Source organism: Cryptomeria japonica, chromosome 7, assembly GCF_030272615.1.
Source record: "Cryptomeria japonica chromosome 7, Sugi_1.0, whole genome shotgun sequence".
NCBI classification, from domain to species: domain Eukaryota; kingdom Viridiplantae; phylum Streptophyta; class Pinopsida; order Cupressales; family Cupressaceae; genus Cryptomeria; species Cryptomeria japonica.
Window position 1 is genome coordinate 768,324,046 of NC_081411.1, and position 72,089 is coordinate 768,396,134.

Here is a 72,089-nt window from a genome sequence, read left to right on the forward strand (position 1 = left end):
TTTAGATCTTCTTTTCCAGTAAATTTATATTTTAAATAAGATACTTTCAATGGTAATTAATAAATTAAATTTACTTTCTCTTTCACATATGCTCACATTGCTTTTTGCATATATTTACTACAATCATGTGTCGGATAAGAGTTTCTTTCATTTCCTGTTTCTTCTCTTTATTCATAGCACTTGGTCATATTATGTTGTTAGGATTTCCAAATTATTTTCTTTTCAATTAGATCTCCAAGCTTTCATGTATCATTTATGTTGCATTATGATGATGTTGTTAACTAAATGCATGTCTTATGTTAATCACCTTAAGGATTTTGTAGATCCTAAACCTAAAGATCCCAACCGTTATATCTCTCCTAGGGTATCTTATGTGGATGAGATGAGACCTAATGCTTTAACCAATGCTCTCTTTAAACAAGTGCAAGAATTGGAAAGTGACATGGACCCATCTTCTTCTACACATAGCCTTGAGCAAGGGGGGTAAAACCAAAACATTAACGTTCTTACATCTTTATATCCTCCTTATTCTCCTAAGACCTATCTTTAACATCCAAGTATATGTAGGGAGGATGATGTCATGCATTTTATTCATGATCTTTCCCCTCGCATAGAAATAACTAAAAAATGAGCTTCTAGATGATGAAGATGTTCATCCCCAGTCCCCCAAAAAGGATAAGCTTGATAAAAGAAAGGAGATTGTCATTTCACATGATACTCCTTCTTCATTTACAAATCATTTTCTTCCCCCTTATACATCAGATTTCAAAGAAATTCATGATCATGTTCCTCCATAGATAGTCAATTGTAACATTCTTATAGTTGTGGCTTTCATATCATCACAAAACATGGTTTTACAGGACGAGGAATTGGGAAATTTGAGCAAGGAATTCATGTCCCTATAAATTTTCCTACACACACTACCCTAAAAGGCCTAGGAAATTATGCTCCTCTTTCTACGGATGAACTCCTTAGACTCCAAAATTTTAAAAATTATCTTAAAAAACAACAGATCAAAAGAGCCCGCAAGAATGGTTCTTCTACAAAACATCCTTTTTGTTCATTTCATCAAACCCATGACCATAATGCTGATGATTGCCCTAATTTTCAAAAATCTATTCAAGATGACATAGACAGTGGCAAAATTAGAATTGTGGATGATAAACCTCCTTCTTCTACTCATTCTTCTCCTTTAGGTCAAGATGATATCTATCATCCTGAAAGACTAGTTGCACGAATCTATTGGAAATTGAAATATGATAGGAACATTTCCTTTCCTCCTTAAAATAAAAATCTTAAACAAGTGAAAGGTATGGAATATTGTATTTTTCATGATTCACATTCACATTCTCTTGGGAAATGTTATGCATTTAAGAAATTTGTTCAAAAGCAATATGAACTTGCACAAATTTCTCTTACAATAGATCTAGTTGTATTCCTTGTCATAAAAATAGTACCTTAGCACTTTTCTTCTCTTCATGTTTCTCCTCACCCTTGTCACATAAATAATTTACTTAGTTGGGGGATTTTTATCATTTGACGTGGTGGTGTTTTCAATGTTACATACTTCGGGGTAGCAACATGAAGTTCATTTTTCCTCATTTTGTCTGGGTGCATTATACATTATTAGATCTCTTTTATAGCATAAGAATCATTCCTATGTGAGCATATAATTGTTCTTGGGTTTTTATCTTTGTTGAAGAGCAGTTTCTTTAATGAGTAGTGCTCTTTTTCTCTTTCCTTCATTCTCTTGGAAACTTACCTCTTCTATAGTCTCGATTATTAGCAAGCAGGATATGCCCCTTGGCATGGAATAATCTATTGAGAAGTATGTATCCCTCCCTTATGAGGATTTATTCCACTAGGAAGGCATATCATTTTCCAATACTCACCATTAGAAGATGTGTAATGTTTCTCTTTATCTTTCTCACTTGGGGGGCAAGGATTTTCCCTCCCTTTTCTCATGTATCACAGTTTCCCTAAGGGGATGCATTTTTTATATGTGATTATCATTTCTTACAATCGTATATTTTTATGATTAATCCCCCTTGGGGAATATGTGATGCTTTTATCTCTTTCTTTCGAACATTGCCACTTCTTGAGACATGTATTTTACATATACTAATGTCTTTCCTTCCATGCATTCATGAAAGTAAACTGTGCATGTTAAATCTCTCTCTAGAGGATTGTGTAAGCTCTTCTCATTATCCCTACACTTGGGGGGCAATAATTTATCTCCATGTCTCTCTCTATCTCTAAGGATCCACTCTTTCCTATGTTGTGGATAGTTTGAGTTTTATTATTTGATGTCATTCCTTATGAGGAATTGTCATTGTTTACTCAAGGGTTCTCTCTTATACAAGAGGTGTGAGTCCTTGACTAAAATCTCTTTCACACTTGGTAATATACATCTATAATAAATTCACCTATCCCCATTTGGGTTAAAAAGTGAGTCATCCTTCATCAAGAACCCCTTTCACCTAGCAATAGGAGGAAGGATTACATTCTTGTTCTCTTTTGTGCTTCGTTCTATAAGATGTTATATTTGTCTAAGACAACTCCTCTTGGGGGTAGATTTATTTTGAAAAAAGATCTCTTCTCCTCCAAGGATCTCCTTTACACTTACAACAAGATATCTCTTTTCAACTATCTTATCCTTTCTTGATGAGTATTTCCTCTCTCTCTTATGACTTTGTTGCATAGAGGATATATTATTTGTGATGAAGGTAGGTATCCTTGTTCTGCTTTCCTTAAGATATCAACATCAACCTATGTTGAAATCTTAAGGGGGGGGCACCCACACTGCTCCTTTGTACCATACCTCTGTTATGCATTGTGCAGTGGGTCATTCTTGGAACCAAAGAACAGACTCTTAGAGCGAGATATCATCACTTTTTCCTTGTACAGTGGGTTATTCTCGAAACCAGAGCAAAGACTCTTAGAGAGAGATGATGCCACTTTTCTCTTATGAAGGGTGATTATTCTTGGAACCAGAGCATAGACTCTTAGAGCAAGATATCATGCCATTTTGACACTTGTATTATACATTGCATACAGGTTGTAGTGTACTCGGGCATAGACTCCTATGAGGAACTTCAAATTTCACTTGCACACACACGCGCTTGAGGTTGGGTAGAACTAACGGTGTTCTCGTTGTCCTCCTTTACATGGATCACCCAGACAAACTCTGGGGGATAGATTTCCATGTCCTTGTCTCCATGGATCACCTAGTTTTTAGGGGCAAGATATCCTTGGTTCCCTTTGTTTGCCTTTCTTCTCATGGATCACTAAAGTGTGTATTCATGTCCTCTCTTTTCTTTCTCTCATGAACCCATAGTTTTACTATTGACGGTTCATGGATGATGTCAATTTTTATCTTTTATGTGATTATGGGTGTTTATGTGATGACATTTGTCTTTGTGTTTCAATTAGTTATTCCGACATCTAAGTATCGAGGTCTCTTCAGCTAGTTGGTTTGTGGTCTTGTGTCTTGTCTTTGTTGTGTGTCTTTTGCGCTTTGTTTTCTTTTGTGTGTCTTGTTCCTCTTTATTTTGTGTGCTCTTGCATATGTTTGAGTGAGTTAAGATTCTAAGATTGGGGGCTTTTGGTCCTCAATATTAGTGACGTCTTATGCTCCTTGTAATCTTGGTTTGCATCTCTCATCTTCATCTCTATTTCTTCTACTTTACCGACAATACTGGCGTAAGCCATACTCCCACTAAAGTGGGGGCAATTTTTAAAATCCTTTTATTTTTTACCTTTGACTGCCAATTTTCCTGATCTACACATCTCCAAATCAGCTTTTTTTTTGGATTCTGTAATAAAACAATAATATCTATCATACCTGAAAATTTCAAAAAAAGTTGGTCGGATCGTGTGCACTTTCAACATGGTCCCTGCCTTTTTCCCCAAAATTTCAGGAGACGGAACTGACTGTATTTTTCTTCTTAAATCCTGAAAGTTGACATAATTTATCAATTTTAACACCTCCTAAGGTTGAATACAAATTCAAATTTCAATTAATTTTCATAAAGAGGTCCTAATTTTAGATCTTCTTTTCCAGCAAATTAAGATTTTAAATAAGAGAATTTCAGTGGCAATTAATAAATTAGATTTACTTTCTCTTTCGCATATGATCACATTGCTTTTTGCATATATTTACTACAATCATGTGTCAGATAAGAGTTTCTTTCATTTCCTATTGCTTCTCTTTATTCATAGCACTTGGTCATATTGTGTTGTTAGGATTTCCAAATTATTTTCTTTTCAATTAGATCTCCAAACTTTCGTGTATCATTTATGTTGCATTATGGTGATTTTTTTAACAAAATGCATTTCCTATGTGATGCAGAGGGTTTGGTTTTGTGCACAACCTTATTTTCTCCCTTCAAAGGGTCTTCATTAGACACCATCCAATGGTGTAATGTCTTCATCCTTCCCAAGGCTTGGTATCCTTCCCAAGTATCTCTCTCAAAAAGACAACTCACAAGTGACAAGGAGTCTTCTACTCCTACTAACTCAACCCCTCCAACCAAGAACACCTAACAACCCCAAACCCTTAGCAAATAGGATTTTTTGCTCAAATGGTGAAGTATGACATTTGTGGATGAAACATCATGTGAGACAAGGGATCTGCATTGACTTGGACCTCTTGATCAGGCTCGACAAGATCCCCAATATCGTATACCCTTAGAGACCTAGTAAGGGCTACAAGCAATTAGGCCTCCTATTTGGGTTTTTGCACAATCTCTTCCAATATCCCTTAACAACCCCTATAATAAATCACATATTTGGATACCCTTTTGGATTCCCTTATAAACTTCACACTTTGGCATCTGGGTTTTGTTATTAAGAAGTATGTCCACATTACCCCTAACTAGGCCTCTCTAGCCGGTATTGGAGGTTTGACACTAAAAGTCTTCACCAATCACCTTGGAAGGAAAATTTGGAACTTATCAGAGGTTTGTAGATGTTCAAGGGTACCTCTCATGCCAATTTTACTCACCCTTCAATCCGATGTCCAAGGGTTTCATCCACTTCTTCTGTTGCACAGGCTTGCCACATAAGAGATGTCAAGCCTAGGGCATCATCTTAAAAATAAAAAAAATGATACTTCCTGCCTCCAAAACCACTTGGAAAACTTAATATACAATCCAATTCAACATTCCCCAGGGTTTCACGCCATTCCCACTATGGAATATTGAATTGTGACCCCTTTTGCATCAAAACCTTGGTTTTAAGGGTTTCTCAGGCCAGCGATAAAGAAAATGCTCTAACTTTCAAAACAAGGAGTTTCAAGACCTTAAACCAATGCCAAATTAAAGATGATTCACAGCCTCAAATTTTCCTACTCTTAATTCATGTCATTCATTCATACAAATCTGTACAAAGTGTAGAAAACTCAAGGAAAATGGAGTAAAATGCAGTTTTAAATTGATTTGAAAACAAGAATTTCATCACCAACTTCTCCTAACCTTTTGGAATCATTCCTCAAGCTTATATCATGCCAAGGAACTCCTCCAACCACCCCCAATGTGTACATTCAACCAACTAACCGTTGGGTAACCAAAAATGCAAAACTTGACAAAGTTGCTCATGACAACATTGCAAATTTTGACCATTATGATAATTTGGCTCTTGCCTTCACACCAAAAGGACAAGAATGAACACACAACATATCTAAGACTCCTAAACACCAAAAAAACAAACAAAATTCCCATATAAGCCTTTGGACCAAATTTACACATCTAGGAGCCTTATGGCTTATTACATTATCTTAGGACCACCATGGACATCACCATGGATAAACATGGACAACACACATCCTACCACAAAATACCACCATGGATCAACACAAATCCTAATCATGCAAACTTGAATCCTAGTGTCCTTGCACCACTATATTAATCACCTTAAGGCTTTTGTAGATCCTAAACCTAAAGATCCTAACCCTTGTACCTCTCCTAGGGTATCTTATGTGGATGAGATGAGACCTAATGATTTAACCAATTCTCTATTTAAACAAGTGCAAGAATTAGAAAGTGACAAGGACCCATCTTCTTCTACACATACCCTTGAGCAAGGGGGGAAAAACCAAAACATTAACGTTCTTACATCTTTAGATCCTCCTTATTCTCCTAAGACCTATCTTCAACATCCAAGTATATGTAGGAAGGATGATGTCATGCATTTTATTCATGATCTTTCCCCTCGCATAGAAATAACTAAAAATGAGCTTCTAGATGATGAAGATGACATCAAAATAGTACCTTAGCGCTTCTTTTCTCTTCATGTTCCGCCTCACCCTTATCACATAAATAGTCAGCTTAGTTGGGGGCTTTTTATCATTTGTGTTGGCAGCATTTCAATTTTACATAATTAGGGGCAACAACATGAAGTTCATTTATCCTCATTCTGTCTTGGTGCATTATACATTATTAGATCTCTTTTATAGCATAAGAATCATTCCTATGTGAGCATATAATTGTTCTTGGGTTTATATCTTTGCTGAAGAGTAGTTTCGTTAATGAGTAGTGCTCTTTTTCTCTTTCCTTCATTCTCTTGGTAACTTACCTCTTCTACGGTCTCGATTATTATCAAGTAGGATATGCCCCTTGGCATGGAATGATCTCTTGAGAAGTATGTATCCCTTCCTTGCGAGGATTTATTCCACTAGGAATGGATATCATTTTCCAATACTCACCTTTAGAAGATGTGTAATGTTTCTCTTTGTCTTTCTCACTAGGGGTGCAAGGATTTTCTATCCTTTTTTCTCATGTATCACTGTTTCCCTAAGGGGATGCATTTTTCATATGTGATTATCATTTCTTACAATAGTATATTTTTATGATTAATCCTCCTTGGGGAATATGTGATGATTTTCTCTCTTTATTTTGAAGATTATCTCTTCTTGAGACATGTATTTTACATATACTAATGTCTTTCTTTCCATGCATTCATGAAAGTACATTGTGCATGTTTAATCTCTCTCTAGAGAATTGTGTCAGCTCTTCTCATTTTCCCTACACTTGGGGGGTAATGATTTCTCTCTCTCTCTCTCTCTCTCTCTCTCTCTCTCTCTCTCTCTCTCTCTCTCTCTCTCTCTCTCTCTCCTATGTTGTGGATAGTTTGAGTTTTATCACTTGATGTCAATCCTTATGAGGAATTGTCGTTGTTTACTCAACGGTTCTCTCTTATACAATAGGTGCAAGTCCTTGACTACTGTTGAAAATGTGCCTTTAATTAACTTGACTTATGTTCAGACTGATCGGAGTAACCTATCTCAATGGAAGAACTATCGATGTGACTCTTGTCGATGGGTCGATGGAACCCTCTTCTTGTGATCGACTATCAGGTGAGAAATGTCACTATACCGTGATGGGAAGATGATCGAAAGTTATTCCTCGCGGCTTGGCGACAAAGCATGTGCAAAAAGAAGTGAATTAAAGACTGTGCAGGTTGAAGATGGATCAATGACTGTCATTATACCACTATGGCGAGATGCACGAACGTTATCCATCGCGGCTTGGCGACCAAGTGGTGGGGCCCGACAAGAGAGCAGCTTAGGTGAGATAACGGTCGAGCAGATCAAGATTGATCCAACGGTGTTCGCGATGGGAAATTGCTCGATAGAATATCCATCACGACCCAGTGACAAAGAAGAGCTTCATTTCAGCGGATAGTGAGGTCGTGCTAAGGTGGCAGGGCAGGGACTCTGGAGCCAATCAGGAAGTGACACGTGGCATAAGTGAGCGGCCTAGGTGAGATAAGGGTCCTGCAAATCGAGAAGATCCAATGGAAGATTTGAGGAAGATCAAAGATGGAGTAAAATTTTGAGACTATCAGTGGTTGTTGTTATACCGAGGTTGTTAGGTGCCCGAAATGTAATCCCTCGCGATATGGGGACCAAGTGGTGGGACCCGGTAGGAGAGAAACTAAGGCGAGTTAAAGGTCAAGCAGATCGCAGAAGATCCGATGGTGGTTGCTAGGTCGCGATGGGAAATTGCTCGTTAGACTTTCCATTGCGACCCAGTGACAAAGAAGAGCTTCATTCCAACGGTGACTACGTGGTAGACCTGCAAAGATATGAGCTAGAGGTCAAGCAAGTGGAGTAGAGACCGACTACAGGTGTGCGCTCGAATCAGAGTCCAAAAGATAAACACTTGGACATTGAAGATGGTCTTGTCGGTGTATATGAATACGATATGACCCAACTTCCTAGTGCATGTGGGATATTTTGTTTCTCATGAATGTAGACCGACGCAGATGGTTAGACTTCAGGGTATGTGCAGGATCATGGTGTGCCAAAACACGCCCTTAAGTGGCAATAAAATTTCAGAAAATCAGAGTTATGCAACTTAACATGAAAATTTGAATACGTTGTGAACATTATTTTTAAAATATGTAAGAAGAGAATATATAGAAAATTGAATGTAGTTTCTAAGCTACTAGTTGTTTTTTGGAAAAAAAAAATCCTATTTGATGAAAATTTCAAATTTCAATGCAGTGGTACTAAAATTTCAGGAAAAAAATAAGAAGTAGACGTATGTCTGACCACCCTAATCACAATCAAATCTTAATATTTTTTTATAATATTTATAATATAAGTATTAGACGCATGTCCGGATGTGACACATATTTATTTTTAATTTTTTATAAATTAAATAATTATTTATGAATTTTTTACTATAGCTTTTCAGAAATTCAGAAACTCCTACATCTGACCACCTTAACTTGGTCAAACCTTATGAAATTTAACTTTTTTTAATTTTTCCCTATAGTAGATGAAGCATAGGATGTGACGCATGTTTCGGTTTCAAAAAATGTTATACCGTTTGAAAGTTATGAGTGGTTCTCAATCAGTATATCAATCAGGACTATTGTCAGAATTCAATTAGAAAATAAATAATTATTATTTATTAAAGTTGAAATAAGACAAGCCTTATATTGTTGGAAAGCTGGGAACATCCTTAAAAAACCCTTTTCATTTTATCAATTTTGGTTACAAAAAAAGTTGTCAGCCACCAATGTAAAGTCTGGAAAATCAAGGAATACTGAAAAACACGTTTTTTCAATTGACTTTCCAAGCTTGTCACTTCCAAGCCAAATACCAAAGCATTCTCAAGCCAAAATTTGAAATTTGAAAATTTGACTACAAAAATCGGATATCGGATAAAATCGAATATCGGATTTTATCCGATATCCGATTTTAGTACAAAAATTTGTGGTCCCCAAAAAAATTCTCATTGCCGCCATTTATTTGGTAAACTGCCACATAGCAGAAATCCGATTAAATCAGATATCAGATTTTATTAATCATATTTTAGAGAGAGAGAGAGAGAGAGGAGAGGGGGAGAGAGAGAGAGAGAGAGAGAGAGAGAGAGAGAGAGAGAGAGAGAGAGAGAGAGGAGAGGGGGAGAGAGAGAGAGAGAGAGAGGGAAGAGGAGAGGGAGGGAGAGAGAGAGAGAGAGAGAGAGAGAGAGAGAGAGAGAGAGAGAGAGAGAGAGAGAGAGAGAGAGAGGAGAGGGAGAGAGGGAGAAAGAGAGAGAGAGGGAGGAGAGGGAGGAGAGAGAGAGAGAGAGGGGGGGGGGGGAGAGGGACAGAGAGAGAGAGAGAGGAGGAGAGGGACAGAGAGAGAGAGAGAGGAGGAGAGGGACAGAGAGAATATGACCCCTAATGACATAATTTGGTGTCTTAAGGGATCTTATAGTGTCATTAGGGGTCTTATGGTGTCTTGGGACACCATAGGACCCCTTAAGACACCAAATCATGTCATTAGGGGTCATATGGTGTCTTAAGGGGTCATATGGTGTCCCATGAATACTTATGACCTCTTAGGATACCATATGACCCCTAATGACACCATATTGGGTCGCTTTGGGTCATATTGTGTCCTAAGACACCATATGACCCCTAACGACACCATAGGACCCCTTAAGACACCAAATCATGTGGTTAGGGGTCATATTGTGTCTTACGAGGTCGTAGGACACAATATGACCCCCAAGGACATGATTTGGTGTCTTAAGGGGTCTTATGGTGTCGTTAGGGGTCATAGGGTGTCCATGGGGGTCATATGGTGTCCCATGAACCCTTGTGACCTCTTAGGACACCATATGACCCCTAATGACACCATATTAGGTTGCTTTGGGTCATATTGTGTCCTAAGGGGTCACATTGTGTCTTAAGGGGTCCTATGGTGTCCCAACACACCATACGACCCCTATGGACACCATATGACCCCTAACAACACCATAGGACCCCTTAAGACACCAAATCATGTCTTTAGGGGTCATATTGTGTCTTACGGGGTCGTAGGACACAATATGACCCTTAATGACATGATTTGGTGTCTTAAGGGGTCCTATGGTGTCCTTAGGGGTCATAGGGTGTCCATAGGGGTCATATGGTGTCCCATGAACCCTTATGACCTCGTAGGACACCATATGACCCCTAATGACACCATATTGGGTCACTTTGGGTCATATTGTGTCCTAAGGGGTCATATTGTGTCCTAAAGGGTCCTATAGTGTCCCAAGACACCATATGACCCCTATGGACACCATATGGCCCCTAACGACACCATTGGACCCCTTAAGACACCAAATCATGTTGTTAGGAGTCATATTGTGTCTTACGGGGTCGTAGGACACAATATGACCCCTAAAGACATGATTTGGTGTCTTAAGGGGTCCTATGGTGTCGTTAGGGGTCATAGGGTGTCCATAGGGGTCATATGGTGTTCCATGAACCCTTATGACCTCTTAGGACACCATATGACCCCTAATGACACCATATTGGGTCGCTTTGGGTCATATTGTGTCCTAAGGGGTCATATTGTGTCCTAAGGGGTACTATGGTGTCCCAAGACACCATATGACCCCTATGGACATCATATGACCCCTAATGACACTATAGGACCCCTTAAGACACCAAATCATTTCGTTAGGGGTCATATTGTGTCTTACAGTGTTGTAGGATACAATATAACCCCTAACGACATGATTTGGTGTCTTAAGGGGTCCTATGGTTTCGTTAGGGGTCATAGGGTGTCCATAGGGGTCATATGGTGTCCCATGAACCCTTATGACCTCTTAGGACACCATATGACCCTTAACGACCCTATATGACCCCTATAGGACACAATATGATGTCCTCAGGGGTCCTATGGTGTCCCAAGACACCATATGACCCCTATGGACACCATATGACCCCTAACGACCCCATATGACCCCTATAGGACACAATATGGTGTCCTACGGGGCCCTATGGTATCCCAAGACACCATATGACCCCTATAAACACCATATGACCCCTAACGACCCCATATGACCCCTATTGGATACAATATGGTGTCCTAAGGGGTCCTAGGGTGTCCCAAGACACCATATGACCCCTTAGGACACCATATGACCCCTAACGACATGATTTGGTGTCTTAAGGGATCCTATGGTGTCCCAAGACACCATATGACCTCTCTCTCTCTCTCTCCCTCTCCTTCCTTCTCTCTCTCTCTCTCTCCCTCTCCTTCCTTCTCTCTCTCTCCCTCTCTCTCTCTCTCTCTCTCTCCCCCTCCCCCTCCCTCTCATCCTCTCTCTCTCTCTCTCTCTCTCTCTCTCTCTCTCTCTCTAAAATATGACTAATAAAATTCGATATCCGTCTCTCTCTCTCTCTCTCTCTCTCTCTCTCTCTCTCTCTAAAATATGACTAATAAAATCCAATATTCGATTTAATCGAATATCGGATTTCTGCAATGTGGCAGTTTACTAAATAAATGGCGGCAACGGGAATTTTTTTGGGGACCACAAATTTTTGAATCCGATATCCGATTTTTGTACAAAAAACCGAGAAAAAAAGGGTTTGTGGGCCATTCTGTAGATTCCAATGGCCCACAGTTTGCATATTCTGTTTTATTTTGAGGATCATGGGTTTTCAGACATCTAGAGTCAAATTTATGCTTTTGGGAGATTCTTAAAGTGAAAACTTACATTGTCAATCACGAAGGAGCATGTGTGGAGGGAAATGGGGAGTAGTAGTCGTCGGAAGTCTAAACGCAAAAGAAAACTTTCAAATGACCAAATTGAAGTGTATAGAGAAAGAGATAGAGAATGTCATAGGAGGAGAAGACAAGGTATGTTAAATATTGCTAATGTTACTTCAACTAAAGAGGAAATTGAATTTGAAAATGTGCCACAAGTTATTGAAAATGAAAATGTAGATTTTGAAAGTGAAAATTTTGAAAATTTTGAAAATGTTGAAAGTGATAATGAAAATGCTCAACATGTGGAAAATTTTGACATAGGAGGTGAAAATGTGGAAAACTTTAACGTTGAAGTTGGAATTTCTCAACCAAGTGAACCATATGTAACACCTAATTACTTTAGAAATGAAGACCCTCACATGGATGAAAGACAAATTCCAAATCCAAGACATTCAAGAACCCCAAAATGGTTATTTGAAATCGATGAGAACATTATTGTGAATCTTGAAGGCAAGAGGTCAACAAGAACCGTTCGGTTGTGGGCTACACAACTTTTCAACCAAAATTTTAGCAATAAGACATTGACCGAGCAATGCCAACTCTTTGTTCAATTGATAAAGATGATAAAGATGAGACCATTGCTAAATAAATTGAAGATTCGTATGAACAAGAAGAAGGAGAGAAATTCTATTATTGCAAAAAATCTATTTGACGCTCTCAATTCTATTGGAAAGAATAACAAAGAAAGAGATAAGAGAGCCGCTCGAAGAGTGATTACAACCTCCTTAGTAAGCCATAAATTGAGGGTGGCTCATCAAATGAGACAAACTTGTGTTGATTTTAACATAAACCATAAAACTTTGGATAGAGCACTTGCATGAAGACAAAGACTTGACGATCCACTTCAACAAGATACATGGGAATTTGGTGGGAGGCTTCCACGTGTTTATAGAAAGTTGACTGACAATGTGAAGGAAGAGATTCAACAATTTTGGCACTCTAATTCTAGAGTGTCACCCAATGAAAAGGACATTTTGAAATTAAGAATCGGTAACCGAGACCACACACCGCATCCCAAACATTTCTTGGAATCAAGCCAACCAATGTTGTACAATTTTTTTTGTGAATTACATCCAACTTTGCAAATATCACAAAGGGCCTTTGAATCTTTGAAACCATTTTATTGTGTTCCTCTTAAGATTCACAATACCTGCTGTCGCAAGTACCATGTGGATTTTTCAATGTACCATGAAATTTTATGTCATATTTGTTCTACGATGCATACTAATGAAATGTTGTAGGAGTGTGGTGCAATGCTATTTCCGAGATCATCAAGAGAATTGCAAGATCTATTTTTATGCCCTAGAGATGATGGCTGCTATTTCTATAGAAATGATTGTTTTGAATGAGAAGTGCTCAGAATGCGGTGGGTTGTCAAAGTTTGTTTCATGTTTTCATAAGGGTAGTGAACACAAGTTTGGAAATAATTATGTTGAGAAAAAAAGATACAAGACAGTGAAATATACTTTGAAGAGTGGAGGTGAAGGTTCTAGATGCGAATTAGTCTCAAGAGAAGTGAGTATTGCTGATTTTATTTTGGATTTTAAGGATAATCTTTTCTACAAGTATGCAAGGCACACCCATAGGTCTCAGTGGTTGGATCAACAGTTTAGGATGTGTAAGAACTCTTTCCCGATTGGCAATATTGTATCAGTGGTTGATTTTGCAGAGAACTATACATTGCAACCATAGAATGAGGTACAATCTCAGTACTACAATTCAGTCCAGATTGCTATTTTGTTCACATTATATATAGACATGCTCCTGATAGTACAGAAGAGGACAAGAAGATAATCAGGGAGTATCATTTTTATATGAGTGATGATAGATCACACTCCTCCGAGAATTTTTTTGAGTTCTTGCATGAGAAAGATATTGTAATTGACTGACATATAATATGGTCAGATAACTGTACGGGTCAATTCAAGAATGTGCGTATGTTTTATTGGTTGAGTAGAATGCATGTGGAGAGGCGTAAACCTCATATTTGGTGTTTTTTTGAGGCAGGGCATGGGAAGGGAGAGCATGATGGAGTAGGTGCATGTTTGAAGAGAGCTCTAGTTAAGGAGCAATTGATGATTTCAGGTGCAAATTTCTCTGATGCATGTTCTATTGTTGATTGGTGTATTTCAACATTGTCATATGGTGGTACTCTTGATTCAGAAGTGAGCAAATTCTTTTGGTTGGTTGAGGAGGGAACAGTGGGAGATAGATTGGATTGTCAAACAATTAAAGATTCTTCAAAAATGCATTCATTTATCAGCTCAGATGCAAGTACATGGACCATTTGGACACGAGCGTTGGCTTGTTTTTGTCAAAGTTGTGTTCGGTGTGATTGGGATAAGTGCGAGTCAAGTGAGTGGGTTGATACGTGGGTTCCCCACTATCTAACTCCTTTATCTCAAACAATATCCTTGTAAAATGATGACATGGAAAGTTCACTTGAGTATGATCGTCTATCAGATCTTGTACAGCCAGGACATGTTTTTGCAATTGTTGCACCACAAGGGAATGAAGAGAGATCAGAATATTGGTTGGCACGATGCGTACAAGAAAACAAAAGCTAACACAACCAGTGACAGATGATGATGGGTTCACATATCCTATAGGTTCAGTTGTTGTTGTGGGAACTTGGTTGGGAACATACATGATTAGAAAGAATGGCATACCTGCATTTGAAGACTATGAGAGACACAAAACCATTATAATGTTTTTACACCTTATTATAGCTACAAATGTAAGGTTGTTGAAGCATCAAGCAAAACCGAAGACCAAAGAGCTATGGACAATGACTACTGTTGATCATGAAGCAATACTGGATACTCTTAAACAAAGAGATGACCCTTTAGGCACACTTGAGTAGTAGGTCTTTAATGGTGCCTTATTTTTTTTATCATGCATTTCATTTCAAACAATGATCATTAAACCTTAATTATCAAGTTTGTTACGTGTATATTAAGGATGTGTTGAAAATGCAAGTCTATTGATGAACATTTTTTTTTGGCAACACTATTTTTGCATGCACATAGCGGGTACACGATATAATCGAAAGGGACGTATTTTTGAAACATGACTTATTATCATGCATTTGATGAGCTTTACATTTTTTGTTATTAGAGAGCACTATCTGACAATTTTTGATGATATAATTATCACAAAACCTTTATGCTCATGCAGGACCTTATTGATGATATACAATAGTACATCACATTATGTTTTTTGATGATATACAGGTTCATGCTAGATCATTCACCGTTGACAAGACCCTCTCTTGGTGATGGTACATATTCTTTTGTGCATTAATGAGATAAGCTTTTGTGCATAAACATTAAATCAAGTGAATGTATTTCTATTTACAAATGACCATATCTACCATCATCTTCAACCATGCAAAGAAATGCAGTGAGAAGGGCTTTAATCAACATGCGTCTTTCTTCAAAGTTATGCTTGTATACTTTGCAGAGAAACTGGTAAGTTTCATAATTATTCAATCTTGTGCATCTTAAAAAAGTTTGAAATGATCTATTTATAATTTGCCAAACTAATTTGTATTAAGTGTTATAATTTGTTTCTTGTAGCACATTCATTCCGCATAAAAAGGTTACTTATTTTGGTCTTCATTTATATACAGGGATTGTTGTATGCAAGCTTTTCTCTTAGGACATGAGGATGTTGGATGCAGATGAAGAGGGATGTTGTATTTGTATATGGATGTGAATTGATGTAACATTGTTATGATGATATACAATGTCCATGAGAAAATTATGTGTATACAATACATGGAAATATTCATGATCATTATGTGTCTACAGTGTACTGCTTGGAAATATTGATGATATACAATGTCCATGAAAAAAAAATCATGTTTGCATATCCCTTCATGGATGTCACATGCAAGTGTAATGGTAATTATGTGTATACAATAGATGGAAATATTCATGATCAATATGTGTCTACAGTGTAATGCTTGTTTATATATAATTTTAGCGCTCAAGGGACGACGTCGGTAGGGTATGACCTCAAGCGTTCGATCGAGTGGGGGGGGGAAATAGGAGCATGCGTACATAAATAATGCCTAACTAGACATGTTGGAGCTGACGGTTCATCATCGCGATGAGCAGAACGACAAATTGGCCATGCGACAACATTCCATTGAGTGAGACTGACGATTTTTTTGCCAACCGAAAAATTGCTGCCCTAATAAAACCGTAGGGTAACTTGAAAAACTGAGATAGGCTTTTTTAGGGACCCCTCTCATGGCCCCATAGGTTCAAACGGATTGTTCGCAGGTGTCATGGATTCCGGGTTAGGGCCCATCAAAGTTTGACAATTTTGAGCACTTAGGGCGCTCAAGGGATGACGTCAGTAGGGTATGACTCCGAGTGTTCGATCGAGTGGGGGGGAAGATAGGAGCATGCGTAGGGTAATAATTCCTAACTGGACATGTTGGAGCTGACGGTTCATCATCAGACGAGAAAAACAAGAAATCGGCCACGCCACAACATTCCATTGAGTGAGACTGATGATTTTTTCGCCAACCGAAAAATTGCTACCCTAATAAAACCGTAGGGAAACCTGAAAAAATGAGATAGGCTTTTGTAGGGACCCCTTTCGTGGCCCCATAGGTTCAAACAGATCATTCGTAGGTGCCACAGATTCTGAGTTAGGGCCCGTCAAAGTTTGATAATTTTGAGCACTTAGGGCACTCAAGGGACGATGTCGGTAGGGTATGACTCCGAGCGTTAGATCAAGTGGGGGGGGGAAATAGGAGCATGTGTAGGGTAATAATGCCTAACTGGACATGTCAGAGTCAATGGTTCGTCATTGTGACGAGCAGAACAAGAAATCGGCCACGCGACAACATTCCATTGAGTGAGACTGACGATTTTTTCGCCAACCGAAAAATTGCTGCCCTAATAAAATTGTAGGGAAACATAAAAAACCGAGATAGGCTTTTGTAGGGACCCCTCTCGTGGCCCTGTAGGTTCAAATGGATCATTTGCAGGTTCAACGGATTCCGAGTTAGGGCCCGTCAAAGTTTGACAATTTTGAGCACTTAGGGCGCTCAAGGGACGACGCTGGTAGGGTATGACCCCGAGCGTTCGATCGAGTGGGGGGCAAAATAGGAACATACGTAGGGTATTGTTGATTAAATGAATTGTATTGTTCATTGAATGAATTGTATTGTATTGTTGATTAAATGAATTGTATTATTCATTAAATGAATTGTCTTGTATTGTTCATTAAATGAATTATATTGTTCATTATAAAAACAACACTTACGATGAAATGAAATGAATTGTATTGTTCATTAAATAGCCATTATTAACCATTGTTAATTATTGGAATGAAGATTAAATATTTCCATGATAACACCACGCACAGATGAGCAACAATTTATATGATCGAATATCAACTTCTGAATATATAAAAATGTCAAATGATTACAAATGTATGTCCATACATAAATATGGCATAAACGCCAACTAAAACAAAATGTATATCTAAATACGTGAATGTATGTCCATATACAAAATATACATGCCAACTATACATATAAGCAACCCAAAACTATCTATAACATCCTAAGTTGCTGATGGATCATCAAAATTGATCCTCTTCACTGCACTACTCGGCTCTGAAGGATCCTGCACAAGAAAAACAAACCAAGATTAATATTAGTTATATTATATAATTCACATTCGAAAAGTTAACATAAAAATGAACTATAAATGAACTATTCATGTTTACCTCATCTCCACGTTTTCTCTTCAGCTTTGCAGGACTCTTGATGTATATCTACTAATCAAAAAATAAAATAAACACACATCTACTCGAGGTATCTCTTCTTCTTCTTCAGGTATACTGGGTGTAGTCATCAAGAATGTGAAGCCAAGAATTCTCTTTATACATACACAACAAGTATATGAAACCATCAATCTATGTCTGGGTATGTGCAGGATCATGGTGTGCCAAAATAGGCCCTTAAGTGGCAATGAAATTTCAGAAAATCAGAGTTATGCAACTTGACATGAAAATTTGAATAAGTTCTGAACATTATTTTTAAAATATGTAAGAAGAGAATATATAGAAAATTGAATGTAGTTTTTAAGATACTAGTTGTTTTTTGGAAAAAAAAAAATCCTATTTGATGAAAATTTTAAATTTCAATGCAATGGCACTAAAATTTCAGGAAAACAATAAGAAGTAGATGTATGTCTGACCACCCTAATCACAATCAAATCTTAATATTTTTTTATAATATTTATAATATAAGTATTAGACTCGTGTCTGGATGTGACACATATTTTTTTAAAAAAATTTATAAATTAAATAATTATTTATGAATTTTTTACTACAGCTTTTCAGAAATTCAGAAACTCGTACGTCTGACCACCTTAACTTGGTCAAAACCTAATGAAATTTAATTTTTATTTTTCCTTATAGTAGAAGAAGCATAGGATGTGACGCATGTTTTGGCTTTAAAAAATGTTATACCGTTTGAAAGTTATGAGTGTTTTTCAATCAGTATATCAATCAGGACTATTGTCATAATTCAATTAGAAAATAAATAATAATTATTTATTAAAGTCGAAATAAGACAAGCCTTATATTGTTGGAAAGCTGGGAATGTCCTAAAAATACCCTTTTCGTTTTATCAATTTTGGTTACAAAAAAAGTCATCAGCCACCAATGTAAAGTCTAGAAAATCAAGGAATACTAAAAAAACACGTTTTTTCAGTTGACTTTCCAGACTTGTCACTTCCAAGCCAAATACCAAAGCATCCCGAGCTGAAATTTGAAATTTGAAAATTTGACTAAAAAATTGAATATTGGATAAAATTGAATATTGGATTTTATCTGATATCCGATTTTAGTACAAAAATTTGTGGTCCCCAAAAAATTTCCTATTGCCGCCATTTATTTGGTAAAGTGCCACATGGCAGAAATCCGATATCCGATTAAATCAGATATCGGATTTTACTATTCATATTTTAGAGAGAGAGAGAGAAGGAGAGGAAGAGAGAGAGAGAGAGGAGGGGAGAGAGAGGAGGAGAGGCAGAGAGAGAGAGAGAGAGAGAGAGAGAGAGAGAATATGACCCCTAAAGACACAATTTGGTGTCTTAAGGGGTCCTATGTGGTCGTTAGGGGTCATATGGTATCTTGGGATACCATAGGACCCCTTAAGACACCAAATCATGTCGTTAGGGGTCATATGGTGTCTTAAGGGGTCATATGGTGTCCCATTAACCCTTATGACCTCTTAGGACACCATATGACCCTTAATTACACCATATTGGGTCGCTTTGGGTTATATTGTGTCCTAAGGGGTCATATTGTGTCCTAAGAGGTCATGTAGTGTCCCAAGACATCATATGACCCCTAACAACACCATAGGACCCCTTAAGACACCAAATTAGGTCGTTAGGGGTCATATTGTGTTTTACAGGGTCGTAGGACACAATATGACCCCTAACGACATGATTTAGTGTCTTAAGGGGTCTTATGGTGTTGTTAGGGGTCATATGGTGTCCCATGAACCCTTATGACCTCTTAGGACACCATATGACCCCTAATGACACCATATTGGGTCGCTTTAGGTCATATTGTAGGGAAAAGGGGCCATATTGTGTCCTAAGGGGTCCTGTGGTGTCCCAAGACACCATATGACCCCTAACGACACCATAGGACCCCTTAAGACAACAAATCATGTTGTTAGGGGTCGTATTGTGTCTTACAGGGTCATAGGACATAATATGACCCCTAACAACATGATTTAGTGTCTTAAGGGGTCCTATCGTGTCGTTAGGGGTCATATGGTGTCCATAGGGGTCATGTGGTGTCCCATGAACCCTTATGACCTCTTAGGACACCATATGACCCCTATGGACACTGTATGACCCCTAACGAGACCATAGGACCCCTTAAGACACCAAATCATGTCGTTAGGGGTCATATTGTGTCCTACGACCACCCCTTAAGACACAAAATCATGTTGTTAGGGGTCATATTGTGTCTTACGGGGTCGTAGGACACAATATGACCCCTAACGAAATGATTTGGTGTCTTAAGGGGTCCTATGGTGTCGTTAGGGGTCATATGGTGTCCATAAGGGTCATATGGTGTCCTATGAATCCTTATTACCTTTTAGGACACCATATGACCCCAAATGACACAATATTGGGTCGCCTTGGGTCACATTATAAGGAAAAGGGGTCATATTGTGTCCTAAAGGGTCTTGTGGTGTCCCAAGACACCATATGACCCCTATGGACACCATATGACCCCTAACGACACCATAGGACCCCTTAAGACACCAAATCATGTCGTTAGGGGTCATATTGTGTCTTACGGGGTTGTAGGACACAATATGACCCCTAATGACATGATTTAGTGTCTTAAGGGGTCCTATGGTGTCGTTAGGGGTCATATGATCTCCATAGGGGTCATGTGGTGTCCCAAGAACCCTTATGACCTCTAAGGACACCATATGACCCCTAATGACACCATATTGGGTCGCTTTGGGTCATATTGTGTCCTAAGGGGTCCTATGGTGTCCCAAGACACCATATGACCCCTATGGACACCGTATGACCCCTAACGACACCACAAGACTCCCTAAGACATAAAATCATGTCATTAGGGGTCATATTGTGTCTTACGGGGTCATAGGACACAATATGACCCCCAATGACATGATTTGGTGTCTTAAGGGGTCCTATGGTGTCATTAGGGATCATATGGTGTCCATAGGGGTCATATGGTGTCCCATGAACCCTTATGACCTCTTTGGCCACCATATGACCCCTAATGAGACCATATTGGGTCGCTTTGGGTCATATTGTAGGGAAAAGGGGTCATATTGTGTCTTAAGGGGTCCTATGGTTTCCCAAGACACCATATGACACCTGTGGACACCATATGACCCCTAGCGACACCATAAGACCCCTTAAGAAACCAAATCATATCGTTAGGGGTCATATTGTGTCTTATGGGGTTGTAGGACACAATATGACCCCTAACGACATGATTTGGTGTCTTAAGGGGTCATATGGTGTCCATAGGGGTCATGTGGTGTCTACAGGGGTCATATGGTGTCCCATGAACCCTTTTGACCTCTTAGGACACCATATAACCCCTAATGACACCATATTGGGTCGCTTTGGGTCATATTGTAGGGAAAAGGGGTCATTTTGTGTCCTAAGGGGCCCAATGGTGTCCCAAGATACCATATGACCCCTATGGACACCGTATGAACCCTAACGAAACCATAGGACCCCTTAAGACACCAAATCATGTCATTAGGGGTCATATTGTGTCTTACGGGGTCGTAGTACACAATATGACCCCTAACGACATAATTTGGTGTCATAAGGGGTCCTATGGTGTAGTTAGGGGTCATAGGGTGTCCATTGGGGTCATATGGTGTCCCATGAACCCTTATGACCTCTTACGACACCATATGACCCCTACTAACACCATATTGGCTTGCTTTCAGTCATATTGTGTCCTAAGGGGTCATATTGTGTTCTAAGGGGTCCTATGGTGTCCCAAGACACCATATGACCCCTATGGACACCGTATGATCCCTAACGACACCATAAGACCCCTTAAGACACCAAATCATGTTGTTAGGGGTCATATTGTCTCTTACGAGGTCGTAGGACACAATATGACCCCTAATGACATGATTTGGTGTCTTAATGGGTCCTATAGTGTTGTCAGGGGTCATATGGTGTCCATAGGGGTCATATGGTGTCCCATGAACCCTTATGACCTCTTAGGACACCATATGACCCCTAATGACACCATATTGGGTCGCTTTGGGTCATATTGTAGGGAAAAGGGGTCATATTGTGTCCTAAGAGGTCCTGTGGTGTCTTAAGACACCATATGACCCCTATGGACACCACATGACCCCTAACGACACCATAGGACCCCTTAAGACATTAAATCATGTCGTTAGGGGTCATATTGTGTCTTACGGGGTCGTAGGACACACTATGACCCCTAACGACATGATTTAGTGTCTTAAGGGGTCCTACAGTGTCGTTAGGGGTCATATGGTGTCCATAGGGGTCATGTGGTGTCCCGTGAACCCTTATGACCTCTTAGGACACCATATGACCCCTAATAACACAATATTGGGTCACTTTGGGTCATATTGTGTCCTAAGGGGTCCTATGGTGTCCCAAGACACCATATGACCCCTATGGACACCGTATGACCCCTAACGACACCATAAAACCCCTTAAGACACCAAATCATGTTGTTGGGGGTCATATTGTGTCTTACGAGGTCGTAGGACACAATATGATCCCTAACGACGTGATTTGGTGTCTTAAGGGGTCATATGGTGTTGTTAGGGGTCATAGGGTGTCCATAGGGGTCATATGGTATGCCTTGAACCCTTATGACCTCTTAGGGCACCATATGACCCCTAATGACACCATATTGGGTTGCTTTGGGTCATAATATTGTAGGAAAAAGGGGTCATATTGTGTCCTAAGGGTTCCTGTGGTGTCCCCAGACACCCTATGACCCCTATGGACACCATATGACCCCTAACGACACCATACGACCCCTTAAGACACCAAATCATGTCATTAGGGGTCATATTGTCTGTTACAGGGTCCTATGGTGTTTTAAGGGTCTTATGGTGTCGTTAGGGGTCACACGATGTCCATAGGGGTCATATGGTGTCTTGGGACACCATAGGACCCCTTAGGACACAATATGACCCAAAGCGACCTAATATAGTGTTGTTAGGGGTCATATTGTATCTTATAGGGTCGTAGGACACAATATGACCCCTAATGATGTGATTTGGTGTTTTAGGGGGTCCTATGGTGTCGTTACGGGTCATAGGGTGTCCATAGGGGTCATATGATGTCCCATGAACCCTTATGACCTCTTAGGACACCATATGACCCCTAATGACACCATAGTGGGTCGCTTTGGGTCATATTGTAGAGAAAAGGGGTCATATTATGTCCTAAGGGGTCCTGTGGTGTCCCAGGGCACCATATGACCCCTATGGACATCATAAATGCTAATAGCACCATAGGACCCCTTAAGACACCAAATCATGTTGTTAGGGGTCATATTGTGTCTTACGGGGTCGTAGGCACAATATGACCCCTAACGACATGATTTAGTTTCTTAAGGGGTCCTATGGTGTCGTTAGAGGTCATATGGTGTCCATAGGGGTCATGTGGTGTCCCATGAAACCCTATGACCTCTTAGGACACCATATGACCCCTAATGACACCATATTGGGTCGCTTTGGGTCATATTGTGTCTTAAGGGGTCATATTGTGTCCTAAGGGGTCCTATGGTGTCCCAAGACACCATATGACCCCTATGGACACTGTATGACCCCTAACAACACCATAAGACCCCTTAAGACACCAAATCATGTCGTTAGGGGTTATATTGTGTCTTACGGGGTTGTAGGACACAATATGACCTCTAACGACATGATTTGGTTTCTTAAGGGGTCCTATGGTATCGTTAGGGGTCATATGGTGTCCATAGGGGTCATATTGTGTCCCATGAACCCTTATGACCTCTTAGGACACCATATGACCCCTAATGACACCATATTGGGTCGCTTTGGGTAATATTGTAGGGAAATGGGGTCATATTGTGTCCTATGGTGTCCCAAGACACCATATGACCCCTATGGACACCATATGACCCCTAACGACACCATAGGATCCCTTAAGACACCAAATCATGTCGTTAGGGGTCATATTGTTATTACGGGGTTGTAGGACACAATATAACCCCTAACAACATGATTGAGTGTCATAAGGGGTCCTATGGTGTTGTTAGGGGTTATATGGTGTCCATAGAGTTCATGTGGTGTCCCATGAACCCTTATGACCTCTTAGGACACCATATGACCCCTAATGACACCATATTGGGTTGCTTTGGGTCATATTGTGTCCTATGGGGACACCATATGACCCCTGTGGACACCGTATGACCCCTAACGACACCATAAGACCTTGTAAGACACCAAATCATGTTGTTAGGGATCATATTATGTCTTACGGGGTCGTAGGACACAATATGACCCCTAACGACATGATTTGGTGTCTTAAGGGGTCCTATGGTGTCGTTAGGGGTCATATGGTGTCCCATGAACCCTTATGACCTCTTAGGACACCATATGACCCCTAATGACACCATATTGGGTCTCTTTGGGTCATATTGTATGGAAAAGGGGTCATATTGTGTCCTAAGGGGTCCTATGGTGTCCCAAGACACCATATGACCCCTATGGACACCGTATGACCCCTAACGACACCATAAGACCCCTTAAGACACCAAATCATGTCGCTAGGGGTCATATTGTGTCTTGCGGGGTCGTAGGACATAATATGACCCCTAACAACATGATTTGGTGTCTTAAGGGGTCCTATGGTGTCGTTAGGGGTCATAGGGTGTCCATAGGGGTCATATTGTGTCCCATGAGACCATCAAGAGACTTGCAAGATCTATTTTTATGCCCTAGAGATGATGGCTGCTATTTCTATAGAAATGATTGTTTGAATGAGAAGTTCTCAAAATGCTATGGGTTATCAAAGTTTGTTTCATGTTTTCATGAGGGTAGCGAACACAAGTTTGGAAATAATTATGTTGAGAAAAAAAGATACGAGACAGTGAAATATAATTTGAAGAGTGGAGGTGAAGGTTCTAGATGAGAATTAGTCTCAAGAGAAGTGAGTATTGCTGATTTTATTTTGGATTTTAAGGAAAATATTTTCTACAAGTATGCAAGGCACACCCATAGGTCTCAGTGGTTGGATCAACAGTTTAGGATGTGTAAGAACTCTTTCCCAATTGGCACTATTGTATCAGTGGTTGATTTTGCAAAGAACTATACATTGCAACCACAGAATGAGGTACAGTCTCAATACTACAATTTAGTCCATATTGCTATTTTTGTTCACATTACATATAGACATGCTCCTGATAGTACAAAAGAGGACAGGAAGATAATCCGGGAGTATCATTTTTATATGAGTGATGATAGATCACACTCCTCCAAGTATGTGCAATATTCTTTCGAGAATTTTTTTGAGTTCTTGCATGAGAAAGATATTGAAATTTACTGACATATAATATGGTCAGATAATTGTATGGGTCAATTCAAGAATGCGCGTATGTTTTATTGGTTGAGTAGAATGCATGTGGAGAGGCGTAAACCTCATATTTGGTGTTTTTTTGAGCCAGGGCATGGAAAGGGAGAGCATGATGGAGCAGGTGCATGTTTGAAGAGAGCTCTAGTTAAGGAGCTATTGAGGATTTCAGGTGCAAATTTCTCTGATGCACGTTCTATTGTTTATTGGTGTAGTTCAGCATTGTCACATGGATGTACTCTTGATTCAGCAGTGAGAAGATTCTTTTGGTTGGTTGAGGAGGGAATAGTGGGAGATAGATTGGATTGTCAAACAATTAAAGATTCTTCAAAAATGCATTCATTTCTCAGCTCAGATGCAAGTACATGGACCATTTGGACACGAGCGTTGGCTTGTTTTTGTCAGAATTATGTTCGGTGTGATTGGGATCAGTGCGAGTCAAGTGAGTGGGTTGATAAGTGGGTTCCCCATTATCTAACTCCTTTATCTCAAACAATATCCTGGTCAAATGATGACATGGAAAGTTCACTTGAGTATGATTGTCTATCAGATCTTGTACAGCCAGGACATGTTTTTGCAGTCGTTGCACCACAAGGGAATGAAGAGAGATCAGAATATTGGTTGGCACGATGTGTACAGGGAAAACAAAAGCTAACACAACCAATGACAAATGATGACGGGTTCACATATCCTACAGGTTCAGTTGTTGTTGTGGGAACTTGGTTGTGAACATACATAATTAGAAAGAATGGCATACCTGCATTTGAAGACTATGAGAGACACAAAACCATTATAATGTTTTCACACCTTATTATAGCTACAAATGTAAGGTTGTTGAAGCATCAAGCAAAACTGAAAAACAAAGAGCTATGGACAATGACTACTGCTGATCATGAAGCAATACTGGATACTCTTAAACAAAGAGATGACCCTTTAGGCACACTTGAGTAGTAGGTCTTTAATGGTGCCTTATTTTGTTTATCATGCATTTCATTTCGAACAATGATCATTAAACCTTAATTATCAAGTTTTTTACGTGTATATTAAGGATGTGTTGAAAATGCAGGTCTATTGATGAACATTTTTTTTTGGCAACACAGTTTTTGCATGCACATAGTGGGTACATGATATAATCGAAAGGGACGTATTTTTGCAACACGACTTATTATCATGCATTTCATGAGCTTTACAATTTTTGTTATTAGAGAACACTATTTGACAATTTTTGATGATATAATTATCGCAAAACCTTTATGCTCATGTAGGTCTTTATTGATGATATACAATAGTACACCACATTATGAGTTTTGATGATATACAGGTTCATGCTAGATCATTCGCCGTTGACAAGACCCTCTCTTGGTGATGGTACATATTCTTTTGCGCATTAATGAGATAAAAAAAATTTCATAAACATTAAGTCAAGTGAATGTATTGCTATTTAGTAATGACCATATCTACCATTGTCTTCAACCATGCAGAGAAATGCAGTGAGAAGGGCTTTAATCAACATGCGTCTTTCTTCAAAGTTATGCTTGTATACTTTGCAGAGAAACTGGTAAGTTTCGTAATTATACAATCTTGTGCGTCTTAAAAATGTATGAAATGATCTATTTATAGTTTGCCAAACTAATTTGTATTGGTCTTCATTTATATACAGGCATTGTTGTACGCAAGCTTTTCTCTTAGGACATGAGGATGTCTGATGCAGATGAAGTGGGATGTTGTATTTGTATATGGATGTGAATTGATGTAACATTGTTATGATGATATACAATGTCCATAAGCAAATTATGTTTATACAATACATGGAAATATTCATGATCATTATGTGTCTACAGTGTAATGCTTGGAAATATTGATGATATACAATGTCCATGAAAAAAAAATCATGTTTGCATATCCCTTCATGGATGTCACATGCAAGTGTAATGGTAATTATGTGTATACAATACATGGAAATATTCATGATCACTATGTGTCTATAGTGTAATGCTTGTTTATATATAATTTTAGCGCTCAAGGGATGACGTCAGTAGGGTATGACCCCGACCATTCCATCGAATGGGGGGGGGGAAATAGGAGCATGCGTAGGGTAATAATGCCTAAATATACATGTTAGAGATGACGGTTCATCATCGCGATGAGAAAAATGGGAAATTGGCCACGCGACAACATTCCTTTGAGTGAGACTGACTATTTTTTTGCCAACCAAAAAATTGCTGCCCTAATAAAACCGTAGGGAAAATTAAAAAAACAAGATAGGATTTTGTAGGGACCCCTCTCATGGCCTCATAGGTTCAAACGGATCATTCATAGGTGCCACGGATTCCGAGTTAGGGTTCGTCAAAGTTTGACAATTTTGAGCACTTAGGGCGCTCAAGGGATGACGTCGGTAGGGTATGACCCCGAGCATTCGATCGAGTGGGGGGTAAAAATAGGAGCATGCATAGGGTAATAATTCCTAAATGGACATGTCGGAGCCGATGGTTTGTCATCGCGATGAGCAGAACGAGAAATCGGCCAAGCGACAACATTCCATTGAGTGAGACTGACGATTTTTTCACCAACCAAAAAATTGCTTGCCTAATAAAACCGTAGGGCAACTTGAAAACCAAGATAGGCTTTTGTAGGGACCCCTCTCGTGGCCCCGTAGGTTCAAACAGATCGTTCACAGGTCCCACGGATTCTGAGTTAGGGCCCGTCAAAGTTTGACAATTTTGAGCACTTAGGGCGCTCAAGGGACGATGTCGGTAGGGTATGATGTCGAGCATTCGATCGAGTGGGGGGGAAAAATAGGAGCATGCGTAGGGTATTTTTCATTAAATGAATTGTCTTGTTCATTGAATGAATTGTATTGTATTGTTGATTAAATGAATTGTATTGTTCATTAAATGTATTGTATTGTATTGTTCGTTAAATGAATTATATTCTTCATTATAAAAACAACACTTACGATGAAATGAAATGAATTGTATTGTTCATTAAATAGCCATTATTAACCATTGTTCATTATTGGAATGAAGATTAAATATTTCCATGATAACACCATGCACAGATGAGCAACAATTTATATGATCGAATATCAACTTCTGTATATATAAAAATGTCAAATGATTACAAATGTATGTCCATACACAAATATGGCATAAATGCCAACTGAAAGAAAATGCATGTCTAAATACATGAATTTATGTCCATATACATGCCAACTAGACATGTAAGCATCCCAAAACTATCTATAACATCCTAAGCTGTTGATGGATCATCAAAATCGATCCTCTTCACCACATTGCTCGGGTCTGAAGGATCCTGCACAAGAAAAACAAACCACGATTAATATTAGTTATATTATATAATTCACATTCGAAAAGTTAACATAAAAATGAACTAAAATTAAACTATTCATGTTTACCTCATCTCCGCGTTTTCTCTTCAACTTTGCAGGACTCTTGATGTATGTCTTTAGTAGAGGAGGTATGTTTTGAATATTTTCATACACAACCTACATATGTTAAGAATCATGACATTGATACAAGTTAGCATATAATTGTCACTGATAATAACAAATTATATCTACTAATCAAAAAATAAAATAAACACATATCTACATGAGGCAGCTCTTCTTCTTCTTCAGGTATACTGGGTGTAGTCATCAAGGATGTGAAGCCAAGAATTCTCTGTATATATACACAACAAGTATATGAAACTATCAATCTATGTCTAGATATGTATAATCACTATAAGTTATTTAAACTATTCATTCAATCATATTTGCATTCAATTACCTTTCCCTTGTTTCCAACTTCACTAGGAGATCCTAAATCACACTGCCCTGCACTCGTGTTGCTTGTGCCCTACAAGAGTAAAATAAGATATACACGCAAGTTACTACATAGTCTAATTAATACCAATATAAATGATGAGAACATATGTACAGTAAATTACAAACGACTAGGTGCAATAATATATGTACCGTCAAGCTATCAAGGCCAAATGAAATGGCTGACAAGGTGCCCTCCTGAATCTGTCTCAACTCATCCTCGGTCATCAACTGTTAAATAGACCATGTAAATAAAAATTAGTACTTAATATTATCTAATTTATAAATATTTAATTAAAATATAACATGAACTGTGAAAACACAAATCTTACCAATACATCATCAATGTATGATGACGGTGCCTCCTTGCCTCTAGCATGTGAGGACTCCCCAGGGTATCCTCCAGTTTGTGTAATAACATTTGGTGCATCATGCATCTCATTCACCTCATAATCTGCACTGTCCACATGAGGATCAACGAGCTGTCCAATTGGACCCAATCATATGTGTCCACACATGACACAACTATGGGGCACACATATGTGTGGAGCCGAGGATGATGTGTCACCGGCACCGAATGCACTGCTACCATCAAGAGTAGGTTGAGCTACTGACATAGCCTGAGAAACCAAAAGGCTACTCAAAGAGTGAATAGCCGATATGGTCCATGAAGCCGCCTCACAAATAATATCAGGATGTTGAATTGTAGGTGGGGGATCAACAGGAGGAGGGGGGACATATGGGCCCTGGACTACTTTGACTGCCCCAGGTCTATTTTGGGGCATATCTAAACCTACACCTTAGAAAGGTTGGATGTCAAAGTAGTTCACATGTTTGTGTAAAACAAATTCAGCATACAATTTTTTTATAAAATAGAAGGGGATATCAAGATTGTTGTTGGGTGGTTTGTCAAAAACCATCCACCAATGATCCCAAAAAAATTTCACAATCCCATCATTTGTGCACCATTTGATAGAAATTTTTGATTTTTTGGGATCTACGGGCTGACCACTATGGGGATTGACAAACAATGAGGTGATTTCGGCTTTGGATATCTCAAGATCCTTGATATCCTTATACGACAAGCCATCTGCATATTTTTCCTTCATAGAATCTCACCACAAAAGGGCGTCATCATGCTCCTCAGTCATGGTTTCCATACTTTTTATGATCGACGTGAGAGGATCAAACAATGGGCTTAGATGAGGGATCCTACAATATGCTTCTGCAATCCCCCTCAATTCATTCAAATTTTGTGCAATCAAATCTTGAATTGATGGGGGGTTTGGCAAATGAGGGTTTGGTTGTTGCAGTTTTGGTTGGTCAGTGTTTTCATTGTTATCCCCCATTTTTAACCTAATTGAATGTAAACAATTAAATTTAGTTAACAAATTTAAACAATTAGGTATTTGATTTATAAAAACCATATTTTCAATGAAAATCAAATAAACATTAATAAAAAATACAAAAAATGAATGAAAATGATTCAAAACGATAAAATTCTTACCTCTAAATCTATTTTTTAGCAATTTTTTGTCAAAACACCAGATATCGGATGGAGAAGATATCGGATTTTGATGAATTCACATGGCCCGCGAGTTAAAAATGACTCACAGGACTGTCACTGTCGAAATATAAAAGTCTCAGAAAATCGGATGTCCGATTTCTATATTTAAATTATTTTTAAATAACATATATAATATAATAATATATTCTATTATTAAATTATATAATATGTATTGTATTATATTATATATATTATAATATATAATATAATATAATATAATATTATATTATATTATATATATATAATATAATATAATATAATATTATATTATATTATATATATATAATATAATATAATACAATTTTGTATTATATAATATATTATTATATTATAATATAATATAATATAAATGTATATATTGCTATTTAGAAATGACCATATCTACCATCATCTTCAACCATGCAGAGAAATGCAGTGAGAAGGGCTTTAATCAACATGCATCTTTCTTCAAAGTTATGCTTGTATACTTTCAAAGAAACTGGTAAGTTTCGTAATTATACAATCTTGTGCATCTTAAAAATGTTTGAAATGATCTATTTATAATTTTCCAAACTAATTTGTATTGGTCTTCATTTATATACAGGCATTGTTGTACGCAAGCTTTTCTCTTAGGACATGAGGATGTCTGATGCAGATGAAGTGGGATGTTGTATTTGTATATGGATTTGAATTGATGTAACATTGTTATGATGATAGACAATGTCCATGAGCAAATTATGTGTATACAATACATGGAAATACTCATGATCATTTTGTGTCTACAGTGTAATGCTTGGAAATATTGATGATATACAATGTCCATGAAAAAAAAATCATGTTTGCATATCCCTTCATGGATGTCACATGTAAGTGTAATGGTAATTATGTGTATACAATACATGGAAATATTCATGATCACTATGTGTCTACAGTGTAATGCTTGTTTATATATAATTTTAGCACTCAAGGGACGACATCGGTAGGGTATGACCCCGAGCGTTCGATCGAGTGGGGGGGGGAAATAGGAGCATGCATAGAGTAATAATGCCTAAATGGACATGTCGGAGATGACGGTTCGTCATCGCGATGAGAAAAATGGGAAATTGACCACGCGACAACATTCCATTGAGTGAGACTGACGATTTTTTTGCCAACCGAAAAATTGCTGCCCCAATAAAACCGTAGGGCAATTTAAAAAACCAAGATAGGATTTTGTAGGGACCGCTCTCATGGCCTCGTAGGTTCAAACGGATCATTCGTAGGTACCATGGATTCTGAGTTAGGGCCCGTCAAAGTTTGATAATTTTGAGCACTTAGGGCGCTCAAGGGACGACGTCGGTAGGGTATGACCCCGAGCGTTCGATCGAGTGGGGGGTAAAAATAGGAGCATGCATAGGGTAATAATGCCTAAATGGACATGTCAGAGCTGACGGTTCATCATCGCGATGAGCAAAATGAGAAATCGGCCAAGCGACAACATTCCATTGAGTGAGACTGACAATTTTTTCTCCAACCAAAAAATTGCTGCCCTAATAAAACCGTAGGGAAAATTGAAAAACCAACATAGGATTTTGTAGGGACCCCTCTCGTGGCCTCATAGGTTCAAACAGATCCTTCACAGGTGCCACGGATTTCGAGTTATGGCCCGTCAAAGTCTGACAATTTTGAGCACTTAGGGCGCTCAAGGGACGATGCCGATAGGGTATGACCCCGAGTGTTCGATCGAGTGGGGGGGGGGAAATAGGAGCATGCGTAGGGTAATAATGCCTAAATGGACATGTTGGAGCTGACGGTTCATCATCGCGACAAGCAGAACGAGAAATCGACCATGCGACAACATTCCATTGAGTGACACTGACGATTTTTTTGCCAACCAAAAAATTGCTGCCCTAATAAAATCGTATGGCAAATTGAAAAATGGAGATAGGCTTTTCTAGAGACCCCTCTTGTGGCCCCGTAGGTTCAAATAGATTGTTCGCAGGTACCATGGATTTCGAGTTAGGGCCTGTCAAAGTTTGACAATTTTGAGCACTTAGAGCACTCAAGGGATGACGCTGGTAGGGTATGACCCTGAGTGTTCAATCGAGTGGGGGGGCAAAATAGGAGCATGCGTAGGGTATTGTTCATTAAATAAATTGTATTATTCATGAATTGTATTGTTCATTGAATGAATTGTATTGTATTGTTGATTAAATGAATTGTATTGTATTGTTCGTTAAATGAATTATATTCTTCATTATAAAAACAACACTTACGATGAAATGAATGAATTGTATTGTTCATTAAATAGCCATTATTAACCATTGTTAATTATTGGAATGAAGATTAAATATTTCCATGATAACACCACGCACAGATGAGCAACAATTTATATGATCGAATATCAACTTCTGTATATATAAAAATGTCAAATGATTACAAATGTATGTCCATACACAAATATGGCATAAACACCAACTGAAACAAAATGTATGTCTAAATACGTGAATGTATGTCCATATACAAAATATACATGCCAACTAGACATTTAAGCAACCCAAAACTATCTATAACATCCTAAGTTGCTGATGGATCATCAAAATCAATCCTCTTCACCACACTGCTCAGCTCTAAAGGATCCCGCACAAGAAAAACAAACCACGATTAATATTAGTTATATTATATAATTCACATTCAAAAAGTTAACATAAAAATGAACCATAATTGAACTATTCATGTTTACCTCATCTCCATGTTTTCTCTTCAGTTTTGCAGGACTCTTGATGTATGTCTTTGGTAGAGGAGGTATTTTTGAATATTTTCATACACAACCTACATATGTTCAGAAACATGAAATTGATACAAGTTAGCATATAATTGTCACTGATAATAACAAATTATATCTACTAATCAAAAAATAAAATAAACACACATCTACTCGAGGCATCTCTTCTTCTTCTTCTTCAGGTATACTGGGTGTAGTCATCAAGGATGTGAAGCCAAGAATTCTATGTATATATACACAACAAGTATATGAAACTATCAATCTATGTCTAGACATGTATAATCACTATAAGTTATTTAAATTATTCATTCAATCATATTTGCATTCAATTACCTTTCCCTTGTCTCCAACTGCACTACCAGATCCTAAATCACACTGCCCCGCACTCATGTTGCTTGTGCCCTACAAGAGTAAAGTAAGATATACATGCAAGTTACTGCATAATCTAATTAATACCAATATAAATGATGAGCATGTATGTACAATAAATTACAAATGACTAGGTGCAATAATATATGTACTGTCAAGCTATCAAGGCCAAATGAAATGGCCGACAAGGTGCCCTCTTGAATCTGTCTCAACTCATCCTTGGTCATCAATTGTTAAATAGATCATGTAAATAAAAATTAGTACTTAATATTATCTAATTTATAAATATTTAATTAAAATATAACATGAACTGTGAAAACACAAATCTTACCAATACATCATCAATGTATGATGACGGTGCCTCCTTGCCACTAGCATGTGAGGACTCCCTAGGGTACCCCATAATCTGCACTGTCCACATGAGGATCAATGGGTTGTCCAAGTGGAGCCAAGCATACGTGCCCACACATGACACAAGTATGGGTCATGCATATGTGTGGAGCCGAGGATGATGTGTCACTAGCACTGGATGCACCGCTACCATCAAGAGTAGGCTGAGCTACTGACGCAGCCTGAGAAAGCAAAAGGCTACTCAAAGAGTGAATAGCCGATATGATCTGTGAAGCTGCCTCACAAATGATATCAGGATGTTGAACCACAAGTGGGGGATCAATAGGAGGAGGGGGGACATATGAGCCCTGGACTACTCTGATTGCCCCAGGTCTATTTTGGGGCATACCTAAACCTACACCCTCGAAAGGTTGGATGTCAAAGTAGTTCACATGTTTGTGTAAAGCAAACTCAGCATACAATTTTTTTATGAAATAGAAGGGGATATCAAGATTGTTGTTGGGTGGTTTGTCAAAAACCATCCACCAACGATCCTAAAAGTTTTTCACAATCCCATCATTTGTGCACCATTTGATAGAAAGTTTTTTTTTTTGGGATCTACGAGCTGACCAGTACGGGGATTGACAAACAATGAGGCAATTTCGGCTTTGGATATCTCAAGATCCTTGATATCCTTATATGACAAGCCATCTGCATATTTTTCCTTTATAGAATCTCGCCATAAATGGGCAGCATCGTGCTCCTCAGTCATGGTTTCCATACTTTTTATGATCGACGTGAGAGGATCAAACAATGGGTTTAGACGAGGGATCCTACGACATACTTCTACAATCCCCCTCAATTCATTCAAATTTTGTGCAATCAAATCTTGAATTGAGGGGGGGTTTGGTTGTTGCAGTTGTGGTTGGTCAGTGTTTTCACTGTTATCCCCCATTTTTAACCTAATTGAATGTAAACAATTAAATTTAGTTAACAAATTTAAACAACTGGGTATTTGATTTTAAAAAACCATATTTTCAATGAAAAATCAAATAAACATTAACAAAAAATACAAAAAATGAATGAAAATGATTCAAAACAATTAAATTCTTACCTCTAAATCTATTTTTTAGCAATTTTTTGTCAAAACACCGGATATCGGATGGAGTGCATATCAGATTTTGATGAATTCGCATGGCTCGTGAGTTAAAAATAACTCACGAGACTGTCACTGTTGAAATATAAAAGTCTAAGAAAATCGGATATCCGATTTCTATACTTCAATTATTTTTAAATAACATATATAATATAATAATATATTATTATATTATATAATACATATTGTATTATATTATATAATATATAATATATAATATAATATAATATAATATAATATAATATTATATTATATTATATTATATTATATTATATTATATATAATATAATATTATATTATATTATATTATATTATATTATATTATAATATAATATAATATAATATAATAATATATAATATAATACACTATTACATATAATATAATATAATATAATATTGTATTATATTATAATATATATAGTGTATTATATTATAATATATAATATAATACACTATTATATTATATTATAATATATAATATAATACACTATTATATTATATTATAATATATAATATAATACACTATTATATTATATAATATATAATATAATACAATATTATATTATATTATAATATATAATATAATATTGTATTATATAATATATTATTATATTATAATATAATATAATATAATAATATATTATATAATACGTATTATATAATATATATAATGTAATAATATATTATATAATATATTATTACATTATATATATTATATAATATAATAATATTTTATATATTATATAATATGTAACATATAATATATTTTTTAAATTAAAATTACAAATAACAATCGGATATCCGATTTGCATAGGTAATTACCAGGCCAAGGTGTACTAACACCCAAGCCTAGCAAAAAGTCAACACGAATTTTTGCGTTTTTAGGGGAGTGAGGAAGGCTATTTTTTCACATCGCCACTTTTTGGCCCCCCCTTGATCCTGCACTAACCCTTGACGTCTATCAGATTTGTCTTGTCACCTGCAGTAGCATATGATTGGGAGATTGAGCAGATGGATGTGAAGACATCATTTCTTCATGGTGATCTTGAAGAAGAGATTTATATGTCTCAGCCTGAGTACTTTGTGGAAAAAGGTAAAGAACATTTGGTATGCAAACTCAAGAAGTCTCTGTATGGTTTGAAACGGTCTCCTAGAATGTGGTATCAAAAGTATGATACATTTGTTTTGTCCTTGGGATTTGTGAGATCAAAAGTTGATCATTGTGTTTACTACAAAACTGAAGGTGATAGGATTCTTATCATATCTTTGTATGTAGATGACATGTTGTTCATAGGAAATACAAAAGGTATGATCTCAGATTTAAAATCTTAGTTATCTATGAAATTTGAAATGAAGGACTTAGGAGAAACAAATTACATTCTGGGAATGGAGATCAAAAGTAATAGATCTAAGAGGAAACTTTGGCTCAGCTAGAGAAAGTATATAACCAATGTTCTTGACAGGTTTCATATGTCTGACTGTAAATCACAGGTTTTTCCCATCTTGCGGGGAACTAAGTTGTCTGTGCTTGACAGTCCAAAATCTCCAAAAGAGATAGAAGACATTAAAAGTGTATCTTATGCAAGTGCTATTGGCAGCTTGATGTATGCTATGGTCTGTACAAGACCAGACATTGCCCAACTAGTCGGAGTACTTAGCAGGTTTATGTCAAATCTAGGAAGGCCGCATTGGGATGCTGTAAAGAGGGTGTTTAGATATTTGAAGGGAACTTCAGATTTTTTTATGTGCTATCATGGTCATTCTGATGATTCAAAGAAAACTCTCAATGTATGTGGTTTTGTGGATTTTGATTGGGCAGGAGACATAGACAGCAGAAGATCCACCAGTGGATATGTTTTTGTCATGAATGGTGGAGCAATTAGTTGGATGAGCAAGCAGAAATCTATAGTCGCTTTGTCCACTACAAAGGTAGAATACATGACGGTCACACATGCTTGTAAAGAAGCTGCCTGGCTTAGGCGTTTGAGTTCAAACATTGGTTTTGATGCAGGGTAGGTTGAAATTTGGAGTGACAGTCAGAGTGCCATATGTTTGGCAAAGAATCCTACTTTCCATGCCAGATCGAAGCATATTGATGTTCAATATCACTTTGTTTGTGACATGGTGGAAGATGGAAAAGTTTATCTTAACAAGGTAGACACTCTGCAAATGTTGCAGACGCCTTGACGAAACTTGTGAGCACTCACAAGTTCAGGTGGTGTTCTAATTCTATGGGTCTTGATACCCATGTTTCTCAGTAACATCCGGAATGGTAATCGGTCTAGTGAATTCCTTGTCAATTGGGAGTTTGTTGGAAATGTGCCTCAAATTAACTTGACTTGTGTTCAGGCTGATCGGAGTAACCTATCCCGATGGAAGAGCTGTCAGTGTGACTCTTGCAAATGGGTCGATGGAACACTCTTCTTGTGATCGGCTATCAGGTGATCAAGTCCGAGATGATCCAACGACTGTCACTATACTGCAATGGGAAGATGATCGAAATTTATTCCCCGTAGCTTGGCGACAAAGCACATGCAAAAAGAAGCGAGTTAAAGACCATGTAGGTTGTAGGTGGATCAACGACTGTCGCTATACCGCTATACCGAGATGCATGAACATTATCCATTGCGGCTTGGTGACCAAGTGGTGGGGCCTGATAAGAGAGTAGCTCAGGTGAGATAACGGTCGAGCAGATCAAGGTTGATCCAATAGTGGTCGCTAGGTCACTATGGGAAACTGCTCGATAGAATATCCATCGTGACCCAGTGACAAAGAAGAGCTTCATTTTGATAGATAGTGAGGTCATCCTAAGGTGGCAAGGCAGGGACTCCGGAGCCCATCAGGAAGTGACACGTGGCATAAGTGAGCAGCCTAGGTGAGATAAGGGTCATGCAAATTGAGAAGATCTAATGGCAGATCTGAGGAAGATCAACGGTGGAGTAAAATTTTGGGACTATCAACGGTTGTCGTTGTACCGAGGTTGTGAAGTGCCCAAAATGTTATCCCTCGCGACATGGTGACAAAGTGGTAGGACTCGGCAGGAGAGCGGCTAAGGCGAGTTAAAGGCTGAGAAGATTGCAGATGATTAGACGTTGATCATAGAAGATCCGATGATGGTCGCTAGGTCGTGATGGAAAATTTCTCATTAGACTTTCCATCATGACCCAGCGACAAAGAAGAGCTTCATTCTGGCAGTGAGTTCATGACAGACTAGCAAAGATGCGAGCTAGAGGTCGAGCAAGTGGAGTAGAGACCGACTACGAGTGTGTGCTCAAACCAGATTGCAAAAGATAAACACTTGGACATTGAAGATGGTCTTGTCGGTGTATATGAATACAAACCAAACCGACTTCCTGGTGCATGTGGGATATTATGTTTCTCATGAATGCAGACCAACGCAGGTGGTTAGACTTCAAACTATTGGTGCAGTTGCTCAGATGAACTATCAATAATCTGATATATGTAGCCATTGGATAATTATGGTGTAATTGATATCCAGGATCTGATTGTAGTGTCCAGTTCATGAGAATCTGAGAACGAATACCTGTAGTTGCAGACTGAAACTTTATTGTAAATTCATTTACTGGAAATAAAGTGTTTCAACTGTTGGTAGTGGGTTTTCTCCCGAAAGGGTTTTCCCACATAATTCTTGGTGTTCTATCTCTGTGTTGATTCTATGTGTTTTGTCTATGTTATTCTTAACATTCTGTAAAAGTTTTAAACTACATTCTTGCATGATCTTCCCTGTTAATTGACATTAGGAAGGCATTTCTGCACTGTGCTTTCGTTACAACTACAATCTCTTTCACACTTGGTAATATACATCTATAATAAATTCACCTATCCTTATTTGGGTTAACAAGTGAGTCATCCTTCATCAAGAATCTCTTTCACATACCATGGACAATTGAATTTCTATCAGCACTGCAGTGAATGTTTCTATAACAATATCATTTGCAGTGAACTACAGACAACTGAGAACTATAGCAGCCATAAAATTAACAAACTGGAGACAATTACAATATTTATGGTAGCCATAAAATATATTGTGCCATCAGACTGCAAACTGGAGACAATTATTACAATATTTATTCTAGCCATAAAATATTTTGTGCCATCAGACTGCAGCAACACATTGAAGACAGGGATGCGAAGCAGAAGAAGTTCTGGTGATTAAATGCCTGAACTCATGAATATCCACAAACCCATCTCCATTATAATCCATACTCTCAATCATGCTCTCACAGCAACTCACATCCTTCCCCTCCACAAATCCTAATCTGGAGAGAACATCAGCCAACTCCATTACACTGATAAACCCATCTCCATTTTGATCAAAAACATTAAATGCCTCACAGATTGCCTTCTCCTCATCCTTCACAATATCAACTTCTTCCTCATTTGAAAATACAATTCTATAAAACTCACCAAACTCCATAGCACTGAGAAACTCATCACCACATGCAGACACTGATCTCACAGCTAATTCCACCTCCTCTTTGGGCATTTCAAGACTTAATCTCTCCAAAAAACCTCACTATCTCATCTGAACACTCATCCTCTTCTTCTGTATCTTCCACATACTTGCAAGACACTCATCCTCCTCTTCTGTATCTTCCATGAAGACTTTTTCTGAACTGGAATTAGTTGACTCAAAACATGGACTACTACTATTACCACTTTCTTCTCTCAATAGTTTCTTACTCCCTGCAATGGGATGCTTGGGTTTTTCATCATCACCAATGTCATGATATTTCCTATCTACGTCACTATGCTCATTGTCCTGTACGCCAGTACTAAAAACTGATTGAGTGTTAGTGCTTTTCTTAGGACTGAAGAGACAACCATAATACCAATTTCCCTCAATGATAGAGTAATCAACATCCAAGATTGAAGACATATTTGATCATAACATATTATTTAATTTTAGTATATTTTATTTACTATTTGCATTAGATTGAGGACAATAATTCAATTTATAAATTATGGTATTTTATATGTTGTAATAAAATAATTTTATATATTTTTTTATTGTAAAATAACTTTTAAATGGTTTAATTTTTTTATGATTCTTTCTAATTTTATAATATTTTCAAATGCAACATATTTTCTAAAATAACAACAAATAATATAACATAGAATTTGTTACAATAGAATTAAAACTATTATTAACATTTTTTCTAAACTAAATTTCCATGTAACACTAACTCTAACCTTAATTGAGCCCTAATGATAACACTAACCTAAGTTTATCTTATAATGGACACCTTAATTTTACCAACCCATAATGTTAACATTAAGCTAACTTTAACCCTAATCCTAACTACAAAAATGCCTGTCACATTTAAGATAGAGTCAGTGGGGGTATTGATAATACATATTATTTAATTTTTATATATATTATTCTATTTTTATTGTAAAATAATTCTCAAATTATTTAATTTTTCAAAAAAATTAAAAAATTTAATAACTCTTTTTTTAATTTATAATTTTATTAAATATGACATTTTAATATTTTTTTGTAAATAGACAACAAATAATATAATAGGTACAACTTGAGTTGCCCTGGTGGTGGAGAACTTGTACTTTTGAAAGAGAGGTCACAAATTTTTTAATTTAATTATATTATTAAATATAATATCAAGATATATATATATATATATATATATATATATATATATATATATATATATATATATATATATATATATATATATATATATATATATATATATATATATATTAGAATGACAACAAATAATATAATAAAATGAAAGCCAACACTAGTAGCAGAATTGGTGGTCTTGGGTGCTTATACTCGGGTAGAAAATCTTATATAAAGGAGGAAAACATGATGTTCAGTGCTCCGATTAAACCATATATTTTCAACACCTTTTTATTCATACTAAAAAAGTATCAATCCTAAATAATATGAGCTTCTATTTTATAAAAATACAATAGAATTCTATTTAAAAAAATAGTGAAATTTTCTTAGGTGTTTTGATTGCAAGTCATTTCAAGCAAAACAACATATCATATTTGGTAATACAGTATTACATGTCCACAATGGCAAGGCAAATCATAAAGAATTCCAGTCTAATACAAACATAGATCCATTAGATATTTAGAGTTGGTAGATCATAAATCTTATGATAATAGATTAAATTTGTATCATTATTTGATAAAAAGTTAGTAGGTCTTTTTAACACATTCATAGTCATGTCATGGTCAAAATATATCATACCTTTATTTCCTAAGAGGAGTAAACCTTACTAGTGTCTAAAGGCAAACCTATACTTTCTTATGCTTATCATTAAGACAAGACACAATGCCATAGTGTTCAATAACAAATCATAATTATTTTTAGCTTAATCAAGTCTACAAGTATTCCCATGCATTCATATCATATCTATAGACCATGATGACAATGACTCTAAAACTTCATTCATTATAGCAGATTTTGGAAAGCCAAACACCTCAAACTTCAAAGTGGAAAAAAATTGATGATGATATACTATTTTGTTGGCCCCAATCTATATAGTTGGAACATATTAAGGTGAGTTCACATCCATGTAAGGCAAATTTAGCCTCAAGCTAAAATATATTAAAGAGGTAGGGTTGATCAATATTAACTGCTTCCCAATGAAATTTAAGTCACATGCAGCTCCCTTTAAATTTAAACTACTACTAGGTTGAGAACTTTCACTTTTCTAAGTTATAATATAACTTACAAAAATACCATAAACAACTATTCATCATATACATCAATAAATTATATCTCTCCTAGATTTCCAACCTTGATGGAAGGTTTCTCTAAAGAAACCAGGAACTAGCATAACCTAGGAAGATCATGTAGAATAAAAAATACAACTATATATGATTCTACTCAATAAATCAATTCAACATGTAAGGATTCAAAATATTACTGAGATCAAGTCTTATAAACTACCTCTACATACAATGGTTGCAGTTATTAGCCATCATTATACACAACTAAGCATCTTAGACAATTTGTGTTCTAAGGACAAGGGTTTGAATCAAATCCATACAATGGAATTATGCATGGTCAACATGAAATAAATCTTGTAATATTAAAGCACGTGGTAGTAATAGGAAAAATATCATCATCATATAGTACTTAAGAAAAAGACTTAATATGGCTCCAGGAAATGTCCCACCATAATATAATTCAATGATATTGATATCACAGTCACATTATAATATGAAATTCTTCTCAATAAAAACAAAACATGCATCTACAAGACTAAATAGAAATCACTTGAATTTTGGAAGATATGCAATAGTAATTATAAAGTTTCTTTAAGCATGATCAATGTCTGAATCATACTCAAGATAATTAGGAACAATATATCCATCAAATCAGCATATCAAGATATACATTTGAAAATGTTATTAATAATAATCTTAAGATGCTGGTTTCATTTACCTTATGATGCAACCTAATATTCTTTAATAGTATAGTTCACAAATTAGATAGTATTCACACTTTAAATTAATGATAAATGTGTCCTCAATGGTTGACAATAAGTGATTCTATATAGTAGCAAAAGGATTTTATACTTTAATTGTGATGGTCATAAGATGAAGAAACATTTCAACCAACACATCTTTCAAAATCCAACATTACAAAACTAGCAAGCAACCTAACATTGTAATAACAGTGATTTCAAACTCAACAAGGACCTCATAGATAATTAAAGTGTATAGTTTTTCACAATCTACTCTAATAATACAACTAATTTATAAATATTTTACCATCTAACTAGTATAACTTATGCATTCCTATGAAAGTAATGATCTAATAAAAATTTTACCTTCAAAATGTAGATACATCACACTATGAAGTTTCTATTTAAACATTTATATCTTACAACCTAAAAAGTACATGTTATACATAAAAATATTAATGTGTAATCTCATAGTTCCACGATATATCAAACCCTCCCTCCATTAGGTTACATCCAAGAATAGTATACATCTTCAATATGTGTTCAATTAATTAAACCATGCTAGCAACATCACTAAGGTCAACATTAATAGTAATTTGTAATATTTTAAACATTCAATTCATTTTTATGCTTAAACTCAAACAACTCATAATTAATTTTGGAAAAAATCTTAAAATATATTTTTTATGGAACACTATGTCAATTATTTTGACATGAGATATCCTCAATGAAATAATAGAAAGATGTTGAAGTATATAAATGTACATGATGATAGCATTATGTTCAACTTATTTCTAGGGTTCATACATTCTTGATCGTTGCTTTAGGTAGTGTAGGTCCTAGGTTTAACTCCTTTTTCTTGTATGATATGGTTGAGAGTCTATTGCACATTACTCCAAAAGTTATAGAAAAGGCTCGCCTTATAAAGAGCTAATCTTTGGTTCACTAGACTAAAATCCAAAGTCCTCTAAATAAAAATAAAAATAAAAAATAATAATACTAAATTGATGAACTCCAACCCTTTTGATTCTTTGCACCACTATATGTGTTACAATTTTTACCTCCTTTATCCTTAAACCAGCATTGGTTGAGGTAGGATGAATTAAAGTTTGGCTCTCTTAAGAAGAAGATCTAAACAATATTGTCTATGATGAGAATCAAAACAATAGTGTCATATGGGTAGTATAAAACCTCATACACCCCATGGGTTCTCTTCATTCTATTCTCATATGGCTTGTGATGTCTTGTAAAACTCAAAAGAAAAGCTCCTCAAACCTATCCTTGCATATATTTTATTTATACAAGAAAGTAACTCTTTATATCCTAATAGAGATAATGTCCAATTTATCTTAGTATCTGCAGCAACTTATATAACACATTATGAAATTTTAGATATATAATATAATTTGCAATTGTATGTTCACAAGTAACAAGACTTTTCTTCTTCTTAGCCATTTATATTGAAATATGAAATTGATTTATTTTTAAACTACCAAGTAATGTTTTTGATTACGTGAAAGGCAAGTTTTGAAGGGGCCCTGAAACCCTTTACAACAAGTTAGAAATTAGATAAAACATGAAAGGTCCAGCTAGATAGAACATAACAACAAACTGAATGAGCTGGTAGATACAAAAAGCCAGCAAGAGAAGCAAAAGTAACATAAGGACAACACAATGACACCTAAGGGACAGCCAAGAGAACAAAACAAAAGAACTAAGAAAAATTCTTGAGAAGCTCCACTACTTCTTTCTCTAGTTGGACCATTGAGGAAGCAGCACTCTTAAGATCATCCAAAACCTTAGCTTGTTGAGCCATCTTCCTCATACTTTCTTGGCTTCTTTTACCAGGTCTAGTAGCCACACCTTCAAAGGTCAAGTCCTTATCCTCAAAAATATCTATCGTGTTCTTTTCTAGCTAGATCTATTCTAGTTTACTAATCATCATTCTGAAGTTATCAACTGAGGCTTTCAGAATTTTTTGGCTTTGTTCTCCAATTTTCTTCAGGGTATTCTCATGACTATGAACCCTATTTTCTAGCTCATTGAACCTAGCCTCCATAGTCTTAAAAAGTAATGAGATCCAATCCAAAAATATTGAGCTTAATGGTGTTGGTTATATAAACAATGAAATCCAATCCAACCAAATTGAACGTCTAATGAGTGTGATATAACCTGTCCTAAGCAAGTGAAACCTAAGCTTAAATGTGAACCTAGTATCACCTTTACCCCAAGTGATAACTTGATCAATACACATGATGCATCGATATACATTTTTTATAGAATTAATGACAAACCAACATATTAGGTGCTTATTTATCTAGTATGTATGGCTAATATGATTACAAAAGAATATATTTAAGCATATAAATTATATCAAGATATTTGTGATAAATCTAAAGTGTTGATTAAAGTCCATGATGGTTTCACTTGTCCCACCATTGGCCTCATCACCCTTCAAGTTAAAGTTGGATCTAAAATCATAGATGTTTATCTTACCATTATCCATACCTCGAACAAATTTTGTGTGAATAAAGGTCATCCTTTGCTCACATCCATGAAAGTAGTCACTTTTGTAGTCCATAAGTATTTGATGTTCTCATTTCAACAATAACTACAAACTATATTTCACATTTCATTCTATCACTTGTCTAGACATGCAAACTTTACACTTGACTACTTTTTCTCTCAATAATCTCAACCAATCAAACCTCATGAGATAATCTATTTCTATCCTACCAAATGTTTAAATACAAGAGAATAACTAAGTTATCCTTAGGTAGTCGTTTAGGAACCACTTCAACTACTATCCCTAAGAATCCTTCAAAATCTATGGATAAAAAATTAACTCTTCATGCCCCATAGGTAACAAGTGAACCACAACCTAGATCAAGAACCCCCCCTCTTCCTAGAGCATCTAATGTGTATCTTGGTACAAAGAAACCAATCCTATTGTAAAAATACTCTATATTTGTATCTTGACTCTTCTATTTGTATACATGTTGTCTCATGAATGTGATTTTGTATTGTTTTTTAGGGAAGATGAAAAGTGTTGAGAGTTTTTGGTCTCTTCCATGTTGACCCAGAAAGACCCTTTGTTCATCTTATGTTCTCTTCCTCCTTTGCACTTGTAGTTATATTGCATTTGGGGTATGATTTCAATTCAAAATAATCACATTAATATTTGTAGTTATATTTGTGTCTTGATTCTTCTATATGTTGTATACATGTTGTGTCATGAATGTGATTTTGTATTGTATTTTAGGGATGATCAGTGCAAAGTCATTTTATGTGCTCTTCCTCCTTTGTACTTGTAGTTATATTGAATTTTGGGTATTATTTCAATTCAAAATAATCATATTAATATACATTATTTATCTTATGTACATACTGACCCTAGATCTATGGATCCCTTATGTCCTCTAGCATATATTATTTTTGTCTTTGACTTGCCTATGTTTAGGAGTATTCAATTGTTGTAAATTGCATGTCTTTAAACATATGCTACCTTAAAGTGATTTCTATCAATTATCATATGAAATCACTTTGAGGTGCTTGCACATACATTTCTCTTTGCTTTTCATTTTATCAATATACCACAAGATTGGTTTGTACATTTTGACCATACACCATAAATTAGTTATTAGATTATAGCACTCATTTTGTAGTATCTTATCCAAGATTACCCAACAAATAGAAGACTTTATCTAATACTCAAGTAATATTCACTAGCATGAATATTACATAGAATAACGCAACTTGTCATCCCCTGTGAGACCTTCACTTGTGTACGAGTCACCTAGCATAAAACAAATTGCTAGTCCTTATGACTCCTTTATGGGCATGGCTCCTAATAAGTATCCAAGAATATTACTGGGCCTTGAAGCCATGCTTTATCTGTTTGTAACATGCCCCTAGGAGTAATAATCAAATGATTCTTACTGGTCTTAGAGGTCATGCCTTGTGTTGTGATATGGCTCCTTGTAAGCTTATATGGATATTACTAGCTCTAGATTCCATACCCTTATGTTTTTGCATGTTCCATATATGTTACCTATATTGATCATGTTTCTCACTTTATACTTGTCTTTTACCTTGATATTATAGCTTGATAAGATCCTAAGTCTTGAGGGCTACCACCTTGCCAATCTTTGTATTGTCTTGTCTATTTGATCTCTTGATGAAAGTATCTTTGGTTTTTTCATACTTTACCAAGAGTGTAAGTCTAAGTTCATGCTCCCACTAAAGTTGTGGCTAAATGTAATTGAGTAATAATATCACTTTACAATTTCACACTCAATTTAAACCCACTTTATTGGTTGTGCATAACGTACCTAATTCATGTCTAATTATATGCTATGTTTTGGGACGATTTCTATAAACTTGATTCAATTCCAAACTCATGACCTTTGTTTTGGTTCAAAATTATAGGACTAGGGGACCTAACACCCATCCAAATTGTTTGGCCACAAATTTTTAATTATGAATGTTGACTTTGCAAGTAGTAGGAAATTTCCCCCCGATTTCAGCCTTCGTCGAAAACTAAATTTAAAAAGGTGTAAGTTACATATAAATACAACCTCCTCTCTCATTTTTACTAGACATAATAACCTACATGATTCAATTCCTATTGAGCAAAAAATGAAAATTGAGTATTGATTTGCAATCAAGAAGTCAAGAATTCAAAGTTTCAACAATCATGATCAATCATAATGCATTTTTCCATCATTAAGGTAATTGAAGCTAAGGATAGAAGCCCATTTTGTATTCACTCTACGAGGAAGTTAGAAATGCTTGTAATATGAGAGGGGTGTATCCATCATTGCCTTTAACAAAAACAAACCAACTTTGCCAATATTCTAATTAATAGACAAAGGAAACTTCGTAGGGAACTCCACATGGATGAAGAGGGGAAGAGACGCATCACTTTTAACCCTAAAAACTTCTAGAGTGCCTAGTTGAATCAGCTATTGCTTTATTGATACAAAATAGACACTCCACATGGAGTATATTACTAAAATTTGTACACTACCGTATTGAAACAACTTTGATGACATGAATTTTTGTAATGACTTAACATTGATGATGAGCTTCATTATATTTTTTATTTTGATTTCCTCTTATAACCATCACTTTATTTGATAAGTAAAGTGTCACATTAATCATATCATATTATTTTTGGTTGTAAACAAAATAATCCTCAATATCTACCTCTTAAAAGGGAAGTCCACATATGTGTCTCTCACTTGAAATAAGGCAATAGAATTATTTTAAATAGATATTAAATCAAATATTTTGAAAATACATTGAAAAGATGGTATCACCATCATAAAGGAATATAAATTTATAATAGTACAATTTTGAGTTTAATATTTAAATAGAATTTGAGTTAAAGAATATTTATTATATATCAAAATACATAGATTAATAAAATTAATAAATATAGTTGAAATGGTATTTAAAAATTCATTAGATAGTATTTTTGAATTCAATTGTGTATGGTTTTAATTTGACATTAGCACTATACTTAATGATTTATCATCAAGAAGAGGATAAACTTTATCTTTTTCATTATGCATCTCTCCATGCAATTCAAAGTATGTACAATTAAATTTAAAACACTATCTACTAACTTCATAGGCTGTGGAAAATATATGCTTAATAAAATTTATTATTCAAAATTAAGAAAATAGTAATTGATAACCAAAATGAATGCAAATTATTCTTTTTGTTATATGTCATCTTGACTTCACCCTTTTGGATCTAATTGTTGCATGTAAAATTGAATTTGATGATAACATAATTTTCTCTTGTGAACTTTCTAAAAACTAGACTACTAGATAGTGATTTTTTTTCCTTTTCACACTTTTGGATCTAATTGTTGCATGCAAAATTAATTTTTGATGATAACACAATTTTCTCCTATGAACTTTCTAAAAGTAGGGTACTAGATAGTGATTTTTTTTGTTACATTATGAATCTTTTTTGTGTCAATTTGGAAGTATTTAAAAATATTTTGATAGAAACCATCTTTAAAAATAGACATTAATTATAGAATGATTGTTAGGTTATTTACATGTGCTAGTTATTACTTTTAGATGATAAGTAGCGTATTATATTATTAGAATTGAATATAATGAATATCTATTTTTATAGAAGCCTAACGTCAAATTGTTAAGATTTGTGCAAAGTTAACTTAGGAACAAAGTGTAAACTAGGGTTATTCAACTAAATATTTGGTTTTGATTGTGCAATTAAAAGGATCAAGATTGGATTTGTGAGGAAAACCATGCACATGCAAGCATAACGTGGTTCTAATAGCTAGATTTGATATGTGTCTAGTAAGATTGGATTATGAATGAGGAATGGATTAAAGAGAAAATCAAATAGATAAGCTAATTAGGTTGTGTTGCATATACATAATTATAGGGCTAAGTAATAATTGAAGTTAGTTGGAAGAAAGGCTAGGTGCATAGGTCCAATTACATACAAAATACATAATGTACAAATATATATTAGATTGGTCAAATTAAAATCAATTAAATAAATGATCATGTTGATGATCCATGTCTATCTCTTTTTGAAAACTATCAATTGAATTTCCACCCCTCATTTTTTTAATGCAATTAGGTTTTACCTAAATATAAAAAATTATTATCATGGATGGTCGGGCAACCATGTTCATATATGAGATGAAGGATGGCTTTGAATGGGCTAGAATTGTGGAGAACCAGACTGCATTCGATGAGGCTCTAAAGAAACTGATCAAGGAACTCAGGGACAACAAAGGGCCCTACTTTGATAAGCTCAAAATGTTTACCCAGGTCCTAGAGCGGAAGAAGGTGGTGTTGATGGAAGGGCCACAAGAATGGACAACATGGATGGAAAACCAGGATGAGATTTTGCAACAGGTGTCCAGTAGCCTCTAGTTGATGTATATGGCTCACTATATATACTCTTTCTCGTAACTCTTTTTTTTTGTATGAGGTTGTCTTTGTTTAGTCGGATAATCCAACTGGTTAATGGCTGAGGCTTTGCCTCCCATCCTCGTTTTTGTATAAACTCTCCTTATTTTGGTCTCTCGATATTTAATATAAAAATATATATATAATCAAAAAATTTAAAAATTATATATTAAAAAATATAAAATATTAAAACTTCAAATAAGTAATCATGGGAGGTCTCTTCTATTTAATCTTCATGATCTATGAAGATCAAAAGGATAAATTTACCATATTACTAATAGAATGAAAATTGATTAACTATTCGTACTAAACATTAAGGCTTACATAGTTAGTAAAGAATCATATCCTTGTAAATTAGAAATGACCGTCTTTTTTGTGGAATCCCATGTTCAACGTGGCTGCATAACTACTTTTATGCCAAGAGGCATCTACAAAATAAACAAAATTCATTTTTGAAACAATTTGACATGCAAATGACGGGTAAATGCATGAAATATGCCATGTTTCAGTTTTTGTGGAGGTGTTATTTTATTACTCCAAATAAAATAGAACCCTGACTACTTGTCTCCAACTAAACGTTTAAGTTTTGTTTTCTTGTAAAGTTTAGTATAATAATTTTGTCAGGGTTTCTAACATATCAATACCATTTTGTCTCAGATATATTTTTGTTTACATTTATAGAGTGCTTTTAAGTTTATAGACATTTTTCACTCTTTTTTTTAATGGTCCTTGTAGTTAATATTATTGGAATCAATTAATATGATAATACATTTCTTATTTTTAAAATGTGAAAATTATTAGTGGACATTAATATTTTTGTGGTAAAGTTTTCAAATAATATATCAAATATTATCTGTTGTAAATTTTTCTATTGGAACTCATATTGTTTCACTATATAATTTGAGATATTTTATCCAACAATTGTAGGTGATTTTCAGATGCTTTATACAAGAAAAATGATAATCTACTAACATTTGCATTTGTCTCTTGATTAAAGAGTATGAACCCTAGATCATTGTTATGGTTATTCAAATATGAAATTGATTTTGCACATTCTTCATATTATTAAATTAAGGTTCTATGTTTACACTATATTCAGCTATTTAATACACAACATGAATATGTTAAAATATTCTAATAATTTCTATTAAAATAAAACAGAAAATAAACATAGATAAATTTCTGTAATATTTCTAAATATAGTGGTTTTTTCTATTATTAGCATGTTGCTATTTTTCGGAAATCAAACCAAGTGGTTATTCCTATTATTTGAAGAACACTTTCAAATTTTAAGTAACACCTCTACTGGAAGAACACATAGAGAAAACGATATATCTAAAACTGGAAAGACACAGAGTTGCTCGCTTGCTGACAATTACAGAATTCTCTCTTACATACCATGGACAACTGAATTTATATCAGCACTGCAGTGAATATTTCACAGCTAATTCCACCTCCTCTTTGGGCATTTCAAGACTTAATCTCTCCAAAAACCTCACTATCTCATCTGAACTAACTCTTCCATCACCATCTTCATCCAATGAGCTAAACATACTTGCAAGACACTCATCCCCCTCTTCTACATCTTCCATGAAGATTTTAGGTGAACTGGAATCACTTGACTCAAAACATGGACTACTACTATTACCACTTTCTTCTCTTAAAGTTGATAATTGCTTGGATTTCTCATCATCAGTAATGTCATGATATTTCCTATCCACGTCAGTATGCTTATTGTCACGTACAGCAGTATTAAATACTGCTTCAGTGGTAGTTCTTTTCTTAGGACTAAAGAGACAACCGTAATACCAATTGCCCTCAATGATAGACTCATCAACATCCAAGATTGATGACATCTTTGATATATTCCTAAAGAAATATGCTTCTCCTATTCCTCTATCTGTCTCTCTACCCTTAAATAGTATTTCGTTGGAAAAACTCTATTTAGTATTGTACACAAGGTAGGATGTTTTAATGGTTGAGAATACCTTGAGGAAGGTGGGAGGAAGCTGCTTGAAGCATATCAATTTAAGGTAAGTTAGAAGCTCATTTGTACTTCACTAAAAACTTTTTAGTACCTGCAAGTACAACCAAAAGCTTTCAATTATGAACGACAAGATTGCAATGCCCACACCTGTAATATAAGGAGGGTGTGTCCATCCATTGCATTCGACAAAAACTAGCTAACTTTGCTAGTATTATAAGTAACAGACAAAGGAAGCTTCGTAGGAAACTCCTCAAGGAGGAGAGAACACCTCAGCTATTATGACACAAAACAGACACTCCACATGGAGCATACATTACTTAAACCTCTGCACTGCCGTATGCAAACAGCAATTTCTCAATGACACAAATGCTTGTAATGACCCAGAAATGTATGCATCAGCTATTATGACACAAAACAGACACTCCACATGGAGCATGCATTACTTAAACCTCTGCACTGCCGTATGCAAACAGCAATTTCTCAATGACACGAATGCAAAACAGCAATATGATTTATTTTTGAAAAACCTTTTTTGGGTTTCCCTATCAGTCCTATTATAACCTTCGCTTTATTTGATAGGTATAGTGGGATTGATCATATCAAATTATTTTTGGTTGGAAATAAAATAATCTTCAATATCTACCTCATAAAGGCTAAGTCCACACGTCTCTCTCTTGAAATGTGGCAATAAATCTCACTCTGTAGTCGATGAAACCTAAGAAGAATCTAGACAAAAAGAATTTTAAACCTATTAAACAAATTATAAACAGTACAATTTTCAACTCAAGGTTTGAACCAAAGAATATCTTTTATATATAACAATATTTATTGAACAGTTGAAATTAAATTTTTTTTATAAGATTAATAAAATTAATAAATCAAAGTAAAATAATTATAATTTTTTATTAGATGGTATTTTTCGATTCAATTATGTACATTTTTTTTTATATTGATATTGATATCATACTTAAACAATTTATCATCAAGAAGAGGATAAACATCATATTTTTCATTATGGATAACCCAATGTGGTTCAAAATATTGATGTAAGTAAATCTAAAAACACTCTCTATTAACTTCATAGGTTATGAAAAATATATACTTACTAGAATTTATTATTTAAAACTTTAATAAAAAATAATTATCTAAAATATAGATTAGTATTAAGAATTGAAAAGATTATAAGATACTTGCCAAAATTTTGGCATTGAGTGATTGATATTCTTTCTTCTTTTATTAGTAGCACTCAAACAAGATTTATTAAAGGAAGACATACATTCGATGGAATGGACAAGGTCTACAAACTAAAATAACAAAATGCTCCTAACTGATTTTGAAAAGGTGTATGTTAGGATGGAACGACCCTTCCTTATGATGGCCCTTGAAGCCTAAATGAATTGCCAAAATACTTCTGTCAATAGTACTTTGTTGAGAGATGTTATGGCCCAAGTGGTTGTTAATGGCTCTTTGTTTGAACAGTTTATACTGCAAGGATTTATAATACAAGGTTATCCCCTTGCCCCTTCTTTGTTTATGATTGCATCTTATGCAGCTTATCATCTCCTAGGAGACTCAACTTTGATCTGTAAGGTTAAAGTTATATCCCTTGCTAATAAAAAATGTCATCTACAAATTATTCAATTTGTAGATGGTAGTACCCTCTTCGTGATGATTGAAGAAGATAATTTGATAACTTGATGGAAAAACTAAACCTTTTCTATAAATCGTATAGTGCAAAAATGTCCATGGTTAAATCCATAATGTTGAGTTGAGAAATAATCCCCCTGAGTGGTTTACTAAATATGAATTTCAATGGGAAGATCCTAACAAATAGGCTAGGCACCTTGGTATTTGTAGTGTAATAAATTGTATCCCTTTACAATTTCACACTCACTTTGGACCTAATTTGGTGGTTGTGCCTAATGTACCTAATTCATTTCTGATTGTGCTCAATTTTAAGACCACATTTGGAAACTTGGTGCAATCCCCTACTCATGACCTTTGTTCTAACTCAAACTGCTAGGACTAGGATGCCCAACACCCTTGTCTTGGACCAGGGAACCTAGCATGCTTGTCCAAGAATTTTGGCCTCAAAATTTAAATTACAAACGTCATCTTTGCAAGTAGTGGTAAATTTCCCTCCAATGTCGATCTTCCCTAAAAATTAAATTCAAAAAGGTGTAAGTTACATATAAATACAAATCCATCTCGCATTTTAACTAGAACTAAAAACCTACATGATTCAATTCCTATTGAGCACATGCAAGGCAGTTGAGTACAATTTTACAATTAAGGAGTCAAATATTTAAGTTTCAACAATCATGATCAATCAAAATGTGTTCCTCCATGATCAAGGCATGTATTAACACCATTCAAGCAATAGCAACCCTTATTTGACACTTCAAGCCAAGGGTTTCAATTATAATTTGTCAATTTAATCACTTTCATTAAAGTTTTAGCCTCTATCATTTCTAAGCTGACAAGCTCTATTTTCATCAATCATTGTTGTAGTGGAGATGGCAACACCAACACGTACAACAAAATCATTTTTTTTCAATTTTCATGTTTGCAGGTTCAAATATGATTGCAAAGAGTGCTACAATTGAGTAGAGAAAATGATGATAGATGATCCTAGGTTTTGAATAGGTAGAAACACCTAAACTAGGGTTACTTTCAACCATGTTGACATTTTTTGGCTATTTTTTTGAAAGATGGGCCTAAAAGACCCCCTAACTGCATTTTGGCTCCTTTCTATCAATTTGAACACTCCTAAGACTAGGGCACCCTCCAACTATGTCTAGCACTTTCAACTCCAGATTGTAGCTACGGATTCCTTTTTATCTACTCTTTCCAGATCTGAGCTATTGTATGACTTTTCTATTATGTATTTCACTATTATTGTTGAAAGTTTTTGTTTTCCTACTAATTAACCTATTTTATTCACACACACTTCACAATCTTAATTTCATTGCATAAAAATAACATAAATTCTAGTGTTTATCTCTCCTATTAGGACTTTAGCTAAACATATAGTTATGCTTCAATGTTATGTAGTGAAAATTTGAGATCTTAGTTTGCATTCCTAAGCTAGGATAGCGTTTCCATACGTCTCATTTCAGTGAACCCAACATGTCTTATAAATTCTAATTTTCAATTTTAGATATACTCTATCTTCATAAATTTTTAGTCTTAGATGCAATTATGTGTGGAATTCATTGCTTATGTGCATGCATTAATTAATTAATCATAATATTTTTATCTCAAATTTCTTAATTAAGTGGTTAATTGAACATAATAGTACTATTTCACATAGTTTAATCAATTGGTCGGTCAATTGTATCATTGCTATCATTGCATATCACTTAATTAATCAGTTAATTGATTTGCACCATTATCATTTCAATTTACATTTGTAATAAAATTTGTGAGATAAACCAAGACATCCAAATCGTAAGCTGATTTTCCTTCAACTTGTTCTAGCTTTCCTTTACTTCTTTCGAGAAATAGGTGAGTGTTTTTGGAGATTGTTCTTGTTCATGAGTTTCTTATGGGTCATGTACTGAGGTTTTTATTGAGGTGAATCCAACTCCTATTGAGGTGGAGTTGTGTCTCGCTTTTCATCCCAAGAGTAGGCACGGGGAGTTTTTTTAGATGGTTGCCTTCCTTTGGCGATTGATCTGGTCTCCTTTTTGCATGGTTATGGATTCCATGCTAAAACTCAGAGATTTGGGTTTCGGGAGCCTGCTAAAACCTCGTTGGGTGGAATTCTTTGGTATTAAGTTATTTTTTGAGAGCCCTTGTTTTCTTGTTTCAGCAAAAGGTTAAGGGAACCTTTTCAAAACCCTTATTCTTCTTGTTTTTGGGAACTGATCTTTTTTTGGCATGCTTGACCTATCTCGGTTCCCCTTTGGATGAGGGTTTTTTTAGCCCTTTCTCGCCTAGTTCCATGGCTCAATTTATTTTGCTTTTAGATCTGCATCTTGGGGTTTCTTCAGTTAGTCCTTTTGAGATGGATTTGTCTTCTATGGAGGCGGGGATGGACGTGGCTAGAGGAGACCTACCTCCTATTGAGGTGGAGTTGGATGTTGTTGGTTATGCATGGAAGCCTATTCTATTGTTGTTGGTATTGGGTGTTGTGTTAAGACCCTATTAGGTTGTGGGAGCCTCTTAAAACCCTCTCTCAAGGTTAAGGGAGCCTGGAAAAGCCCTTGGTTTGTTGCTTTGGACAGGCTAGATCTTGGCAATTTTCAATGGCCCAGTCTGGCCAATTTGAGTTTTTGGTTAGGATCAAGTTTTGTTGCTGGCGAGCTAGAAATTATGATACAAGTTAAGGGAGCTTGGAAAAACCCTGATGTTTGGCTGGGGGTGCCTGTTAAACCCTCATTTTCTATTTCTCAGATCTATAAGGTGGTTTAAATCTATTGTTGTTGCTATCTTGGTTTGTATTGTCTCTCTTTTGTATTTGGCTGGCAGTTGCTTTTTCGTTGCTCTGTCCTACAGCCTCTAGTGCCATGAGAGTTGTAATGCTTAATCCCTTTTGGATGTTTGTGGCTTTGTTGTGGTTATCTGTGTTGTATCTATCTGCAACATCCCTTTGTTGGTTCCAGATCCGTGAAAAATCTGAGGGTTTCAAGTTCCTTCAAAACCTATTGTATGGGGTTTCTGGTCCCCTCAAAAATTGTTTCTACTAATCAAAAACATGTTATTTTGGATCCATTATTCTTGTGAGACTAAGTTATTGAATCATGGCTTCTCATGCTTTAAATGGTATTGGTGTTGAGCTAGAGTTGCATGTTGGCTTGTTCCCACGAGGAAGCCTAGGAGAGAAATATTTCCATAATCCAACACATATTTGTCTAATATACCTAAAAATAATTACTAGGTCATGCTTCCCATGGAAAGGATGACCCTTCAATACAAGCTTCTAATGAACAATTGAAGAAGCTTGATAAGGAATTTGAAGTTCTTCAATAACCCATGAGTATAAAACACATTGTTGGAGAGGCATTCATATCGATTAAGAGTCTCAGGAGATTGATACAAGGTGATTTTTATTGTGTAGATGTTATACATAGCATAGCTCACATAGTGGATTAAAATGCTATATCTGTAGCTATTTGTGCAAAAGTGCTTGGATACACTGCTCCTCAAAACCAAGTTGAGATACAATTTCATACCCCTACAAGAATACCATTTATTAATACATACGCATCCTCTATTATGTCTATTGCTATACAAAATGGTAATACAATCCATACTATAATAGGTCTAATCCTATCAATTAATATACCTATGTGCCACCTTCAACCAATTTTCCTTTTCTTTCTCAAAACATCCATCAATCATCTCCACCTCTCAGATACCATAATGTCCCTTCAAACCCACTATCACAATCCAACTTCTCATAAGCCAATTCTTCTATCTATACTGCCATAAACTAATTGTTGTAAAATGTGTCATTATTACAACAACAATGAGACAACTTAAACCAAACTTAATCCTAACCTAATCTCCCATCATATTACATGAGTATCCTATTTACATTTTCCAATTTGAAGACTCAAATCCCACAACATATGGAGATACCTTGTTTTGAGCAATATAATGGAAAAGGTGATCCTAATACCCTTGTGTCAATATTTACACTTTATATAGTGATTTCATCCTTAAGGATGACCTTCTTGCAAAATTATTCCCTCGATCCTTGAAAGAAACTTCCTTGGATTGGTTTTGCTTTTTGTCTAATGAATCAATACAATTTTTCAAAATTGGTTAATAATTTTTTGCAATAATTTTAAAATAATATTGGACTGAAAGTTACATTAACAAATTTAGTGCATTGCAAATAAGGTGCGATTTAGAGAATGTGACTAATTTTATTAGTAGATTTTATCCTTTGTATTCAAAAAGAAATTATTCTTTACCTAATGCTGATCTCAAAGAATTTCCATTGGCAATTTACAACTACATATTAGAGATAAGATTTTGTTCATCAATTTTTCATCATTCATACACTTGTCCACATAACTTTGAGATTATAAACTCTCAGATAGTCAATTTGAAGGCTCTTTATCCATAGCTAGTTGATAAATCTGAAGAGGTTCCTCAAACTTACCAAGGATTTAACAAGCAAAATAAGAACTTCACTAAGATAAACACCCATTCTTCTAATAATGTTGGAAATGAAAATTGTAGCACAAGACCTCCTATTGTAGCTCACTTTTCTTCTCGACCAAATAATATGAACTTTAAACAACTTTTTGAGCCCTTACATTCCATTATGCTTGAATTTTTAAATAAAAAATTGATTAAGCCTCCCCTATCCATCCCATAGATACCACCAAACCTGTACCTCCTTCATTTAACCCAAAGACCTTTGGTAAATATTCATCGTACTCCTAGACCTGATACTAAGTGATGTATGCATCTTAGACATGAATTAACATACAACAAAGAATCTAATGGACAGTGTAAATGATAAAGGGAATTGATGGCAACGTATCCCAAATGGAAATGGAGGAAAGCTATCTTTCCTACAATGGAAATGGGATTATAGAATGAAAGATAGAAATATTAAAGTGATAGGAACTCAAACAATACAACATGTACAATGCGATATAAGAAATATGAAATCAATTCTCAAATCAAGCAACAAATTCCAAAGATCATTTCATTGTTGCAACACAAAATGAAATGACTATGAAATTTAGAGCTAAATATCATTTTATTCTTTGCATCCCTATTTATTTTATCAGTCTCTACACACGTTGTGTTTACATTGGCCAAATTGTTGAGTCAATTCAAATTATTTCTCTATCCAAACGTTATCAAATCGTAATCCAAAATATAATTGATGCCCTTTCTTTTCTTAACCGATCCCTCCCCAAAAATAAATATTCACCTTTCTTTGCTAAAGACAGAGGCTTTCCCTCCTATCACCATTTTGTTCACCCTCCTCTCTTAAAAATGATCTTTCTTTGTTCCCCAAAAATAGAAAACAAAACCAATACGCTCTCTCTCCTCTCATTTATTCCAAACAAACCCAACTACCCTACCCTTAGAACTATGAAAACTAAAATTGATCAAGTTGATCAATAACATATTAAAGAAGAGTTATTTTGTTCCACAAAACTAGAAACATGTTGACTAGCAAGTAGAGATTGAATCTAAAAATACTAAGCTAAAATTGAAAAACAAGACACAAAACCCCAACAAGAGACATATTAAGGAAGAGTGGTTAATTCCCCTACATCAGGCTCCTAGGGTAAAATGTTTGCAAGCATAGATCGCATATGGAGGTTGGGTAGTAGAACTACCCTTTTAAGCTATCATCAACTTTCACCATACCCCCTTATATTCTTACAATCAACAACCTTTATCATTTCACTTCTTTTGTTTCTTCCAACATGTGAGTAGAATAGTGCCTCCCTTACATAGTGAGATAAACTCTGGTTCTTCATGTTCTTGTGGATTCAAGTCCACCCTACATTGAACTACTTCTCCCAAGTACTACCTCTTGCATTTGTTATCTAAAAATTAACTCGTCTTGATCTATCTTCTTCCACCCAAATTTTTTATCTTCACACCCCATCTCATTGTACACCTTTCTCAGTCTTTACTCATGTCATAAGAATCAATTCTATAATTAGGATAAACAAAATGTGAGAAACTCATGTTGTTTGAGATATTTCTTATGTGCACTTTTTCACTATGCTAGTTGGGTTCCTCATACCTCTCTATTGAAATTATTGCACATTCATGTAAAATGACTTTAGCTATATCAAAAGGTTGTGAAGACTAAAATATTAGCTCTTCATCCTCTTTTGCAATGTTTTTCCCACTTCCTATCAATTCAATCCACTCTTCCTCAATGGCCACAAGTTGAAGTAATAGATCATCTTTCATATTATATTTTGTTGTCTCCACACTTTGTCCAATAATACTATCCTCATCTCCTATTGGTTGTCCTACATGCAAATCATTACCATTCACATCCTTGCAACATTCTGTAACAATAAAGAAACACCTTTTTGGTTGCTACTGTGACTTCTTCTTTCTCCCTACCATCTACAAACTCTTTCCCACTTACTAACATCACCTTAATTTTTCTACTAGATTTTTGTCCTCATTTGTCTCTTGCAAAGGTAGAAAGGTATGTTTGGTTTCATCCTTCTCAAAAGTATGTATTATTTATATCACCATGCACAACATTTCGATCAAATTTCCAAGGTCTACCAACCAACATGTGACACACATGCATAGGCATGATATCATGCTCAACACTATCCTTATATCTTCCTATATGAAATTGAATAAAATCTTGTTTATCTACCAATAAATGATGTCTTTTCTATAACCAAGAAAATTTGTAAGGTATGGAATGTTTAATTCTCTTAAGACCTATTTTATTCACCATTTCAACAACCACTAGATTATTCATACTACCAATGCCAACTCATATTGCAAAATATATCTTAACCCATTAAAATATCTAGCTACCTTCTCCAAATCTTCTTCACTATGGCCTAATCTAATCATCAACTTTTAAAACTATTCAGCATATTCTTTCATTGACATATCATTCTACTTTAGATTTTGCAATCTTTTGAATAGATTATTTTGGTAGTCAACTAGAAGAAACTTAGCCTTAAATTTGGCAACCATTTTATCCCAAAAAGTTATCTTCTTCTTATTCTTCTTTTATCTTTCATTCTACACATAATCCCACCACATAGGAATGTGACCTTTGATCCTTGTACAAGCAAACTTAATTTTTCTTTCTTTTGCAACTCCTTGATACTCAAAATATTTTTCAAGTTCATTGATCTAATAAATGAGTTCTTCTCCATTAAGACTTTTGAAATAAGTATAAACCTCTATTTTTGGTTTGGATCCAGCACCTACAACTTCTTTTAACAATATTTCTTTAATACTTTATGGTTTTGCTAGAACATCATCAATAACCTGGGGTTCTTATTCTTCAACTTCACAAGCATCATCCACTAATTTTTATCTTTGTTGTGTCTCCTCCATTTGATCCATCCTTGTTGTCAAGTTTTGCAACATCTCCATAACTCCTTCTGCATGACCTCTTAAACCTCCTCCTCTTCTCATTCTTCTTGGTGGCATATTGACCACACCATAGAACCCAATCTCTTGCAACTCAAATATCAAAATGATGGCAATGTATCCCAAATGAAAATTGTGGCAAACTATATTTCCTACAATGGTGGCAGTATCATAGAAGGAAAGATAGAGAAATATTAATTTGTGTCAGGAATACAACATACAATACGATGTAAGAAATAGGAATTCAATCTTTAGATCAGGCAATGAATGTCAATGCTCATTTTATTTTTACAACAAAAAATGACATGATATTAAATACAATGCTAAGTTTTATTTAATTATTTGTAGCCCTATTCATTTTCCCAGTCTCTCTACACATTGTGTTTGCCCTGCTCAAATTGTTGAGTCAATTCGAAGCAATTTCCTATCCTACTACTATCAAATCCTCATCCAAAAAATAATTTATTCCTTCTTATCATGACCAATCCCTCTCCAAAAGGAAACATTTTCCTTCCTCTCATAAAGATAAAGACTTTCCCTCTTGTTGATATTTTATTCACCCTCCTCTCTGAAAAATGGTCTTCCTCTATTCTCCCCCCCACAAAAAAAAACAAAAACAAAAAAAACAATCAACACCCCTCTCTCTCCTCTCATTCATTTCAAAATAAACCAACCTCCCTACCCTTGGAATCATGTTAACCATAGCTAATTTATGATTGGTAACATATTAAAGAAGAAGAGGTATTTTGTTCCACAAAAATTGAAAAATGTCAACAAGGAAGCAAAGATCGACTCCAAAAATACTAAGCCAATATTGAAAAACAAAACACAACCAAAATAAGAGACAAAACAAGGATGACAGTAGGAATAAATATATAGTTCCACCTAATCAAAACTTGTAAATATTTACCAATCATATTTCTTCCCATTCTGAAAATGTTGTTGAAATTAACAATGTTGGTTATATAAATAAAAACAAATGGCATAGGCAAGCTAAATATCCAATGAATGTGTTATAACTTTGTCCTAAGAAAGAGAAACATAGGACTAAACATGAACCTAGTATCACCTATGCCCCATGTGATAACTTTATTAATGCTCAATGATACATTTCTACTAAAATTAATTACAAACCTACACATACAGTGCTTATTGATCCAAATTGTATGGTTAATTTGATTACAAAAGAATATATTTACAAATATGAACTATATCAAGATATTTAGGATAAATTTTAAATCTTCATTAATGTGCATAATGGTTTCACTTGTCCCATCATTGGTTCTATCATCCTTCAAGTTAAAGTTAAATATAAAAGCTTAGATATTCATTTTACCATTATCCCTACCTCGAAAAAAATTTATGTGAACTCATGTCATTCATGGCTCACATCCATGAAGGAAGTCTCTTTTGTAGTCCATAAGTGTTTGAAGTACTCATTTCAAGGACAACTCAAAACTATATTTCATAGTGGATTCTAGTACTTGTCTAGACATGGAAAATTTACACTTGACTAGTTTTGGCCTCAATAACTCAACCAATTAAACCTCGTGAGATACCCAATTCATATCCTAGAAAAATTTTAAAGACAAGGGAATAATTGAGTTATCCTTAGGTTGTTCTTTAGGAGCCACTCTAACTACTATCCCTAAGAATCCTTTTACATCTATGGATACAAAGTTGCTCTTCCTACCCTATAGGTAATGAGGGAACCACATCCTAGACAATGAATCCTCCCTCTTCCTAGAGTCTTATATTTATTTTACGGTTCTACCTTTTCCATCCTATAAAGGACAACAATTCAAATTCCCAACACCATCTAGACCTCCTCCTATCTTTCAATATTTAGTGGTTCCTTATGTTCCCCCTTATTTTCCTATAGCAGAGGAAGAAAATGAACCGATGTTGAGTGATACCCAACCTCCTACTACAAAAGCTTAAAATCATTATCACTGAAATTATAGTGCAAGAGAACACCAAAAAAAAATCATGCTAAGGTTTATGAGATTGCTACAAGAAGTGAGTCTTCCCCTTGGTATTCAAATGTTGATTTGGCCCCACCTCCTCAACCTCTTTTATCTTCATGTAATTCTTGAGATGGTCATTACTTTACCCAACCTTGTCAAAAGATGAGCTTGCCGATTCCAATGATTTTTTATCATGTTCCTAGTATATTACCCATAGTGATCAATTTGGATGATGATTCAAATAACATGGTTGAAATATTTGAAATTGATCATGAGTTGTCCTTGATATTTTATAAAGAACTAACTCTAGTTGTTTCCATGCCCGAATGTCATAAATACTAAAATAGGAAATAAGGACAATCACAAAATCCTTAACTATTAAATCAATTTCAAACATAAATCAATGAAATAAAATGCATGGATGAAAGAATTAAACAATTAGCATAATTGAAAACCCCCTCAATTGCATTGTAGCTTCCATTGTTCTTCTCCTTAGTTGTTGTTGAATGGCTCTCAGGTATTGCATTGATTTCCTACATAGATTAGACAACTATTTTGAACACTATGATCTCTAGATTGATTGATGTGACATGAGGTTGAATTTATAGATTTTCAAGAGAGATGGGAAAGGATTTTGAACTCAAGTCCTGATTGGGAGACAATGGATTTAGATTGATCAGTTAAGTGAATTGATTGATTTGTCAACTAAGATTGATTTATTAACTCATTTGATTGGGGAGTCAACTAAATAGATTGGCTAGTGAACTGAATAGATTAGTCAGTTGACTAGGCTGATTGGGGAGATGACTGATTAGATGGAATAGAAGATTAAATTGATTGATTAGTCAGAAAAGGTGATTTGGAGTGAAAATGGGTGATTGAAGAGATAACTGAGTTAACTAATTAGATAACTGATTTGATCAATAAGTTTGATTTCAACATGTGTTGTAGGATTTTGAAACTGAATTTGATTTTCATTTTCAATTTGGATTTGAATTTGGACTTTCGAATGCTGAAATGCACATGAAATTAACTGAAATTCACATTTGGTGAAATGTTAATTTGGAAGAAATGAAATTAGATGGAACTATTTGAAATTCAAATTTAGGGAATTAGAAGAAGAAATTAATTAATTTAAATAATTTAAATGAAATTATTTAAACATTAGAAATAAAATTAATTAAATAATAAAGATTATTTAACTAAGGAATAAATCACAATTAATTAAATAATTCATATTTAATTAATATTTGAGATGGGTTTGAATGACGAAATGATTAAAGAATGGAAATTGGATAATTAGTAATGTAAAATGTGATGATTTGAATTAGTAAATTAGTTTAATTACATAATTACTTAATTAAATAGACAAATAATCAGTATGTGATCACTGAGACATTTTTAGGTGTCTACACTAGCTACTAGTTACCAACATAGTGATCCATCATTAGAGCATGGTCTATGTTTAAAACTAGATGAAGCTCCATGTATTGTATTAGTTGTATCTCCTTTATCATCTTTCCCTCTATCTCTTTATAATGGTGAGCACGATTAGAAGATGGATGATTTACCAAACTAGCTCATTCATGCAATACCTCTTTATTTTTGTGTGTTTACTTTTCTATAATTTGATTCCTTGTGATGTGATATATTTTTTGTTTTTAAGGCTCTCTTTGGTTGACCCTTGTTGCTCCATAGGCACAAGGATATAAATGGACCAATTCTATGGATACTACTAGTAAGATTCTATGGATACTACTAGTAAGATTCTATGGATACTACTAGTAAGATTCTTACTAGTCCTAGAGGTCATGCCTTGTGTTTTTATATGGCTCCTAGTAAGATTCTATGGATACTACTAGCCCTAGATTCCATACCCTTATGTTTTTGTATTCTCCATTTGTGCTACCTATGTTGATCATTTCACTCACTTTTTACAAGCTTCTTTGAGACACTATTGGCAACAACCTCTACAAGTTCTATATTAAATATTTTAACTCCAAATCTTTAATTATAATAATTAATAAATTAAATGTCAAATTCATACCTAAAATTGGCGACCCTAATGAGATTTATAATTGGAGACCATAACTGCATTCAACATATCCTACAATATCATTTACAAAGCTATAGGTCTCAAGCTTTGATCTTTCCTCCCTTATCTTGTTCAACCTAAATAGACAAGATTCATTCAATTCAATTCAAATTTCATCCTAGATAATATTATTATTTTCTGGAAAGTCTTGGAGTGGGCTCACCACTCTCATAGCTTTCCATCTCCCTCAAGGTGGACATTGTTAAGATCTATGATTCATCATACTTCTATTAAATTTTGAAACAAAAGTTCCAACAAGATCAAATGATAAACAAGAACACCTTCCAAAAGAGAGAGTTGCACAAAATAATGTTATATCTCAAAAGAAAAGAATACAAATGAATTATAATTGTACAATGTGGTGCTTATAAAGAAAGCATTGTGCTAAATTTAGGAGAACTAGAGTATAAGCATGAGGAGATAAATAAAACTCAACTCTAGCTAAACTAGGTGTGCAACTAAAATAAGAACTCATAAGTGAGCTTAAACAAAAAAGAAAAAAAGCATAACTAGTTGTTAAAAAAAACTAATAGCTAATGCACCCCCTTAAGTGAAACTTAGAGTGAGTAAAAACTCTAAATGCATGAATGTAAAAATGTGTCCCCACAACAAAGGGCTTTATTAGGTACCCACGTACAAAGAAATGAATCTCTCTAAGTGAAGAAAAGGAGAAAAATCGTGTGGGAAAAAACCCCTCTTCAAAAGTGAGATGCTATGCATGAAAAAAATGTATGAACTACTAAAAAAAGGAAGGCTTCAGATAGACCCCCAAAGGACAACTTCCTTCACCCCAAGAATTTATTGTAATTGAAGATAACATGGGGACACCAAGGGTTTAGCGAAGATGTTTGCAGCCTGATCCTATGTAGGTATGTAATCCAAGCTTAGAACACCATCCTGAATCAACTACCAAATGAAGTGCATGTGGATCTCAATGTTCTTAGTCTAAAAATATTCCACCAAGTTATGAGAAATATGAATGGCACTCTGATTGTCACACCAAAGAATGTTGGGACCATCAAGAGGAAAACCAAACTCTGTCAACAACTGATGAAGCCATAAAACCTCTCGACTAGCAAGAACTGTTGCTCGATACTCAACCTAAGTAGAGAATAATGAAATAGCATATTGCTTTTTGCAAGACCATGCAATGGGGCCAGAACCAAGACAAAAAAAAAACCAGAAATATACTTTTGATTATTAGCATCACAAGCCTAATTTGAGTCAATGAAGCAAACAATCCTAGAGTCTCTCGATGTATAATGAATTCCAAAGTGCAATGTACCCTAGATGTACCTCAAGATGCATTTGGTAGCATTCTAGTGACTCTCATATGGATCATGAGAGAACTGAGAGACTATATCAACCATAAAGGAAATATCAGGATGAGTGTGTGTCAAGTACAAAAGACTTCCAACCAATTGCTTATAGAATGTAGCATCAACTAAAGGAGTAGAACAACTAGAAGACAACACAACCCCTAATTGAAATGGTGTGGGGATAGGATTGCAATAAAGAATGCTAAATATCTTAAGCGTATCAAAATCACACTTCTTCTAACAAATGAAAATCCTATCTAAAGATTAAGTAACCTGAAGACCAAGGAAGTAATGCAAAAGATCAAGATCTACCATGTAAAACTACTCTATTAATGCTCTCTGAACACTCTAAATCATGGGAGAAGAATTGCTTATAAGAGTCAAATCATCCAGATAGAAAACCAATATCAAAAGATATTCCTCCTAATGTTGAGTGTAAACTATGGGATCGAAATAGAAATTAGTGAAACTAGTAGAAAGTAGGAATGAATCCTTCTTCACATACCAAGCCCGACGGGCTTGTTTGAGACCATACAATGAATGTCGAAGCCTACAAACAAGTGAAGATTCCTACACAAAACCTTGTGGTTTCTCCATATAGATCTCCTAATGAATATCACGATGAAAGAAGGCACTCTTCACGTCCATTTGATAAATTGACCATCCCTATGAAGCTGCAAGAGAAAGTACAAGGTTAATAGAATCTATCTTAGCAATAGGAGAAAAAGTCTCAAAATAATCAATCTCCTTAACTTGTGAAAACAATTTAGCAACAAGAAAAGCCTTATAATTATCAATAGAACCATCTACAACATATTTTGCATGATACACCCACTTGCATCATACCAAATTTCTTTTCTTAAGAAGAGGAATAAGATCCCAAGTGTGGTTCTTCATCAATGAAGAATACTCCTCTACCATAGCCTGATACCACTCTGGAATACCTTTTTGCATCTGAAAAGTTATGAGGATCTACAAAAATAGCCTGACTCACAAGAGAGACCATAGAACTCTATGAAATAGTGTGACTAAATGTAATAACCCACTTAACTTAAACTCCACTGTTTTTTTTTTAAATATATAAAAATATTGATTTCTTATTCTTACTCATTCTTATTTATTTTTTATTCAATCACATACTCAGGTACATCTATCCAAACGAGATAGGCATCCTTCCATCTGGGATGGGCATCTAACCATACGAGTTAGGCATCTATCCATACGAGACTAGGAATCTAACCATACGGGTTAGGCATCTGTCCATACGGGATAGAAGGTTTCATCTATCCAATTCAGGATAGGCATCTACCCAAATGGGGTAGGAATCTATTCATAAGAATAGGATATGCTCTGGCCGAGACTTTAGACTCATCGGGACCATTTGGGCCCTGAGCCAATCTCTAAAGACTACACTCCCCTACTAGGAGTGCATCGAGGTCATCGTCCTTAGGAGTATTAAAATAATTACATAAACAAGCTTGAGTTCTCCCTCAGAATTCGGCCTAAAGCCTCGAGAAGTCAAGCGAATCCATATGGGATTCCTTCTAAGTATACATTAAATTAATTTTAACCTTTCAATTATTATTTGCACCATTTGATTAAAAGACCAAGGAGATTCAAGAACCAACTACTCACCCATAACAAATCCTAATCCCCATCCTCGAACGCCTGAGTACAAGGGACAACTCCATCCCTAGACTACCTACACACCCGTTTCGGCACGGGATCAAGGCGTAAAGTATGCAGTTCTAGTTTCTAACTATGGTTTAATGTAAATTGTTTGGTGGGTATGCAACCCTTTCTAGGGTCAATGTCTCAGACAGTTCCTCTGCGGTTGCTACCCATGATGGTAGCTCTATAGAAAAAGGGCTCAAGGTGGCCTTCTACTTGTGGCCTAAAATAACTAATTCCTAATTCCTATTAAAAACATTACCCTTAAATTGTTATCGTCCTCTAAAAATTATCAAGATAGATAAATTCCAAAACATCACTCACCACCAAGCCTTGATGGTGTTTTCTAAGGTTTAACTAAGCAGATGTAAATTCATTTTAAAAGATTATCTTTTTAGATTATCGATCCAAGGGGGATTACCTGCCTCTTGGATTTTTAACTTCCATATGACCCTTATAGGGACGATGCCACAGGCATCATTGTTGCAACTTTATTAGGCATTAAGTGCAATAGTTCAACATGATGGCATTACCTGTAAATATGACCGAAAGGCACCATAGATACCGAACACTGCTAAGGTTTTGGTTTCGTCTCCTCTTGTTTAGTTGTCTAACTAGGAATCTAATTTTGAATTCACGAGTCTTATGTAAATCATATACTAATGCAATCATGAAAATGAAACTATGATATACAAGGAATTTTCACTTGAAAACTTGTAAAATTATAGCTTATGAAAAAGATTGAAATACTTCTCGAAAGGTACTAAATTGCTTAAAGAAAAAGTTAATTTATCTAATATTACTTGGAAATAAAATTAATATTCACTTGTTTGAAGGAAAAAGAAAAGAACTATTAACAATATGCTTTGATAACCACAATACTTTTAATCACTAATTGTTCAAAAATAAGATTAGAAGAGAGTCTAATACTTATTAATCAACTAAAATAAAGAACGTAAGCAATTTGAATCAATCTTCCTCTAGTTGATTTAGAACCAATGTCAATTCCTTGCAAGGCTACAAGAGATTATACCCTTTAGATTGTATGAAAATCATTTCAAAACTTAAAAGTTAATCAAATATATCTATACTAATTACTTGCAATATAAAAGTAACTTCTCCTTTACTAGTCCTATGTTTCTTTATAGCAAGAACGTAAATGTTTTTAAACATTAATAGAAATGACCATCCTCTATGCCTTGAAATATAACAAAGAAACAAATCAAATATTTGACTTCTTGGATTGAAGGAAATTAATATTGATTGAAATACATGAAGAGTGCTATGAATCTAAGCACATTTACATAGTAGGTAAATTATTTTATCCCTTCATACTTGCACAAATTTAAATATACAAAGGGGTGGTTTCGAAATAAAGAAATTAAATATTTGAAATGTATTGAATGTTTTGGAGAAATCCATTTACTACTAGGTTCCAAATAAGGGGGAATCCAATACTTGGAATAATTTCATTCGTACAAAAGCTTCCCAAGATGCATGAGAGCAATGTCAATTCCCTTTCTTTTGTTTTCCTTAAGTCAACTATTTTATTTAATAAGGAGATTTAACCGTTTTATCTACATCCTAAGAAGGATTAATTCATTATAATAAAACTCTTAAAGTTCAATTATCTATTTGAATTCCACAAGTGTAATCTGGCCATTTCCTTATGCAATATTTAACCTTTAAAACCCCCAAAGGCTCTTTTCCCATCTTTGAGGGAGATAGCGAGATCTTTATAGATAAATTATTTATTAAAAGGAAGGTCCAAATTTACAACTTAAATTTCCATATCAAACTCTTTTATCATGAGTTACATTTGTCGTCCTCCTCCCTAGGAAATTTATTACCACTTTAATTTTTTCTATAATACTATATTTTACACTTAATAATAAATCCTTAGATTCTAAATAAATTGAACAAATTTTTAACTATTAAAATTATTTGTAATGCTTAACTATAAATTAATTCAACTAATATGAATAATTTTTAATTTTCAAATGTGCAAATTAATCCTAATGATACAAATAAATCTTTGCTAACAACTTAAATATAAATAAATTTCAACTAAATATCTTTAAAAGATATGATTGTTTCCTTTACCTTTAATAAAACAATTTTAATTATTACTAATAAATTTTAGTTTTCTTCAACTAATAAAATATTTTATTTTTTATTTTTTATTATTAAATAACTCAAAAAAATAAACTTTCTCTTAATATAATATGAGAGGATAATAAAAAGAATTCTTTAAAACAGGAAACAACAAAAAGTGTTTTCTTTTAACCCATGGAAAAATAAAGATATAATTATTATATTCAACAATCATAAAAAAAAGGGTATTATATATATAATGATTTTGGGGTTTATTATTATTATTATATTTTTTTGATCGGTAAGAGGTCGTAGCCAAAAAATTTATTAATCAAAATTAATTTTTTACATCACTCCACTCGTGCGGGCATCGGTAGGAAAGAGTGGAGGCAAGAAAACCTCCGGCCTTGCCCGGGACCGAAGTCCAGATAGTTTCTACATCTAATTACAATAACACCCCGAGCTAGGGTGAGCAAGTGGGAAGATACTTTCTTTCCCTTACAGGCCCAAATTACTTTTTTTCAATTGTCAATGTTCTCCTTGTGCTTTGTTTAAGAGTTTGAGCCTTGGTTGCATGTAGTCTTTTGTCATTTTAGCAGCTTTCATCCTGTCATTTGTTCAAGATGGGCCTGCCCTCTTGCATGGTTAGTTTTCAAAACACTTGCCCAGATTGTTAGTCACCTGTAGTATTCCAATGTGATTTGACATCCTTCTCTGATGTTTCTAAATTCTTAACCTCATATATCTGAAATTATAAAGTCATCAATATGGCATATTCATAAACAGAGTTTCTAGATAATTTCCATTTTGAGAAGTGATCATCCATAGTTATGAATCACCTGTTTACCACCTTTTTCTTATGTACCTAGATGCTATCCCTGAAAATGGGTGATATCCAAGATACAAAGGGGGTAAATGGGAATGGTGTCTTGCCTAAGTCCAGCTGAGGGTAATAGAGGTAGATGAGTTTTATGGTAGAACCACATATTACTTGCAGCCTATGGATTGTCAGATAACCATTCAAATATAGAAATCTCAGCAACAAGTATCAAATGAGTATATGGGAGGGCACTTAGGGGTTCCTACAGGCCAACACATGCAGAAAATGAGGGCTTTTATTTTACCAAATTGGTGCACCTGTTGAATCGAAGAAACCTATCGATTCGATAAGATGATTTATCGGATAGACTTGGACATCGATGAACTTCAAAAGGGGCTTATTGCAAGCATTATTTTTCATTGATAGAAGGTTATCGAAGAAACCAAAGGAGGTTTCGTTGATGAAGAAAGGCTACTGAAGAAACTGCAATATCGGTACCTAACATGTAATGAAATCACTGAAGGAGATAGATCTTCTGAAAAGATGAGATCGAAGAAACTGGGGAAGGATTCATCGATAGGACAGTTCAAGAGAAGAAGGGTGTCGAAGAGATACTAAAGGTATTGGCCGATAGAGACAATTTCATCAAAAGATAAAAGGTCGATAAAACATAAGAGAGTTTCATCGATATAAAAAGAGTATCGAGGGAAAGAGGACACCAATGAACCTAAGAGGGGCTCATCGAAAGCATATATTCCACCGAAAGAGGATATCGAAGAAAGCAGAGATGGTTTTCATCGACGATAAAAGGCTTCCGAGGAAATAATGCCATTGATGCAACATGAAGGAAACTTACCGAAAGAAGCAATCTTATCGAAAGTACAATCAAACAAAAAGATATCGATAATAATATGAGTTTCGAGGAGGCTAAAAGGTACACTACCGATGAGTGTGGTTTTACCGATGCACCTTTATCGAGGAACATTACTAATGAGCTCATCGATGAAAGATGATAGTGGAAGCAAATCAACAAAAGATAGATGGCCTCGATGAAATAATACACCCATTCATCGAAGGAGTGAAGTGATGTCGATAGAAAAAGTGTTTTGATGGAAGGATAAAGGAAGTTACCGAAGCCCAAGGTTTCTTTGACATAAGACCCAATGATGTCTCATCAAAAAAGAGAATCGAAGAAGCCTATCGGTGTTTCATCGATAAGATAATTTATCGAATAGACTTGGGCCTTGATGAACTTCAAAAGGGACTTATCAAAAGAATTGTTTTCATTGATAGAAGGTATATCGATGAAACCAAAGGAGGTTCCATCGATGAAGCAAGGCTAACGAAGAAACTTCAGAATCGGTAGGATATGCAATGAGTACAACGAAGAAGATAGTTCTACCGAAATGATGAAATCGAAGAAACTGGGGCAGGTTTCATTGATAGGATTATTTGAG

General features: G+C 35.3%; 1 protein-coding gene across 1 annotated transcript; it reads right to left on the reverse strand.

The window, feature by feature from the left end:
• Positions 1-39,288: 39,288 nt before the first annotated feature.
• LOC131857190 (calmodulin-like protein 3) lies at positions 39,289-51,467 on the reverse strand. The gene is made up of 2 exons (XM_059209398.1): positions 51,065-51,467; positions 39,289-39,671 (listed from the first exon to the last, which is right to left on the reverse strand). The coding sequence occupies exons 1-2, from the start codon at positions 51,464-51,466 to the stop codon at positions 39,297-39,299; spliced, it is 777 nt and encodes a 258-aa protein (XP_059065381.1). The 5' UTR covers position 51,467; the 3' UTR covers positions 39,289-39,296.
• Between the last annotated feature and the right edge of the window lie 20,622 nt (positions 51,468-72,089).

What these genes read in the sequence shown, in the direction of transcription:
- LOC131857190 (XM_059209398.1), bottom strand. Translation starts at nt 51,466, where the DNA reads ATGTCATCAATCTTGGATGTTGATGAGTCTATCATTGAGGGCAATTGG. An exon ending in TTGAAATGCCCAAAGAGGAG is followed by an intron (nt 39,672 to 51,064) that starts GTGGAATTAGCT and finishes CCCAAAGAGGAG; the next exon opens with GTGGAATTAGCTGTGAGATC.